Genomic DNA, 72,089 nt, shown 5'->3' with positions numbered 1-72,089 from the left:
GTTCAACCTGGATCAAATCGCCATAAAAAAGCACAATGAGACCTTTCTAAATTGATGAGAATGGCTTAAAATAAGAAGCACACAGAGATGTGAGCAAATATTAAATTGTACTGTATATTCACCCCTGCATTCCTGACCAGAACAAATACCCATACTTATTCCACCGTAGCCTTCTAAGTTGGCTTTACCCACTATGGTAGGTAAAATAATGTTCTCCCCAAAATGTCCTTAGGTGAATCCCCAGGACCCTTGAAATGTCATTTTACATGGCAAAAGTCACAGTTGCAGGTGGAATTAAGGATGCCAATGAGCTGAAATTACTACAAGGAAATTATTCTGGATTACTTAGGCCAGCTCAATGTAATCGTAAGGGTCAGCTGAACGTAGAAGAGGGAAACAACAACGTCAGAACCAGAAAGATGGCATTATGGGAAATATGGCTGGCCTTGAAGATTGAACGGGACCATGAGCCAAGGAGTCCAGAAAATTTCTAGAACCTGCAAAAAGCAAGAAAATGGATTCTCCTTGAAACCTCCAGAAAGCAAAGCAGCCTTGCTAACACCTTGATTTTAGCCCAGTGCACCCCATTTCAGACTTCTGACTCCAACTATAAAATGAGAAATTAGTGTTGTTTTTAGTTTGTGGTAATTTTTTTCAGCAGCAATAAGAAAACAATATATGCACAAAAAATTGTTCCAACCTTCCTCAGATGACCAGAAATGATTCCTTCCTAACCAAATATCTTTCCTATTTCTATCACCTGTCATTACTCCCAAACTGTCTTTATTTGTAAGATGATAATTATAACTTGATACAATAGTGATGTTTTCTATAAATTGCTTTGTCAAAACAATTACTAGGAAAGATATTACCAAAGACTAATAAATATTTAAGTCATCATTAGACAGCTATTTTAATTAATGTCACTCAGACACCAATTTAGAAGCAAAATACATTTTTAAATCCTCAAATAGCACATAATTATTTTTATAAGATTTTTTCAGAAGACAGACTTGTTTGTGTTCTGAGCTGATCTCTTCTTTAAGAACAGACTAAGAAAATTAGGCATCATTTGTTTGATCTTCCAATGATAAGTATGTTAAGTGAAACATAAAAGAATGTAAAGAGTAAAGGTGATACCTCACTTCTAACACAATTTCACTGAGATATTTAAAATGTGTTTAAATGCCTGCAAAGGTCAAATGCAAATGGGACTTTGAGAAATCAAATTAATGTTCACAGGTAGATAGTTTCTGTTTCAAAAATGGTTTCATTTCAGTACCTTGTGGAAAATGTGAGACTGTTTTTATCTAAACAACAAAAACAAACAAACAAACAAATCATCACCAGATAAGATCTCACAATGTGCTCTGAATCCTCAGAACTTTGGGGTTTTTTAGGGGGATTTTTTTATGATTTTACCAGCCTGCTCTCCACACGAGTTAGTTCTGAGGATATAATGAGATAAGCCATTTAAAGCAACTTGTAGCCAGTCAAACCACTTCTTTTTCTCAGTTCCTATAGGCCAAACAGCAAACTATACACACAAAAAAGAATTAGACAACAACTCACAACTAACATACAACATAAGACACAGAATGCTATGAGGATCCATGGCTGACACAAACTGGAAAATGGGTGGCCAGGTATGTCCGTCCCTAGGGAATCAGGATGCCTACTGTGTGCAGGCACAATGCATGTTGTTTTATGCACATTACGTCATTTAACCCTCACAATCAGCTGAAGAGAAAGCAAGACTCAGGTTAACTAACCGTTCTACAGCTTGAGAAAAATTAAGACATAAAGCCAAAATTTATTCATTTTGCATTCATTTAACAAATAATTATTCAGCACCAACTGTATATGAAGCATGGTTAGAGATGCTGGGGTTATAGTAGTGAAGACAACAGATAAAAATACCTACCTAAACACACACACACCCTGTCCAGAAACTATCCAGCCATGCCGTATGGGAAATAGAGACATTTACTGAAGAAGATACAAGATACAAGAAATATTTACGTAAAACGATGACACCTTTGTCTCTTTCAAAGTTAGCACCTTGGAACCTCACACATTTATTCCCAGCATTTCCTCTACTGTTCAAAACACCGCAAAATCTATTGTTGGAACTGCCCCATCATATTTTCCTGAATTTCATTGACGATCTGAAATCTCTTCCCTTTTGTGTTGTGACTGATCAGAGCTGGACAGGCTCATGGGATTCGTGCATATGGAAGAATATTCAAGGAGCCACTCGGACATCTGACGTGCCTTCATTCAAGGGTGGACAATCCACACATGCTGCAAGCCGCGTGTCACACTGCATGTCACCTGTCCCCTCTGCCTGGCTCCAAGTGTAGGCCCTTGCATTCCCCCTCCGTGTTTATGTCTGCACCCCCACTCTAAGAAGTCCCTACCTTCTTAAGAACTAGAAGGAACAAAGCCAGCCACAGGCCAAAAAGTTACGTAACATTGCTTGAGCTGCGCATGCAATCCAGCTTCATGTAATGGGGACCTTTTATTGGACCCAGACTCAAGGATGTGGGACCCAGTCTCAAGGCTGTGAGAACATTACTTTATCAGGCCCCTTCAAAGTTGTGAGAAATTGCTTCCTTTAGTTACCCAGACGCCTGGGTGAGGAAGCCAGACTGCCTCCATTTACCCTACACCTTTCAAAGGGGATTTTAGTTTTGGGAAAAGCCAGAAGTTACAGGGTGCCAAATCTGGTCTGTAAGAGGGTGGTGTCACCTGGGTGATTTGATGTTTCGACAGAAAACTCAGCATCCGTCATGATGCATGAGCATGTGTTGTATGATGAAGCTGCCAATCACCACTTGCCCATAGCTCTGGCCGTTTTCATTTTATTGTATCTCTCAACCAATGAAGAACATTGAGGTAGTACTTCTTACTAATTGTTTGGCCTGGAGGGGCTTACTCATGATGGACAACATCTTCCAAATCAAAAAACACAGTTAACATGGTCTTGATCTTGCTGTGACTTTCCCGCACCTTCTTTGGGCGTGGAACACCCAGTGACTTCCATTGGGATGACTGTGCCTTTGTTTCTGGATCATAGCTCTAGACACATGATTCATCTCCAGTTACGACCTTCTTGAGGAAATCTGATTCATTGGTAGAGGTTTGAATCAAATCATTAGCAACTGCAGCACCATGTTCCTTCTTCTCTGGTAGCAGAAGCCACAAAACGGATTTTGCCATGACATGTTTCGTGCCAAGATCCTACATCAAAATCTCAGGCACTGTAGTTTTTGGAATCTCCCAATCAGCTTCTAGTTCTTTCCCTGTCAGTCACCGATCTTTGTTGATTGCAGCCTGCACACGTTCAACTTTCTCGGTGTTCTGCTTATCGCAGGTCTTCTAGAACGTGGATCACTTTCAACAGTTTCTTGACCATCTTTGAAACATTTGTGCCCTGCTTTTAGTTGTATTGCACTCATTGCATCATCCCCAGAAGCCTTCCAAACCATCTGAATAGTTTCTGGGGAGGAATGTTCAAGCTTACCACAAAATTTGATGTAGATTCATTGCTCTACTTGCTCAGTCATTTTGAATGCAACAGCCACACAGTACACATGCTCACTCAATAGCATCTACAGCCCCACTGACTAGTACAGTGAAGTCAACACACAGGCACATTCCAGTCCACTCTCTTTGGCTGCCAGGTTACGTCAATGTCATGTAAACTGTTCTCGTTACATTAACAATGGCTGGACTTATTTGGACAGATCTCTATATATAATGGTAGATAGCGGTAAGTGCACACAAAACTAAATACATAAAACATGGAAGGCAGATAGAAAGAGGATAAGACTGGAATTTTAAATATGATGGTCATATGGAACATGTTAAGTTTGACATGCTTGTTAAACATCTAAGTATATTTGTCAAGAAAGCAATAAATATATGACAGAAGGTGACATTTGAGAAATTTCTTAAAGGTGAGGGAGTTGGATGTACAGACATTAATGGGGAAAGGATTTAAGGGAGAATAAATAGCAAGTACAAAGGTCCAGTAATGGGAGGGAGGTATGGCTGAAGTGAAGTGAAAGAAGGGAAGTGCAGCAGACGACGAAACCTGGATAGTAATGGTTAAGAGGAAAGTTCTTACAGTACCTTATCAATCACAATCAGGTCTGTGGCATTTGCTTCTAAAAAAGAAAAACGAGGTTCTTTCCTAGGAGGACATGTTTAAACAGGATTGCTTTGGCTGCTATGCTGAGAGCAATCTGAGAAGAGGAAGCTAGGAGAATGGTTAGAGCATGTCTCCAATAATGCAGACAGAAGGTAGCACATTGTACACGTGCGATAACAGCAGAGGAGAGGCAAGGTGCCAGAGTCTCAATGTACTTACAAGTTGAACCACAGGATTTGCAGCTGCAGTGAATGTGTGGCAGAAGAGAAAGAGAGTAATCAAAAATGGCAGCAAATTTTGAAACCTGAGCAACCAGAAAGGTAAATTACCATTAATCTTTGGGAAGAAGAGATTTAGACATGATAAATTTGATATTCTCATTAGACATTCAAGTGTATTTGTCATATAGAAAGGGGGATATATCAGACTGGAGTGTAGGGGAAAGTGACTGGACTAGAGAAATGTTAAATAGCATTAACATATAAATTTATTTCCAGATCAGTTTGATTCCCAAACTCAGCTCCTTGCTGTTAAGAGCAACTCTCTATTATATTTCTACATGTCTTATATTAACTTTTCAGATGTGCAAACATCCTTGGAAACCACAGAGAGTGTTTCCATCCAGGATGAAGGACATATTTGTTTCCTAATCAAGATAACAAAGGTAATGTCTCCCTTGCTTGCAGCTGGCAAGCCCCTCTTTATTAAGACTGGCTTCCTTAGTTCAGTGTTCCTCAGCTGTGACGCAGACTCTGGTGTGCACAGTGTTCGCCAGGACTCATTCTACACCCTCCTAGTGAGATGAGGGGAGAGCAATGGGAACCAATGCAATCAAGAAGCTTATGCTGCCAGATGTCCCTTGAGTAATAAACTATCTAAATTCATTTAAACTTATTGTTTCTTTACTGACCAAATTTATGGAAATGTGGGAAGTCCATCTAGCAGCTGAAGTAATAGTTGCAGTTTAGGGATTATTTAACTACTCAACAATAACTACAATTTAAGAGAAACCACTGAAAATTTTGTAACACTGGCAGATGCATGATGTAGCTTGAAGTTTGAAATTAAAACTCCTCTAATAGCAGAAGGAAAGTTAGACTGAAAAAGAAGTGGGCGTAGGAGCAGATAAACCAGTTAGGCTATTGTTGAAATAATCCATGCAAGAAATCAATAAAGGCCCAAAGGTATTAACAAAAGGAACGGCAAGGAGGAGGCGCATTCGAGAGATACTTAGGAGCAAAATCAATTGGCCTTCAAGTATCTTTACCAGTTTATATTAGAATAATTCCAACTGTAATTAAGATAATGGTTTGAGGTCATTTTCTTATATAAGAGGAACGGAGACAGGCACAGCTGCTACATGCCTGCCAGACTCTGTGTTGACCTTTCCATGCAGTTGTTCTCTTTTTCATTCACGGTCTCAAGCAGCAGCCCTCAGCATGATATCAGCAAACAGCAATGCCATACTGGAGGGAAAGGAAGTAGCACATTGCACAGGCATCTCTTTGTTTTTGATAAGGGAGGAAGATCTTTCCCAGAAGCCTGCAAGCAGGTTCCCCTCAGGTCCCATCAACCAGAATTGGGCCAATGCCCACGCCTCAAATGCAAGGAAGTCTGAGAAAATGAAATCTGGCCCCTAGGTCCTCTATAATGGGAGATAGGTTCCAAAAGTAGTGAAGAAAGGCTGGGATTGGCTGTCGGGGGAGACTACCACATGTTGATTAGATGTGGAGGCTAAAAAATAAGGGGAAGTCAAAATAACTGCTTAGACGCCTGGCTGGAACCCTTGTCCAGATAGCACTGCCATTCACTGAACTAAGCTAGAGTTTAGGGGTTAGGGTAGGGAAGGAACAACTCTTTTTAAACATATGTGATTTTGTAGCTGGAAAGCCCAGAGCTCAGTTTCATAAGACTGAAAGTTAAACTAGAGTGATAAGTTTAGGACGATATAGCTGAAGTCACACAGTAAAAGGGTTTGTCCAGACACAAAACTATTGGAGAAGAGCCAAAGAGGAAATCTAGGAAATAGAAGCCCATTCAGAAAATAAAAAGTCAAGTCCATGAAAGTCATAAAGAAAGCAGATGAGAGCAACATTTTAAGGTGGGAGGGAGGTCAATGCTACTAAGTGCTTCCCAAGTACAATTAATGAGAATAAGAAGAAGTGCCTATCAATTTTAGCAACAAATATGTCATGGTGACCATTGCTAAAGAAGAAACACACAGGGCAAGGCAAAAGAAGGTTCACAGTTAATATAATACAATGATTCAATAAATGATAATACAACAATAAACTCAGTGTTTCATGTACTCACAACTGTAAACCTACTTTTGCCCAACCCTGTATATATGAAGGTAGTCAAAGAGAATTTTGGGGGGTTATTTGTTATGCTATGTATCTTTTAATGAGCAATGTGATCCCGTGGGGAGAGAGTTGGAAGACAGCAGAATGAGAATGATCTGTAACAGCTACACAATTGTAACATACAATTGTCAGGAAACTTCTGTGCCTTATATCTTTGTAGAATCTGCACAGCCACCTACCAAGAGTCTAGGATGGTCAACAGAGCTCCCCCTCTCTGAAGTATAACATATGGGAGTCCACTTCTCCAATTCCATTCCTTCCTTTTTATTTCTATTTTATAGTCTGAAGAACACATTTTATCAAGGATACTTTTCTAACACTAAATTTTTTAAAAGATTTTGCTTATTTATTTTAGACAGAGGGGGAGGAAGAGACCAAAAGAAACAGCAATGTGTGGTTGCCTCTTGTGAGTCCCCTACTGGGGATCTGGCCTACAACCCAGGCATGTGCCCTCACTGGGAATCAAACCAGTGACCCTTGGGTTTGCAGGCCAGCACTCAGTCCACTGAGCCATACCAGCCAGATCTTCTCACACTAATTTTGCAACAAGTTCATTACTCACAAAAATGAAGGAAAATGAAACTTAAGGAATGTTATCTAAATAAAAGCACAATCCCAACAACAGTGACATGAGACAGAGTCCCACTTTCTATGGAATATTTTCTATTAAAGAATAAAATTCAAAAACTTTACATCACTCTATTTTGTGTTTTACTTTTTCAGTTCTCTGGTAAATCTTTTAAGCAGTATAACTGAAAGAGAATACTAAGTTTGATATAGTAGTATATTTCAGTTTAATATTTTTGTAGTCTTTACCTCTATTACTGCTATACTCCAGAAAGTCAGCCAGAGTAACCCGCTATCCAATAAAGAACGACTAGAAAAAAAAAAAAAAAAAATCCCACAGTTCATAAGAAAAAGACTCTCCTAAATCAGGTCCAACCCCGCCCCCTTGTGTATAGATGTAGTATAGCAGCTTCCATTTTTATATTGAAACAAACTGACCACTGAATGAATGCCCAGGATGTGCCAGGTTCTGAGGACGCAGCTGTAGGCAAGATATAAAAATTCCCCATATTCATGGATATTACTTAGAATTATTTTAATTATTATTTATAGAAGTTAAAAATCCATTTCAAAACCTCTCTATGAATCGAAGAATACATACATTTATGGAATGCAGCAAAAACTTCTTCTAAGAAGGAAGTTTATAGTGATAAATACCAACATTAGCAAAGAAAAATAGACTTCTAGTCAAAATGATAACATGTGTAAATGTTGTACTCAGAGACTCCGATGACCACATCAAAATTACGACTAAGCTACAGAACATCAACACTGGTGGGAGGGGCAGAGGGGCAGAGAGACAGAGTGAGCTGGCCTCACACCCATGTGTGGTGCTAAAAATCTGGAGGGATATCTTGGTTTTTGAGGTCCCCCCCTAAAGAGCCAGAAGTTTCAGCCCTGTCCCAGGCCTCCCCGCCCAGGGTTCCAGTGCCAGGAAGAGAAGTCCTCATAACTTCTGGCTGTAAAACCAGTGGTGACTGTGGCTGTGTAAGAGGAGGGCTCCTGGAGTCCCAGGCATTCCTTTAAAGGGTTTGCACATGAACTTACTCGGACTCACTTGCCTTGAGCTCCAGTGCTGGGCAGCAGCCCTGAAGGCACTGGGGACATAAGGGGAGGAAGTGAACTGCTTGAAGTCAAGCAAGAGCTTGAATGGCAGCTCTCTCCCACTCAAAATGCTGACGAGGCCATTGTTCCTTTTCAGAGCCGGCAGGCCACTGACATATCTGAGTCTCCAACAACATAGCTAACACTGTTAGCCCTGTCCTGGTGATTCCCAGAGAACTCTCCCCACCCAACTTTCCACCCCACTCAATCTCTTTCTGATGGCTTTTCCATACAAATGCCTGTCTGGGCTCATGCTGCCGACCCTCCTCAAATCTCTCAAAGAAGCAGCACCTGGTCTTGACATGCAACATACCTCTTGCTAAGTGGCCCCAGGCCTGGTCATGGTTTTCAGCTTAGCCTCTCCTGGGCACCTCCAAGTCCAGCACAACTAGCAACCATCTGCAGATCACTTTGTAGCTCATGCTGTCTGGCCCCAGACAGGACACAGATGGCGGTTGACCTTGGTGTGCACCTCCCAGGAGGCCACAGAACCAGCACTTCTAGTGGACAACTTCACACCACTCTGAAGCACCAACCAACCACCATCAAATCAACACCCTACCACCTCGGGGACAACAAACTTAAGGGATGGACTTGGCGAGTACCTGAGCCACACTGAAGTGAGTTCTGCTCCATGTATGGTGTCAGCTCCTGCACAGCAGATCCTCCATGAGATCCTCCATGGTGGTTTTGGCCAATCCTCACAGTGGATTATCCTGGGGGTAAAGTCCTACCATTGACATGCCAACAGCAATCAATTCTCAACTACAACAGGGCCCTAAGTATGCCTACTATATAAGGCCACTCTACAAGACCAGGAAACATAGCAGCTTTACTTAAAATACAGAAACATACACAGGAAGGCAGCCAAAATGAGGAGACAAAGAAACATGCCCCAAATGAAAGAGAAAAATAAAACTCTAGCAAAAGAACTGAACAAAATGGAGACAGGCAATCTACCATATGCAGAATTTAAAACACTGATTATAAGGGTGCTCAATGAATTTAGGGGAAGAGTAGAGGAACTTAGTGAGAACTTCAACAAAGAGATAAGAAACATAAAAATGGAGATAGAAAACATAAAAAAGAACCTGTCAGAAATAAAGAATACACAAAAATGAAGAATAATTTACAGGGAATCAACAACAGTTGAGTAGATGAAGCAGAGAATCAAGTCAGCAATTTGGAAGTTAAGGAAGCTAAACACACACAATCAGAACAGCAAAAAGAAAAAAGAGTCCAAAGATACGAGGATAGTGCAGGGAGCTTCTGGAACAATCTCAAGTGTACCAACATTCACATCATGGCGGTGCTGAAAGGAGAAGAGGGAGAGCAAGAAATTGAAAACCTATGTAAAAAAATAGTGGCAGAAAACATCACTAACCTGGTGAAGGAAATAGACATACAAGTCCAGGAAGTGCAGAGTCCCAAACAAGATGAACCCAACGAGCCCTACACCAAGACACATCATAATTAAAATGACAAAGGTTAAAGACAAAGAAAGAATTTTAAAAGCAGCAAGAGAAAAGCAGTTAATTACCTACAAGAGAGCTCCCATACACTGTCAGCTGATTTCTCAACAGAAATTTTGCAGGCCAGAAGAGACTGACATAAAATATTAATAGTAATGAAAGGCAAGGACCTATAACCAAGATTACTCCACCCAGCAAAGATGAATAATAAAATGGCAATAAATACAAATCTCTTAACAATTATTTTAAATGCAAATGGACTAAATGAGCCAATCAAAAGACATACAGTGGGTGAATGGATAATAAAACAAGACCCTTACATATGCTGTCTACAAGATACTTCAGATCCAAAGACACACAGGCTGAATGTGAACGGATGGAAAAAATACTTCATGAAAATAAAAACAAACAAACAAAAAATATGGCAGCAATATTTATACCAGACAAAATAGACTTTAAAACAAAGGCTATAAGAATGACCCAGAAAGTACACTTCTGGGTATTTATATGAACAATTCCAAAACATTAAATGAAAATTACACATGCATCCATATGTTCATTGAATCATTATTTACAATCACCAAGATCTGGAAACAACTTTATTGTCCATTAATAGATGAATGGATAAAAAAAGAAGTGGCTTATATATGTAATTGAATATGATTCAGCCATAAAAAAAAGAACAAAATTTTGCTGTCTGCAACAACATGGTTGGACCTAGAGGGTATTGTGTTGAGTGAAATAAATCAGACAAAGACAGACAAATGCCAGATGATTTCAGTTATATGTGGAATCTTAAAAAAATAAATAAATAAGCAAAACAGAAACAGACTCATAGTTGCAGAGAACATTTTGACAGTTACAGGTGGGAAGGAGTTAGGGGAATGGATAGAAAACATGAAGGGATTAAGAAGTACAAGTTGGTAGTTGCAGAATAATTCAGAAATGTAAAGTATAGCATGGGGAATGTGGTCAATAACATGGTAATAACTATATATGGTGTCAGATAGTTACAAATTTATTGAGGTGATCACTTCCTAAGTTATATAAATGTTTTATCATGGGCTTGTACACCTGAAACTAATATAATATTGAACAAAACTATAATTTAAAAATGTAAAACATTTTTAAAAAGAGAACAAATAAACAACTGAACTTTATGCTTCAACAAACTAGAAAAGAAGGCTAAACCAATCCCCAAGTTAGCACATGGAAGGAAATAATAAAGATTCGAGCATAAATAAAAAAATAGAAAATAGGGAACTACTCAAAAACCTTCAACAAAATACTAGAAACCAAATTCAACACCCTATTTAAAAAAATCGTACACCATGTCCAAGTGAGATTTATCCTTGAGATTCAAGTATAGTGCAACTTATGCCAATGAATTAATGTAATATACCACATTAATAGAACATAGGATAAAAGTCATATAATCAGCTCAATAGGTATAGAAATAGCATTTGACAAAATTCAAGAAACTTTCATGATAAAAACTCTCAATAAACTAGGTATAGTTTGAATTTACCTCAACATGATAAAGACAATAAATGATACACTCAGAGCTAACATCATATTCAGTGGTGAAAATCTGAAAGCTTCCAGGATCAAAAATAAGACAAGGATGCCTATTCTCACCACTTCTATTGACAACATAATATTGGAAGTCTTAGCAAGATCAATGAGGTAGAAAGAGAAATAAAAGACATCCAAATTGTAAAGAAAGAAGGAAATTATCTCTGTTTGCAGAAAACTTTAAAGACTCCACAGACTTTGAATAAATGAACTCAGTAAAGTTGTAGGATATACAATCAACTTTAAAAAATCAGTTTCACTTCTTAACACTAATAAAAAAATATACAAATAAGGAAATTAAGTTAACAATCTTATTCATAATGGTCTCAAAAAGAATTGCTTCAGAATAAATTTAACCAAGCAAGTAAAACACTTATACACTAAAAACTACAAAACATTGATGAAAGAAATTAAAGAAGACACAAATAAATAGAAACACATCCTATGTTAATGGACTGGAAGGCCTAGTATGGTTCAAAAGTCCATACTAACACACAAAAGTATTCTATAGATTCAGTGCTAACCCCATCAAAACCGCAATGGCAGTTTTTACAAAAATAGATCAAAACTATCCAAAAATTCACATAAAACCACCAAAGAACCTACAGAGCCAAAACGATCTTGAGAAAGTACACAAAACTGGAAGTATCACACTTCTCAGTTTCAAAATATAATACAAAACAACAGTAATTAAAAACAATATGTAACTGGCTTGAAGATAGACATAAAGGTTAATGGAATAGAAATGAGAGCCCAGAAATAAGTCCATGCATAGTGTCAACTGCTCTTTGACAAGGTAGCCAAGAGTGCACAATGGAAAAAGGCCAGTCTCTTCAAAAAACAGTGTTGGGAAAGTTGGATAGCCACATGCAAAATAATAAAATTGAACATACAAATCAACTCAAAGTATACTAAAGACTTAAATGTAAAACCTGAACTTATAAAACTCCTAGAAGGAAAACTTAAAAGAAAAAATTCCTTGACACTGGTTTGGCAGCGATTTCTTGGTATGACCCCAAAAGCACAGGCAGCAAAAGATAAATAAACAAGTAGGACTACATCAAACTAAAAATCTTCCACACACCAAAGGAAATAATCAACAGAATGAAAAAGGCAATGTACAGAATGGGGGAAAATATTTGCATACTATATATCTGAATAGTACTAATATCCAAAATACATAAGGAACTCCTACAACTCAATAGGAAAATAACAAATAACTCATTTAAGTAATAGTCAAATGACTTGGATAGACACTTCTCCACAGAAGATATTGAAATGGCCAACATGAGGAGGGACTTAATATCACTAGTCATGAGGGAAATGCAAATCAAAACCACAGTAAGGTAAACCCTTAAGCTAGTTAGGGTGACTATTATTTTTTTTAAAAAAAAGATAACAAATGTTAGTAAGGATGTGAAGAAATGGGGACCCTTGCACACTGTTGGTATGAATGTCAAATGATGTAACCAATATGGAAAACAGTATAAAGATTACTCCAAAAATTAAAACAGAATTAACATATGATCCAGCAACCTCACTTTTGGGTATCTATGCAAAAAAACTGAAATCAGGATCTTAGAGATATAAATGCACTCCCATATTCATAATATCTCAAGTAGGAAAACAGTCTAAATGTCCATCAGCAGATGAGTGGATAAAAAATATAATATATACATACAGTGGAATATCATTAAGCCATAAAATAAAGCAATTCTGCTCCATGTGATAAGATGGATGAACATGGAGCCATTATGCTAAGTGAGATAATCCAGGCACAGAAGGACAAACTACATGATTCCACTTATATGGGGCATCTAAAATCGCCAAATTCATAGAAGCAGAAGGTAGATTGCTGGTTGCCAGAGGCTGGGGGCAGGGGAGAAAAGGCATTGGCTCAATGTTTATAAAGTTTCAGTTATGCAAGGTGAATAGGATCTAGACATCTTCCGTATAACCTAGCACCTATTATGTCTACAGTACTGTACAACGCAGTTAAAAATTTTGTTAAGTGGGTAGTTCTGTTAACTGTTCTTATGACACACAAAAAGGGAGGGGAACATAAGGGAACCTCTGCAGGCAATGGGAGTGTTTATTTCAATGACTGTGATGAGGGTTTCATGGGTGTGTGCATTTGCCCAAACTCATCAAATTGTAAACATTAAATATATGCAGTTTTTATATATCAGTCATATCTCAATAAATGTGTTTTAAAAAATAACTTTAAACATAAATATATGAACAGGTTAAAAACAAAAGAACAAAAAATATATTCTATTTGAACACTAATAAAAATAAAGTTGGAGTGATACTAATATGCGATGAAAATTTCAGAGCAAAAAATATTACTGTGGATAAAGAAGAGCCCTTCATAATGATAAAGTGACTAATTCATCAAGAGCATATAACAGACCTAAATTTTTATGTACTTAATAACAGAGCATCAGAATACACAAAACACACACTGATAAAACGTAACAAAAAGTAGGTAAATTCACAATAATTGTAATTTCAACACTACTGTCTCATTAATTGGTAAACTAAGTACACATAAAATCAGTATGGATATAAGAGACTTGAACACTATCAACCATCTTTACTTAATTAATATGTATAAAACAATCTACCCCAGAACAGCAGAATTCACATTTGTTTTCAGGTGCACAGGAATATATACCATATTTGTGGCCACAAACAAGACCTAATTCATTTTGTAAGAATTAAGTTATACAAAAAATGTTATCTGACCATAAATTAAGTAAAATGAAATCAAAAACAGAAAGATAGCTGGAAAATACCCAAATATCTGGGAACTAAGAACACATATCTAAATAACCAATGGGTCAAGAAGAAATCAAAAAATAAAATAAAAAGAATTTTCTGCTAAATGAAGATGAGAAAACAAGATATCAAAATTTGTGAGGTGCCTTTAAAGCAATAGAAATCAATGAAATAGAAAACAAAAAGCAATGCAAAATTGAATTAATCCAAAATTTTGTTCTTTGAGAAGACTGATTAAATTAATAAACATCTGAACTCAGTGATTAGGAAGAAAAAAATTGAAGGCACAATTTATCAACATCAGAAATGAGAGACGGGAAATTCTCTATGGCTTGCACAAATAACAAAGGAATATGATAAACAATGTTATGCCAATAATTTTAACAAGAGAAATTTCAAAGTTCCTTGAAAAACACACTATCAAATCTCACTGAAAAAGAAATCAATTTAGGAGACCAACTTAAATGGCAGGATAAGGGTATACAAATATCTGCCCTTCCATAAAAGCAAAAAGAAAACTGGCAAACTATCAAAAAAAAAAAACATTTTGAGAATTCTAGAGATTGATTAAAGTCTTTCAGCAACCTGAGGGATGCGGGGGTGTTCGTGAAAGTTGACTGAATATCATTAAAAATAGTCAATTTTGTGTGTTTTGACTTGCTAGTCTATCATCTACCCCCAGATCACCAGTAGCCTAGTTGGGGGTGAGGGAGACAAAACCAGACTGAAGCACTTTCAAATCCTCCTTCCCAAATAATAGCTATTACTTAACTTCGCTATTTAAGGTAAAAGAAAGAACCTCAAGAAGCTGTTGAAAGGCTAGTCGTTCTTTTGTCCAACTCAGAACTCCTGTGTAGTGCGAAAGCCACACCCAGGGGAAAAGCAGCATTTGTCATAAACGTCCCAGGCAAAGGTTTAGTTGCTTCTGGCTGAACGACGATGACCGTGACCAAGAAAAACCATACCTAAATTAAGTTTATCTCACCAATGCAAGTGTCGATGGAAGGAACATCCAAACCTGTGAGAATTTTTATGAGTTTCTTTGAGCCAAACTGATGACAATGGCTAAAATGGGAAATGGTAAAAATCTCAAAGGATTGAGAAAATGCTCTAGAAAGTGGCAGTTATGTCACTTTTACATACATCAGACTCAAAGGAGAAGATTTAAGAGGGTTACATGAAATCCACTGGTGATAGATTACGGAGACAGTAGAAAGCAAAGAGAGGGAAATCTCTGGGATTGGATAAAAAGCAAAACAGACATTTCTTTTAGAGTGGTGGGTATAAGGTAGTTAACAGTTACCATTCACAGCAAGTAGCGCCGGTAGGCAGGCGGCACAACAGGGTAACAACGAGGGCTCTGTGGTCTGGCGCAGCGGACGGGCCCAGAGGGGTCTGGAAAGGACGCACCTCCGGCACTTCAAAGGAACGTTATCTTAGATGCAAAAACACAACAGAGAGTCTCAGTTAAGGTAAAAACTGACCTTTATCAAGGAAGATACTGACCTAAGACATAACTACTCACCACCACCTGCTTTTAGTTAGAGAGTTGTCATTTCAGACCATCCCATGCAGTTACTTCAGGTCTTTTGAGTTTGTAAGGCCGCCACACAGGCCTCCCCTGAGCTTGACAGGTTTAATATGTGGCCCCTTTTTCATCCACACAAGATGTTTCATATTCGAAAATCCGTCACTGTATTCACCAACAGACTGAAATGGAAAAACCATACCATCATTTCTATAGATGCAGAGAGTGTTTGATGAATAATATCCCTTTTTGATTTTAAAAATACCAAAACTATCAGCCACTAGTGAATACTAGTCTGCAGCAGGAAAGTGGTATTAGAGAAGGGCAGGGACTAGGGCTGATACTAGATTTCTGTCTTCTTTTCATCACGTTAAAATGCCATTCCAGCGCTGGGGCAGGAAAAACACACAGTGCGACCACCCGTACTACCTCCTACTCGCTAAAACACTATCCCCTAGTGTTTTGTAGCATTCATAAAACTTAAGTGGCTACCCATTGCCAACAATATAAAGTTTAACTTCTGCACATAGTTTACAAGGTACTTCATTTCATCTTGAGCTCTCCTTCCAGATTCAATTTCTCCTAGCTTTTAAAATATACCCCGCTCTTAGCTACACAAGAGCAATTCAAAATTCCGTATGTAAGTCTTTAATTTTCTTGCCTGCATACCTATGGCAAGCTATTTCCTAGACTTCAAGGGTTCCCCTCTGTATTTTCTTACTGGCAAAATCCAGTTTACCCTGACCTACTCTTGATCTAACTTCACTCTGTTCTTTGCAGGCATACAGGGTGATATTTGTTTTGCATGCAAATCTGGTCATGGTATATATATCCTGCTAAAATATTTTGTGGCATACAGAAATTTCATAGGCCATAAATTCCAGTATTCCATTTCTTGTTTTTTGTAATATATATACATACTATACATCTTTAACATAACTTTTATTTAAATGTTTTCCTCAAGACTCATGTTCATGTGAGCAGGAAACTTAAACCAGCTCTTTTCAGGTTCACTTAATTCTTTAATGTTTTCTTAGTCATTTAAGTATAAATTTTGTTATTTGCAGGTATCACTCTTTCCAACCTTCAACCTGGGATGGCATTTAAGGTGGGGAGGCTACTGATGTCTACATCAGCAAAGGCATTTGTCATGGAGTCATTTTCTCTTCTCTGACATCCACTGCAATGGATAAGTATCTCTCCCTGTGGTTTATGGTCTTAAGCATATGTCCCCATTGGTATCTGCTGAAACATCCTTAGTCCCTTGGCCTCCATTTGTATAATACATGTTGACAGAAACCCTATTTCAGGTCCTGTTTCAGTTACTGCAGCTCTATGTCAGCTACTCAGGAACACAGGATACGAGTGCTGTCTGATGCTTCTCTCTGTGACCTGTAGCAGACCATGGATTTTATCAGGCATATTATTTTTGTCACCCACATAGCCACCTCTACTCTACTGCTTCTATGCCACTCAAAGTCTGTCCTTGAGTGAAAGCTTGTTAAAACCCTTCATCTAAAACCCTTGTTAGGGACCTTTCTGTTAGTCTTGTCACTTCTTCGAGCTCTCTTTGGAGGACATGACACAGGTCCCTCCAATGATCAGGTAATCCCCAAACATAAAAGAATATCTCAATTAAAATCTCGTGATGGAGGCTACTTTGCCTTATTAGGATTTACTGGGTGATGCCTGTATCCCCACAGGCCTATTAGTTCGCTGAAAGCCAGGACTGTGTGCTTGTTTTGTTCATGTTAATGTCTGGTGCATAAAAGGATCTTGATAAATATTTATTGAATGGACAAATGAATGACCCTGCCCTTCTCTAACACAATTTTCCTATTTAGTATTAAGGATTTTGCTCTTGAGGGAAGTAACTACTTGCTTTAATCTTGGTACAAAGAGCATGACATTTAGCTTGCGAGAGGTGAGAAACCAACTTAAGAAAAGGCAGACAGAATGTGATATAGTGTAATTACCCCAGAATTAACAATAGTATTTATAGCAGGAAGGAGCAGAACTTACTTTTCTAGTGTCAGGAATTCATGAAGAAGAAGAAAATTCATTGAGAAAGAATACATTCTTAAATATCCCACTCTGCTCCAGTAATATTCCATGCAAAGCTCTTTTTTATTACTTGCAGGTCTTTTTGACCACAGCAAATGCACAATAAATTTTTGTTAAGTGGTATATTATAGGACTGGTAAAGTGTTTAAAACTGCTTTTGTAAGCTAATTAAATGCTATAGTGCTAAGAAACCTTGTTTTCTAACACCAGTTTATAAGAAACTTTGTTCTTTTTAGTCATATCATTGAGAATGGGGTATCCTACTCTTTGCTAAAGGATGCAAGCAAGAGGTATCATTTGACCCTGAGAAGCTGGATTTACAACCGAGGTGCAGAACTCTAAGTAAAGAGTTTGGAGACACTACAGTTCACATTTACCTTAACTTTCTAGTGTCCAAGGAAACAGAACTTTGAGTCTGTCTGTCATTCTATGAGGACGACAGACTGTATTCTTCCTAATAGGGCATACAGAGGCCACCCAACCCTCTGGAGTGATTGCAGCTTCCACTTCCCCACCCCTACTTCCTTCTTTTCCCCTCCTGAACAAAGATCTGATTCTGTTCCCTCTACCTCCTTTTCAGACTCATTCAGCACAACACCTTATCCCATTAAAATCCCCTTTTGGGTTTACTCTTACCGACCAAGGTTTCCCACTCTAAATATTTTGACTTTTGCAGAACTTAAACTGAGCTTTGATGAGTCTATTGATAAAAAGCTCCTGGCAGTCGTTTTGCTTGCAAAGTAGACCGCACCCACCTGCTTGGGGCAAAGAAAGATGAATTCCTATTGAGCAACAATCAAAATATGTTTTTGCAGGAGCATTGTAAGGCCTACGTGCTAAATTTTATAAACTCAAAGACTCTATCTCAAGTCAATCTCTGAGAGATTTTTTTTTTAAGGGGGTTGGCGGGTAACGGCAAGGGGACGGCCCAGGAGCTGGAGACTTTCACGCAACGAGAGGTTCCTGCCGCACGGAACTCGGACGGACTTCTACGCCGCGCATCGCAGCGAGCCCGAGGCACGCGCATGCGCACCAGCCGCAGGCCGCCTCGCCTTCCCATCGCCTCGTTTTGTATCCGGGTCTTTTGGGTTCGTGCTCCACCTGCCGTCCCGGGTCGTTCGTGGGGTGCTAGGTGTTGGCTGTTTCAGCGCTGGAAGAGCAGGTAGGAGGGCGGGTGAGTCCAGGGCTATGGACCAAGAAGAGGAGTCAGTCATTGCCCCTTTGGGTGGCTCTGTACCGAGACAGGGACGCGGACCCCAGGGCGGATTTGGGGTCTGAGGACCCTCGAGGCGCGGAGCGAAGAAGGAGGACGACCAGCATCAAACTTGGCTGGTCGTCCTGTTCAGAATTGGGGCTCATGGAGGGGGCTTCCCTGGCGCCTCCTCTCTGGCAGCTTTCTCCTGACACTTTTAAATATTCGTAAATCATCCTCACTTGCTTTTAGCTGTAGTTTCTAGAGTGAGTGACTGGGCCTGGCAGCCGCGCAGTGTAGGTGGGTCTGCAGCCCCAGCTTTTTTTTTTTTTTTTTTTTTTTTTGGAGAGGGGATCAGAGACCACACCCTTCTCTGCTGCCCGGGGCACCTCCTCGGGAGCCGGCACCCTGTCCCGCAAGTCCTCCACTGGGTCCGGGCTTCAGAGACCTTTTCGAGGTCAGATATAGTGTGGGGTAGGGGAAAAGCCCAGAGCAGCGATTCTGGAAGTCTAGATCCTAGCGTAGATACTAGACTATCTGTGAAACCCGTGTTATGGAGAAGTCCCCTACGAGCTCTAAAGTTCTGAGATTTGTGTTCAGCACCCCTTTCCCCAAAATGAATCAGCATCTGGGGAAGATGAAAGAAGGGGAGGTGCTGTGTTACTTTTTGAGAGCTCTCCCTTGATGCCAGAGAATTGCCCAGGGCCATTGAAGTTCGGATCTCTGCAGAAACACATTTCTTAATCTGCACAGCAGTGGCAAAACCTTTCCACATTACGCTGGGTGATTGTTTTGGGACTCCAAAGAGTTTAAAAAATAAACAGACAAAACTTGCCTGTACCTGATCCGACTTATTTGAACCTCCTTCCAATGCAGTCATCTACTAGGGGGTTCTTTTCCAAATTTAACCCTGTAGCAGGGTTATTTGTAGTGATATTTGTAGAAGTCGTGATTCCCTGGACCCCATTCCAGAAATATTATGTCCAGTGCAAGGGGCCTGGGATCTGTGTTTTCAATAAGCAAATGCTACTGATCTCTTGTTACTGTGCCAGAATTCTAGATGTTGGTCATCATAATTTTTGTTGTTATGCCAGAATTATAAATTGTTTTATTCCTAAAGACATTGTGTAGTTTCTGTATATTCATTGCAAAGTGACCTACCCCTGTTGATTTAAAGAACTTGACTTGTTACTCAATGTAAAGTGTGTGGGTATAGAATTCAGGACTGCTGCTGCTGAAGCAGTGTCTAAAAGTATTGGTTGGGTGACAAATCCATTTAAATATAAAACTAAATTAAATCTGGGATTGTGGAAATAGAAAACTAAGAATTAAAATGTGGAAACTGTAGTTATAGTGTAAATGCTATAAATCTTGAAAGTACAAAAATAATGCATCTTACAGAAATTAGGATATAGGAAAATATAAGAATGAAATTTTTTCTTTTGTGATAGTAGGTCAATCCACATTGCCTAAAATGGAAATACAGTTTTTAAATGACTCTGCTCTTTTAATATTTGTGTAAGAATTTCTGTTAACTTTAGAGTACTCTTTTAGGAACTGAAATTGCTTCTCGTGAAGAATTTATTTTCCCCCAAAGATCAGCAGTTTCTTTAATTCACTTTGGTTTTCTTTTGTTGAATGCAGGAAAAATTTAGTGTTATGCTTTCTCTTAAAAATAGTATGTCAAAATCAATATAATTGTGTTACACAATGTCCCAGTAAATCTAATTAAAAAATGAAAAAAATTATCTCAAATAAAAGTAACTTTAAACATTTAAAAATAACATGTCTAGTATAATCCTTTCATTAAAAATCATTAAATTATTTCTATACATTCTACTTATTTGTGTGCATTAGATATCTGGAATGATGTAAACCTAATATTGGAATTATTTATGAGTGGTAGGATTTGGATTGATTTTTTTTAACTTTTTACCTTTCTGTATTGATTGAAAATTTTTTAAAGTCCGGATGTCATTTTTATAAAAACAGTATGTATTAAAGTGAAGTCTGATTTTTATATTTCTAATGGGGAAAATTCTGGATTTTAGTAAATAACCAAAAAGTTGCTGGGTAATCATTACTACCATTAACTTGCAATCAGGAAATGAGTACTGTTTTGTTTGCCTTTAGGTTTGTTTTATGTTGATTTATACAGTATCCTTGTAGGGACAGTGCAGTGTCTTTATAGTAAATTTGCCTCGATATGAATTCTGGCTTCTTCACTTAGTAACTGTGTGTAAATTGTGTGAGTCTCTGTCCTCATCTAAAACTGGCATTGTATTTACTTCAGCAGATTGTTGTTAGGATTATTGTGTGTACTTAAATGACCTAGCCTACTTCCCAGAAACCAAGGTCTGTTCAAAAGAGAACAGATATTATTACTGTTTTCAAAGTGCGGATTGTATTCATATGCACGCATGTCTTTCTTAAGTAACGTCTGTTTTTAATTCATCAGTGTGTTGCACTTCTATTTAAGTGTCTGTAAATTACTATTAAGTGTTCTACAATGGAATTTTCTCAGGTTCGAACCTCTTGTCCTGGAAGCTGTGCATCACCGTAATGAGGCTTGTAATTCTTGATAACTATGACTTGGCTAGTGAGTGGGCAGCCAAATACATCTGTAATCGCATCATTCAGTTCAAACCTGGACAGGACAGATACTTTACACTGGGTTTACCAACAGGTAATACATTCCCCCCCTCTCCATTTTAGATATTTAAAGTTAGGGGATTGAAAACTTTCCTTTAGTAAAATATGTTTCTCATTTATTTCTTATTGCACCACTGATTGAATATATTAGCATATAAAGCCAGAAATAAATATTTATTTATTTTTCTTTTTTTTTTCTTTCTTTCTTTATGTCTATATTTTGTTACTGTTTTCTTTGGTTAAATTTTATTTTACCTACTACTCAAAAGTACAAAAGGAAATATCCTAACTTAAGTGATGGTCGAAGTATTTTTTGTATCTTTTCTTGTAGTATTGTATGTGTTTTTAGGGATGGTGCTTTCAACTATTTGTATAATTTCTTATTAGATTATCCTCCTCGTTAACCATTGAGAGGTACCTAGAGTATGTGCTGTTGCCTCTTAATTTCACCTTAGGTGCTTCATATTATCATATTAGCCCTTTGCTATTTCTGTTTATTTTCTTTATTTTATAGAAATACTATAAGTGAAAAATTGCAGCCTGGTATGTTTTAATGACAGAATAAACATAAGCATTCATTACATATTTTATTGGATTTAGTTCTCTGTTAAGTTTTGTTTTGTTTTGTTTTTTCTGTAGTAACCAAGTAGTGTCTTTGATATTGTGGCACTTTATTTGATACTGTAGACTTCCACAGGAAAGAGTATTGGACCTGGAATCAGAGCTGCTCTTTTCTTGCTTTTACTGCAAAAGCTTTTGTTCTATATTCCTCAGCCTCAGTTTCTGTACCTTTTAGAAAGATAAGGGTAATAACAACTTACAATCTGTTTTGAGCTCAAATAAGAGTGCTTGTACAAGTCCCTTATATACTACAAATATTATATAAATTTAAAGTTCCCATAAGTGTGTTTTATTTAAACAGTATTTTCTCCTCCTGTTCCTCCCCACCCCCTGACACGTGCCAACTACATAAAATGTACAGTCGTAACATTTTTTGCACTTGAATAAGTTTTATGAAAGTTAGTCTTTAGTTCACCAAGTTGACTTTTTTGTCTGTTTGTTGTTTTTGTTTTTGGTCCAGTGCAGTACACCTTGGTGAGAATGGCAGCTGGCAAAGAGGCACTTTATCAAATTGTACACACCGTTGCTCTGCCTTCTCAGCAACCGCAGTTCTGATACGTGAGCTCCAGCTGTTGAACCATGGCTTTCGTATCAGTTTGCATGCTGTAACCCTGGGCTACATTCAGGCCACCTAAGTTAATCACTCTGTCTTCATTATGATGTAGAAATTTGAATGTGAGGGCAGAAGGGCTTCAGAGTCATAAATACCAAGGGTGCTAAACTTTTTTGTGTGTATTTAGATACACAACTTTTGCTTTATTTTGGCTAGTGTACCTGCCTAGTAGCAGAGCTGCTAAGAGTGCGTCTCTGGAAAACCTTTTGCGGTGTTTCCTGCTTTTCTCCTTCATTGACCATTGACAGTGTTTATCATACCCGTGCCCTCTGTGCTTTTGAAATGTGAGAATACATTTCTGTAATTGCAAATAACATGTCGAGTTGTAATTATCCTCCAACCAAGCACAGTTTTTGAGATATATCTGCTTGGTACGTGTTTTTTGAAGTGATTTTAACAAGCGTGACATTTAGGAGGCTGAATGCCATGGGCCTGACCTACTTCCCTGACTTATTCCCACTGTTCCCCCTACACTGAACCATGGCAGGCAAATTAGCCTGCTCTCAGTTTAAAGAGTAGGCCTGAACTTGCTGGCTTCACTTTCACGCATGTTGCTAGTTTGTTATATAATGAAAACTATATGAGCTCTGGAACCAAACTATTGAATCTCTGGCTTCACTGCCATGTAATAGTTAGCAAATTCCTTTATCTTTTTGATCTAGTTCTTTTATCCTCAAAATGGGAAAGATAATGCCAACTTCCCAAGGTTGTGAGGTGTTCATGAGCTAATGTATGAAAACTTTAGCATTGTATCTAGCATATGTAAGGCGTACAAATGCCATCTCTGAACCTCCTTCCCCATTTTTTTTCTGTTCTCAACTACAACTCACCCCATCCTTGACAATTGAAATTTAACTCCTTCAAGACTTAGCTGAAATGTTATCTTCTCTGATCCTTCCTCCAAGAAACAAGACTATAGTTTTCTTAGATTCATTACAGTTCTCTGACTCCTTATAGGTTATTTATAATAGTTTTCCCTTGTGTTATAGTTACTTTGTACTTGCTACCCCATCTTTTGAGTTCTTCTAGGATAGAAACAGTCTTAATCTTTATTTTATCAGAATTATAGTAAGCAGTTGCTAAAATTATGTTAGTAACTGAGTATTGCAAATATTAAAATTAATTTTTTAAATCAATTCATACTGTACCACATCTTTTTTTCCTGTAGCTGATTTAATTAAAAAGTGGATAATGCATGTTTTTTGTTACCACCATTGTGGCAACTTCTCATTTTATTTATCTTTAAATTAAGGGGGCATTTCTATAACAATGTCTTTGACACTGAAAGATAGACCCAGAATACTTATGCTTTTAGAGGAAAGAAGGAAAAGCATATTTATCCATCTTCTAGGCATTTTTAATGTTAGTGGACTATAGTTCTTTGAGAAGGAATTGTAAAATTCAACAACATAAATTTTAAATTATTAATTGCATTTTAAAGCAATATATATGCTTAACTTTAAGAAAATCCATTAGCCTTTTGTTCTCTAAATCTGTCTGTATGATATTTATTATTTATAGCCACCTCTATTATTGTCTTCTCAAATGAAAGGCAGTCCTTTTACTACTCTAGAATTTGTCTCACGTGTATGTATATGTGCATATGTATATACACACTCATATATATGTTTATATACAGAAATATATACTTTTGTGTGTGTGTGTGTGCCAGAGACCGTTTCTTTCTATCGTACATCTGCCTGCCACGCCAGTAGAAATTCTGTGTGCGGGTGCTTTGCTCTGTGATGATGGGTGGGCGAGGAATGGGAGGACAAGGAGACTTGCCGTGGGAGTGCAGGCAATCACCTTCCAGTTTATAGCTAACGGAAGAAGTATAGTGTATTCAGAAAATAAAGGGAGGCCATTCATTCGCAAGTGGTTAAATTGATTTATTTTTATTTTACCATATCATGAAGGATTGTCAAACATCCTTTTAATTTTGTAAACCATCTACAGAATTACATTTATAAAACAATAAAATCAGGAACTCAGATGAAGTACCCAAAGTCAAGATCCCACTTCCTAGAAGTCGTTAATGCATTTTGCTAATACAAGGCTGAAGGTAATACATAACAAAGGAGGAACGGAGCTCTGGTTAAAAACTTAAAGGCTAAGTTTCCTTATCTAATCCTTGCCAGTTTCAGTCTATTTTGAAAGTAGGGACAATATTTAATTTAAGCTTTTTTTTTTTATTTCAATGCGTGGTCAACACTTGATCTATTTATGTATCCTCTAGGCTACAAATCCTCTAAATTTTTTTCTCAAGATTTTTTTTTTTTTTAAATTCAAATGTGCTCTCTAAAACTTTCTAATCTTGGAATATTCATATTCCCAATACCTAGCAACTCAAGAATAATTTTCTAAACTCTAATTTCAGTTGACAGAGTTCCAACTTTGTCAGCAAATTCTAGTTTAATAAAATGTCAATGTACCTTCAAAAGAGACTAATTCATATATGTGTCAATTGAATGCATACTTAAATATTAAAAATTGTTTGCCTAATATAATAGAGATATAGGATAAAGTTAATGTAAACTTTTACATTAGATTTTTAAGTTATGGTAGAAAGAGTAATTTTTATCTGTTTTAGGTAGTACACCATTAGGATGTTATAAAAAACTAATAGAATATCACAAGAATGGAGACCTGTCTTTTAAATATGTGAAGACCTTTAACATGGATGAATATGTAGGTAAGCTATATTATTTGAATATATTATTTGGATAGGTTATGCATATTATATTTTAAGTAATGTATCTTGAGAATATTTAATATAATTTGCGATTATGTTTTGAATATAGTATGAATATGTTTCTAGAGTATAATATGTAACCTGTGATGAGGTTGAGGACTTATTATAAAAAATCTATATTTTTGCAATAACAGCACAATATGGTAGAAGGAATATTGGACTAAAAATCAGAAGGTCTGTATTCGTCTTGGGCTCTGCAGTTTACCAGTCTTGCAGCTTTGACTTAATCTGTTCACATTTCTTATTGTCTTTTAAAATTTTTCCTGAAGGTGAAGTTAAAACCAGTCTTCTTATGGGTAATAAAATAATATACAAATATAAAAGTAATTAATAAAATAAAGATTTTGTAAGTTTAAGGCTATTATATTTGTAGCTTTAAAGCCTTTATAATTTATTGATTGTTAACTTACTTAACTAGAACGATCTGTGATGCATATAAACTGTGCTAGCATTGAAAAATAATGAAACATTTTTATTGGTCGCCTAAGTGGTAGTCCAAGTGATAGCCAAAGAACTCTTGTGATTGAGTACATTTTGTAGGCATATAGGAGGAATACAGGAGGAACAGGGACCAACATTAACAGGGACCATTAGTTGTATAGTTAATTAATTTATATCAATTTTAACACATAAATTGATTCCATTCTTTAAAATTTTGCGTGTTTGACAAATGGAGTAGAGTGACTAAACTCACATGACTTAGACTTCTCTGAATTCCAGCCCCTTTATGAGCTATGTAACTCTAAGAAAGTTATTTACTTTTTCTGTGCTTCTGTTGTTCACCTACAAAATGGGAATGATACTATTTTTATAGATGTACAATTTAATTGAGTTAGCATACATATATAGTGGTTAAAATAATGCCTGGCATATTTCCACATAAAAATGCTTTTACATTGAATCTGTTCTAGAAAGATGATGTATTTTACATAGCATTTAGAGCTTAATCAGAAAAATAAATTTTAAATTTATTTCTGAAAATAGTTACATTTATATTTATTAACTTTGTATTTAGGACTTCCCAGAAATCATCCGGAAAGCTACCATTCTTATATGTGGAATAATTTTTTTAAGCATGTTGATATAGATCCTAATAATGCTCATATTCTTGATGGGAATGCTGCAGATTTACAAGCAGAATGTGATGCATTTGAGAAGAAAATAAAAGAAGCTGGAGGAATTGATCTTTTTGTTGGAGGTATGTAAGACATTTTGTCATTAATCATTTATTAATGTTTGGTTTAGGTACCATGAATTAAAAAAAATCTTACCATTGTGTAGTGTGAAGAACACCTGTGACTGTCTATAACATATGTTTATGCAGCTACTAATTTCTTTTTTACCTTATTTTCATCAAAAAATAATCTTAAGTTTGCACGTTGGAATTGTTCAAATTACAACTTGAGAAATAGATCGCAATCCCTGCGAAATTCTAAATACCACTTTATAATTGACAGTGCAAAAGATGTGTTCTTTTCCTAAATGATATTCTTATCCTATTTTTTTTAATACCAACCCAGCTTTCTTGTCATGTTAGAAGGTTAAATTTCTAAAAGTTGCATGTAGAACTGGTAGATTTTAGCATTTCTCTGCTAGTCACTAAGAAATCAGTTAAGAATGATGTAAGATTTTATTTATTATTTTCTTTAAAGATTTAATTTATTATTTTTAGACAGATGGGAAGGGAGGGAGAAAGAGAGGAAGAGACACATCAATGTGTGGTTGCCTCTCTTGCGCCCTCTGCTGGGAAACTGGCCCGCAACCCTACCCAGGCACGTGCCCTGATTGGGATTTGATCTGGCGACCCTTTGGTTCACAGGCTGGCACTCAATCCACTAGCCACACCAGCTAGAGCTGATGTAATGTTTTATTTATTAGTAGCCTTTAGTTAATATGAATTAAGCAGTGTAATAATCTTAATAAACTCCAAAGTGATTAAATGCTGTATTGACTAAATTCCTCTAGAAATGTATGTGTGTATATGTTTGTGTATGCATAACTATCATTGAAAATAGGTAAAAGAGCTTCTTCCTTTGTAATAACAACATGGGTTTTCTGTCATCAATATGAAGCATTTGAAACAGCTAATTTGTTACCATTAAAATAGTATGGTAGCATCAGAATAACATTAACTACACTGAAACTAAAATAGTTTTTTGGCAGATTCTTTAGTATTCATCTAAATATACTAAAGCTCAAAATTAAGATTAAGTTCTTTGGATGTATCTTATAATTAATTTATTAGAAGACTGCTGAAAATTACATGAATCAGGCCTTCACTGGAGCTGTACGAGGTTAATTTATGGTTGAGGTGGCCAAATATGGTTGAGTTGGTTGGTTGCCCTTAAGGAAAATTGAGTTTTACAGTCAGAGGTAAATTTGTATCCTGTTTTGGCCACTTATTATCTGTATAACCTTGGGAAGTTAATTGACATTCAATATAATTAACTCATTTGTAAAACAGGATTGATGTTAACCTTTCCAAAATTTGTGAGAATTAACTATGTTAAAAGGTATAAAATACCTTGCACAGTGGTTGATACATAGTTGGTACTCGATTAAGTGTTATTTAGTTCAGTGTTTTCTCTCTGAACTGTAGGTGCTGAAATAATTGTTCCTTAGTTCTCTAAATTTCCTGCTTTTTAACTGAATTACTGACCTGCAAAGGTATCTGGCAAGATTGAAAAATCCCTCTTTAAGGAAATTTTTACCTCTGCCTAGCAGAACCAATACCAATTATTTTCTTGTGTAGATGGAATGGTTTTTATTTGAGCAAGAATCTAACTTAGACTATTTTGCTTTTCAAAATAGCAAACTTATCTGTGTTTTTAAATAAATTTTTCTAATATTACTTCAGTGTTCCTGGAAAACATTTGTACTTCACTTTTGTCCGTCTGGCTCAATTCTGAGATAATTACTATTTGCACTTGCAAATATCATGACTAGGGCAAGAGATACTTGAGAATGTTTAAGGAGTGCACTATTCCTGTGTTCTTCAGATTTTCTAAACTCTAGGCCAAAATCTTGTAGAATTACTGTTATATATTATATCTAAACTGTTTAGTTATATGATGAAATATTTTCACCCATTTACTGTTATACAGAAAGGATTATAGTTATTAGAGATTCATTATTAAAAATGGCTGAATGAACAAATTTTTTTTTTACTTCTTTGTTGAACACTTTTTTTTCCTATTTATTGACTTTACAGAAGGATGCGTGTGTCAATCTCTTAGGGACTCAGTGTCAGGAAATAGAACTTATTGGGAAAAAAACTGATACGGACTCTTTAACTCCAGTTTGTCTTTTTGCCTGCTTCCCAGAAAGCACTTAGAGCTTAACATAATATTTTAGGCTGAATCTAATCTCCCTTATCAAAGATTCCTAGTAGAGCTTTCTTCTCTCCTGATAATGTCAAGTCACTTCTCATTTCCTTTTAGCTCACATTTTTTAGTGCATTTTCTCAATATAAGTCTCCTTACTTTTCCCTTTGAATAAGTGGTGCATAAATTATAATTATTTATCACTCACTTCTACTACTAAAAATAACTTTACTTTGTTTTTTAACCAATTTTTGTCTTAAGCTTTCTGTAGTTTTTGTCCCCCAACAGAAAAACTTGAGAGGATTTCCTTGTCTCTGCATTAACATCTGCGCTGTAGTCATGTGATGGTCTAGGGTCTGACAGTTTATATTTACCATTCAAAGGATGTAATTACTGTGTTTAGGGAATGAATGGTTAGCTTATTTCCTTTTCTTTGAATTTTTTACCTCTTTGGTACCCTATTAGTGGATGTGTATTCATGAAAGAATCTCATTTGATTCTTTGCCTTTGTTGATCTAGGTTTCTCATCATTGGATTTTCAAGATGAGGCTTAGTATCTGGGTCTTACCACTTACCCTTATTTTGTTCCAGGGTTTGGTTAATAAAAACACTAAGAACTGAGCCAAATGGGATCAAAGTATCAGCTTCATTAAAGGTAAAGTTGGATTAGAGATTGTAGGTTGTACTTGAGAGGCCCAAATGGGAGTTGAAGAATTTTAAACCGTAGCGCTCACTCCCGGGGGATGCAACAGGAAGGAGGGCAATAGTGCCCTCCTTCAGAGGAAGAGGCAAAGCAGGACGCGCACCCTGCGAGGTTCTCATTCTTCCTCTGATGACAGAGGTGTTGAGATTGTGTATCATGCTCCCCCTGACCTGCTCCAGCATTAAAGTACACAAGCATGGGATTTTATAAGGAAAACTCTAAAGGCATTATAAACTTTAAGATTATCATAAGATGATTTATTTTTAAAAAGAGAAAATAAAAGAAGATAGTGGGGAAAACTTGAACACTTTCCTTTGGATACATGGTTAGATACTTCGGTTTGCAAGTAACAATAAACTACGAAAGGGACCAAAAGTGAATTAAATGGAATGATTGTAGGGTAGTTCACAGACTCAACAGAGGCGTAGAATTAAACCAAGTCTTTGGGAGAACAAGAACGGGGAGCCTCAGATCTCTGAAGCAGGAACCCATCGGCTCTTCCCCACATTGCTGGCATCAGATGCCTCCGCTCTAGATGCCTTTTTCTTTCTGTAACCCTAGTCGAGGCTCAGAATCTCCAGAAAGAAATTCTAATTATTTTAGGTTGGGACAACTACTTATCTTTAGACCATAATCATTCTGCCCAGGAGACATATGAGGGTTAGAACTGTTCTAGCCCCTGTTTGAGGGGATCCGAGAAAGGCAGAAGCAGCAGGGAGAAATTATGAGCATATTCAAGAATAGCAGCCATAATCATCCATTCATTTATTCAGCCATTATTTAGCAAACCCTTGTGTGTTGTGTGTTAATCTAAATGGTAAGGATACAGTGATGAAGAAGATAAAGTATTTACTCATAAAGTTCACAGTCTGCCTCACAAAACTGTAGGGACACACAAGAAAGACATACAGAGCAGGGCAAAACTAGGTTTACTGTTATGAGAACGTGAAACAGATTACTCTTGTATTATTTATTATTGTATTATTTTCCATATGAACAACTGTGAGTCTACATTTGTCCCACCCTCTGTAACCCAGACTCAGCTTTTAGAGTTGTTTTGCAAAGGTTCTGATGTGTTAGTTTTGACTTAAAGATTGAGTAAGAATTAGCTGTGATTTTTAGATTTCATGATTATTTTAAAGAAAGTTTTATAAAGCTTTGTAAAACACTGAACATTTTAAAAATATAATTTTATATCAGGAAGCTCAACTTCCGATAGTTACTCATGGTCAGTAAAGGGATGTATGGAACCTTCTCCATTATGAACTGTTGCTGATAATTTCAGTTTTGCTGTACACTTTTCCTATGACCCAAATCACCGGTGAGACCACCAGTGTTGATCTTGGAAGACTTCCTGTTTTTCCCAAAACTTTCTTCCTGGTTTCATCCTTTCTCTTTATGCATACATAGAGAAATATAAATATTTGGGCAGAAGTATATTTAGGAGGTGAAACAAAACATTTTTACAAATCTAGAAAGACACATATCTATAATTTAAAACTTACATTTACAGGCAGATACATATTTAATAGTGGAAACAATTCATATGTATTAACCACTGTAGGTCTGGCTTTATATCTTCACATTAAAAATGTCTAGGTTTTTGTGCTTTGGTAGTAGTATATCTGCTTCCTAAGGTTTTCATTTCTTTTTTTTTCCTTCAGAACTAGGTTACTCTTTGTCATGTCTTAATTGGTTGTGGGAATAATTTGTCAGAATCATGTGTTAAGAGTCAGTAAAATACAGTATCATTAAAGTAAATATGCAGATTTTATATATATTTATTTATATTTATATATATATTTTTATATATATATGAAATTTTGATTCAGAGGTCTGGTGGGTGTATTTTTTATTGAGGTTGCCAGAAATCCGAATAGCCACTAGTGTACATGTAAATGAAACTTGATTTACTATGCTGTAGAAAGAGTCTTGATTTTATAAAAAGGTATACCTGCAATTTCCTTCAAATAAGGAATGTCACATTTTTACCTAAATTTTAGAGGCAATGCTAGAATATTAGAGCTGACAGTAGATCTCCTTGAAGCAGTATTTTCAAATTGTGGTTGCCACCCACTATTAAGTCATGAAATCAATATAGTCAGTTACATCCAATATTTCCCTTTTGTATGTTTTGACTGTAATACAGAGTACATTGAAATGAATGTAATGCAAAGTGGCTTGTATGGCTCCTAGCAAGGATCATGTTTCCTGCAATTCTTGTTTTAATGATATTTTTATGTGTGTATGTGTGTGTACACGTACTAGATGGCAGCCTCAGATGTATTTTTTAGAAGAGGTTACTGTAACAAAAAGTTTGAAGAAAACTACTGCCCTAGGAAATGTCCAGTCTAAACATTTTTGTAAGTGAGGAAACTATCCTATGGGGAGGAGGAGGAGGAATTTACTGCCCCATCCAGACTAGAACGAAGCAAGTTAAAGTGTGACTATAAAAGAGACCACTGAGTAGGAATCAGAAAATTTAGATTTCAGCTCTTTCAGGAGTTACTAAATTGTTATCTTGAACAAGTCCTATATTATCCTTGAGCAGCAGTGTTTCCTTTTGGGTTTAAAAAAAGTTGGGGGAGATGAGAGAAATAGATGAGCCTAATCTATCTCACAAGATTGTTAAATATATCTGTTGCTGAGATGATACATGTAAAAATACTTTATAAATGTAAAGTGTTTCTCTAACACAAGGACATACTTATTTTACTGCTAATGGAATCATGCTAGCTCAATGCTAAACATATAAAAAACGTTGAAGTTCTTGTTGAATCAGATACATACAGGAACAGATATTTTAATGCAGCATTGGAAATTCAGCTATCAAATAAGCAAGGTAAGCATGGTTGTAACTGTTTGTTTGCTCTTAAAGACATATTGAACTTTGAAAGCTGTACTTATCTGTAGTTGTGTGTATTTCTTTTGAAAGGAATTGGTCCAGATGGTCATATTGCTTTCAATGAACCAGGATCCAGTTTAGTATCAAGAACAAGATTAAAGACACTAGCGATGGACACCATTTTGGCAAATGCTAAATATTTTGATGGAGATTTATCGAAGGTGCCAACTATGGCTCTAACAGTCGGTGTGGGGACAGTGATGGATGCTAGAGAAGTAAGAATTGACATTTTTTTATATTAATTGATATTGGAGGGATTATGGTGCCTAATAAGTGATATTTTGGTTACATACTATTCACATTTTAAATTGTCTAGCTTTCAGTAACTTCTTTGTCTCATGTCCATGTTTATAATTCAACTGAATTAAGCCCTTTGAGCTATAAACTACGAATTAGGTACTGCCTCTCTTGCAGTACTCCTTCACTTGCCTACTCCTGCTTTACAGTTTGAGGTCCTAAAATCACCCCGATTATATATGGCCTGCTTTTAAGTGTAATATTCTTGTAAAGAACTATTGGGACAAAGATACAATGCTAGTTAATACTAAACTACTTTTGGCGGCTCAGGATAAGGTAGTGTAATGTGCTTCTCGACTGTGTGGGGATGTTGGTTTCCAGCGGAAAAGAACTCATCTAGGACTGGATCTGTTCTAATTTGGTATATTTTAAAAAGGCAAGAGCTCTGAACAGTAGACTCTGTCTAATTTTTCAATTTTTAATTGGACTATCATTTCCTTCCCTGAAAATAGCAAGATAGTCAGCTCATGAGTATAAGTGGTTAAATTATAGGGAAACCCTAAACTCCATTCCTTTCTGGCAGCCAGATGGGCAGTTTCAGAGGAAAGAGTACACACAAAGGAATGATTGATATGTAACTGATCTTGACATATATCTAGATTTGACCTTACAAATAGAATTGCCATTCACAATGCAGGAGTTTTTCATCTAAAAGTCATCAATATATGAAAAACCTTTCAAAGGCTGACATTTAGTTTGTAAATAAGTTGGAAAACAGATTTAGAACAATATCATTTCTCAGATATGAAGCAAAGTTATGCAGATATTCCTTTAAATTTAACAAGATTTAAATTATAATGTAGTTCTTGTGCTGATTATTAACATGAACAGAGTATTATTCAAATACTGACTTTTTTCTTTTGGTTAATTGTTTCCAACAAAATTATATGAGGCCATTTATGTCACAGTATTCATTCCCAGCATGATTATAAAGAAAAGCATTTTGGTAGAACTATTCAAGGGCTTTAATCATTTTCCCAAGGGCTTAGAGCATTGATTTTTTTTATAGCATTCTTTTGAAACAAGTTATGTCATCATACTTAATGATTTCTTATCTTCAGTAGTAGGGCTTAACATGCACAGGTTTTTATTTGCCTATTACCTTAAAGAATAGAAATAAATACCTTGCACTTTGAAGAAATATGGTGCTATTTATTTTTATTTTACCCTTAGAAGAATATTGGTGCTGAAGTCATTTTAAAACAAATAGAGCTTCTCCGTCATTTAGAATAAGTTAAGAATTAACAAGTAATGTTTATGACTTTTCAGGTGATGATCCTCATAACAGGTGCGCACAAGGCCTTTGCTCTTTACAAAGCAATAGAAGAAGGAGTCAACCACATGTGGACTGTTTCAGCTTTCCAGCAGCATCCCCGAACTATTTTTGTGTGTGATGAGGATGCTACCTTAGAATTAAGAGTTAAAACTGTGAAATACTTTAAAGGTGAGCATTGAAATTTCACAAGCAGAATGTGAGAATGTTCTCTTATAGGTGACAGTTAAAACTGAATATGATTGTAGAGTTACATCTTGCACTGTGGCCTATTAAAAACTGGCGATGTGCTAACATATTAGCCAGTTCTTTCAAGGAGAGAAATGATATTCAAGGAATATCTCACCTCATATGATAGCTTTCAGATAATTTCCTACTTATTTTCTTGAAGATAATCTATTCAATCTATATTTTCAGTAAATAAGATTTTTCTTGAAATTCAAAATTTAATAAGGTTTTTAATTTCCTATCAAATATACAAGATTAAATCACTCAAAGGAAATGTATATGTATGTCCTTTCTGATTTTTTATCTGACCTACCTCTCTCCCCAAGAATCTGATCAGCAGATAAGATGGCTTGCCCACTATCTCATTTAATCTTCACAGTCTCAAACAAATTATTCCCACATATTAAAGTAATAATGGTTAAGTGTCAAACAGTATGGCATAAACTCTGTAAGTAAGCAGGAGTTTGACCATCTAGACTTCTGCATGTGTATTTACCTCTTGCTTCTTCCTGCAGTCTCTCAGTATATTTTTGTAATTCTTGAACCTCACAGTTCATATATCTAAAACCACCTGTGCTTAATGTAATGGGTAATTTAAGAGATTTTCAAGAAAAATTTTGAGTGCACTCAGTTTAGAAGCCATTCATTTCCTCCTTAAGAGTCAACTCCATATATAAATACAAACACCTAAACAAGCTGTATAAATAGGTAGTCTTTATAAAGCACCTGTATTTATATAGCTAATATAAAAATATTATGTAATTGACCATAAATGTAGGTAAGTAATCCATAAAGTATGTAGTATGTGAATATAAATTTTTAATTTTTACTCCAGTAACTTAGGTACTTCCTTAACATGTATTAGTAAAATTATTCTGAACCAATCATACCTGTATTTTATGGATGTAAAGGTTAAAGAAGTTACATATTTTATTGCCTCTTAGACACGTTTTTCTTTCACTTTTATCTTGTTTAAAATTGGGATGTGTTTAAAATTGGTGGCCTACCATTGTTTATCTGGTAGCATTTTTTTCTTAATGGTACATAAAATAATGGTGCATCTAAAAGTCTTCTGTCCTTCATATTCATGAAATATAGTATATAACCTTAAAATTATAAGTCACCTTAAAGGATACGAGTAACTCGTAGTTCATGTAAATGTGTGAATATGGCAAAAATATGAAAGGTGGCTCACAAATGGAAGTTTGGCAAACAGTTAAAATAGTCTAATTTGTAAAACAAAATTTTTATCATGTGTATATCGTTTTGTATTTACACTTACCTGTTGCGGGAGTTTTCCTGTGTTACTAAACATTCTTCAAAAGTGTTTCTCTGAAATGGGTACTGATTAAATCATACATCCAAAGTCACACATCTTATGTGTGGGTGAGCCGGGTCAGTGAGTTCAGTTTTATCTCAAATCTGGGCTTTTGTCCACTGTTATAATATGTTATGGAAGAATGAACTCAGATAGGATATAATCTAGGTTATATTGTTTTCAAAAAGGTATAGACGTATGTTAAAGAAAATGTAAAACTGAAGAGAAGTAGAACTATGTCTTTAGTTCTTTCAGTTTGCCTAGCTAGATTCTAAGATTTTCTGAAGCATTTTGAAGTGTACTGCTAGCTATTTGTGAGAGAACTGCTGCATTGCCTTTTTTGAGGACACCGTGTTTTTCCCTTGGAGCTCTATGTATTTCTGAAGAGGTTCAGGATATTAGCTTCTGTCAGGTGCCCCTTTTAGTATGGAGAAAAATGGAATAGAGATACTGTTCTGGGCTATATATAGACCTCGTCTTACAATAAAGTGTTATGTCACAGGGTAGAATGATTGATATAAAAAGTACATTTATAGTATTATAAATAAATACAAAAACTGTATTTTTAACAGTTTTTATATTTGGCTTACCTTCATTGAGTTATTTTATCACTTCGCTGTGTACTGGATATGAAGCCTATAATTATCATCTGTAATTCAAATTCCATTCCTATCACTACCCTTTTTTGCCATCACTAAGAAGTACAGCAGGGATTTTAAAGAGTTTTCACTCATTTAGCTCCTGAAGATCTGTAGGTTAACTACATTTAAAGCAGTAAGAATCATCAGTAAATTGAAGTTTATTTTAACATGTATCTTTTGAAAGATAAAAGTATATCACAGGAAAACAGTTTAATACTTGTTTTTGCTTTTTAAAATAAAACTTATGTTTTATGTGCTAGAGATAATATATTTTTAAGGTGAACTTTTTTTTTTTCTGCTTCATCCTTTTTAGGCCCTACTCCAATATCTTGACACTAGTTAAATGAGTTAACATTGAGCCCAAACCATAAAATTGACATTTAAAGTCTATGATATTTAACCTTCCTTCTTCTGGCAACATTTGAGGAAGTCTATATGTTTTCAGGACTCATTAGAAGAATTTACTTATTTGTTTACTATTTAAGTAGCAGTTATTTTTATCAAATTCTTCTGTAGAAAGTTACCAATTTTTATCTTAAGTCATAGTAAATTCTTGACTTATTATCCTAATATCAAGTAAAAAAATTTTCAAAATTTCTCATTGGGAAGTGGCCTATGTATAAAAGATATAGCCAATGCATAGTTTAAAAAAGAAATCCTTATAAAGGAGTTGAATTTTTAATGTTTATCTTGATGTTTTAAGTTGTATTTTAAAGCTCTAATGTATTATTTTCCATGATCAAACTTGTAAGAAATGAAAGATGAATTGTATTAGGAATGATCCTTAAAAGCTGGTCCTCTAGAAAACAAAAAAACATCTTCTGAACCACATAGTTGAAACTACCACTGTCTTTGTTGTACCCTTTCTTCTTGGTTCTCCCCAGTCTCCATTTTACTGCCCTTTATATGCTGGTTGTGAAAATGGATTAAAGATTACTGGTTTTAAGTAAGCTTGCTTCTGTCTGGAGATATCATCTGGAAAATCTTTTTCATTAGCAGATATTTCCTTTGCACTGTGAAACATTACCCTTTGATAGATATTTTTGGCAAACATAAATTATATTTTCCAGTTAGTGTCATCAACCAAGAAACATGGGTTAAAGTGTTTTCAAGTACATTGTCCAACACAGGGTTAATCAAAAATATAAGAAGTATCCCTACCTGAAAGTAGTTGACAGTCTTCATAAAAAATTGACTCATGAAGTGATTTGAGAAAATAAAATGTAATATATTGCATTAAAATGAAAGCTTCACAAAGGTAGGAACTTTAGTTTACGACATCACGTCAGCACCTAGAAGTGTGCCTGGTACACTGGAGGCGCTTGGTCAGTGTGTGGGTGGTTGGATAGGTAGATGGGTAGAGGACCACAGGACTGTGGAACCCTATCAGTTTGAGTGCTTTATTATGTGAATCATACAGTGAAGTCCAAAGGATATTGAATGAGGGAGAGAGAGTTATAGTTAAGTAGTCATTGAAGGAAACTAATTGGTCTGCTGGTATCGAGAGCCCTGGAAGAAGGGTAGCACAGATGTGAGGATGAGCTTAATATAGTAACAGAAAAAGGTACTGTTAATAGAACAGAGAACACTTCATGTGTGTTGATAAAAGGGGCCAGATTAACGTATAGATTAAGAGGAAAAAGGCAAACCAGGGTTGACTTGTTAGTGGCTCTTCACCTTTTTAGGGGGACATGGGGCACTTTGAAAATCTGGTGAAAAAAGAAAAAGAAAAATGGTCCACAGAAAAATGCACGTACATGTGTGTTTATGCATACATGCACGTTTATAGATTAATGCGGGAGAACTGAGGACCCCTTGAGCCTTGTCTAGCTCTGTTCCAGCCCGGAACTCCAGGTCGGTCGATGCCGCACTTGTCCATCGGGTGGGCGGCTTCTGGCAGTCCGGGAGTCAGAGGCAGTGCAGCGCTGGCTACTTTTTCCTGCATTCTAACTTTAACTTGTTATTTTTAAATATGGAGTATTTAACTTTTTTTTTTTTAACAATGATGGTTCCTTAGTTCTTCTTTTAACCTTGAAAATCCCAATATTAGGATACAGGCTATGGGCAGAATGGCTAGTTTAGTTTAAAACTAGCCTCCATGAAGAACACAAAGAATGTTCACTGAGAGAATGCTTGTGGATTCATTCTGTTCTGGCTTCCCTCAGAACTCATACATTTCAACATCCAAGAGCAAATTTCTTCCCAATAAAGGTATCAAATTAACTGTAGCAGCCTTTATAACACCAAAAGGATATGGGAAGGGAGTTTGATTAACCCTGAGAAAAAGTTTTACATACTGAGAAGTCAGTGATTTTAAATCCATCATCAGGGATAGCTATGCATGAAATAGTCTAACGAATGAAATAGTCATTGGTTTGTCCACATACTTATGTATCTTTATCACGGCTTTTTGTCTTCAAAGCACTTGTAAGCATTTGGGGACAGAGGTGTATAACTTTATAGGAACTATCACTATGGAAACATTCAAGTATTAGATATTATACTATTGAAGACATAGATAAATCAAACATGTTTTGGATCTTTGAGCTGAGATTGTTCATTTTATAAATAAGGCCAGCTAGCTAAATGGCTGCCATATATCTGAGGCAGAGGCTGAGCCAATGAAATGCCTTTATGCTTAGTTCTGTGTCAGTTGTTGCTCCAAGTTTTGCAGGTTTTAAACTTTTCCCATTACACATTTTAACCTTTTGACCCTTCTTGCCTTCCAGCTGCATGGAAGGTTTAACATGCGTCTCTCCATGGTCCTCCTTACGAGACTGTACATTGACCCAGATGCTCAGCCATCCTTCCTTTAAAGTCTAGCCACTCTGTCAGTGCCCTTGAACCTTTCCTGTCCTAACTTAAGGACCATGAACTACAGAATCTCTGTCTCCTCTCCATGTTTCTACCACCTTCTTTTTATCATTATATATTCTAGACTGGTTTTTAAATTTAAAAAGCTAGTAGATATCACCATCTCACTAAACCCTCACAGGCTCTTTAAAATAAATGTTTATTGGGCTTCCACTATGTGCAGTGATCTTTATAGACCCTGGACTTAAGCGGTGAATATAGTTCTGGATCTTAGTTTCTAGTTGGAAACATGGTAGAAAATCGTATTTTCTAAGGATGAAAATTGCTTTTAAGAATGTAAAGTGGCATGAATATTTTAAGGTGATATGTGAGCTGAGACCTAATAAATAAAAAGGAGAAAATCATGCTTTGCTCAGGGGGAAGAGCATTCCATGCTGAATTAAACAGCAACTAGAAAGATCCTGCACTGGAACTTAGCTTAGCTTTTCTAGGGCACCAGCAGCAAACCCAGGATTGAGTTCAGCATAAAGGTGGGAACGTGAGGACATGAAATCAGAAGGATAAACAGAGGCAACATAATAAAACCTAGATTATTTTCTAAGTGACCAGAACAATTGGAGAATTTTAATCAGGGAAATGGTACAATCCAGTTTCTGTTTTAAAAAGATGAGGTTGCTTGCTGTGCAGAAAATTTATTATGGGATAGAGGAAATAAATGAAAGGAGGGGATTGGAAGTAATTGGATTCGAAGAGTGGCTTCAACAAGAGTGGCAGTGGGGAGATGAAGGACTGTGGCTAATTGGGGATACGTTTTGAAAGTACAGACAGTCCCTCACGTCAGCTTTACAAGGGTGCAAGAGTGATACATTCAGTAGAAACTACATTGAAGTTTGATCTTGCCACAGGCTACCGATACACAGTAAAAGACTTTTGTGGTGCAGGGCAGCCCAGTCAGCCACGTGGCCATGAGGGTGTACGTCCCGGACTCTACAGTGTAACTGTAAGCACGTTTTCAACGTACAGATTCAACTTGTGAGTTTGTGGAGAGAGAACTCCATTGTTAAGTCAAGGAACGTGTGTAGTGTCAAGTGGCCTTGCTGCTGAATTATAAAAGAGAAGAGTAAACAAAACACCACTGTCCTGTGGTGGTCTGACTTGAGCAGCTCATTGAAGTATAGCACCATACTTCAAAGATTTTCAGAGAAATGGTTTGGAAGGAAACAAATGGGTCCGGACCTTGTTGAATTTGAGGTGCTGGTTAATGAGTTGAAGTAGGCTGTTGAGCAGTTAGCATTCTCTCACTTTCAGATGCACTAATGAATTTTCTTTTCTCTCCTTTTAAGATTCTTTGCTTCTGTTTTTTTTCCTACTACATGAAGATTTCAGTGCTCTTTGCGTGTTCCTGTCTTTGCATATTTCTTACAGGTTCTCCTCACAGTTTAGATTTTAGAGTACTTTTACAGCTTTCCTGACAAGGACTATCTATAATACAATACTTATTAACTAAGTATGCTGTCTCCTCAATCCGATAATCCCGTTTCCTGAGAAAATTACATTATGAGTCTGTTTCCCCAGCTTCTTTGTTCTTAACAATCTGAAAAATTTAACTCATTTCTTTAACCCTCAAAATATAAAATCTTCCGTTCATTAGTTGGGACAATCTTTTTGCCTCCCTCAAAGAAATAGAGTATGTATGTATTAAGACATTAGTAACTGGGGGATATTTTCCAAGAAACTTTAATAAGTACGAATAATTAACAAGTGTACCAATTATGAGAAGAAATTTAAATCTACTTGGAAATCAGTAGTTGATATAGGTTATCTTCGGCATTGTTTTAGTAAACCTCCCCCTCCATGTGGCTTGTAATCTACCTCTATTGTATATACATGGCAAAGCAGTGGAAAATCATTTGCCAAATGGATGGATGCAGTGGTTATTGGAGAACTTAAACTATCCCAGTATTAGTGGGCATTTGATCCCATCCAGGGAGTCCATGGAGACATTTGGACCATGCCAGAAGGTCCTTGAGAGTATTTTTTATGTGTTCTGTAAAACAAAAGTATAAACATTATGGGCTATTTAAACCCAGGGATGTTTTCTAAACATGGACATTTTTGCTAGGACCAAATTTCAAGGACCATTTTTGATAGGACCAAATATCTCCATGGATGTTTTGGATGAGACTAAATGTCCTGCAAGGCTATCCTCATGTAACGAGAGTTCTGAGTCTTTCATTGGAGTCTGGTAGAAGACATGGCTGAGGATCAAATGCAACACTTACATATGTAATTAAAATGTATTATCCAAGTCAGTATTAAAATGTTATTTTCTCCTACCATAGCTCTGAAGACAGGAACTGTTCCTACTTCTGGTTACTCCCAAAAAACCTGTATACATTCCAGAACTACAGATTCATAACTGAAAACTGGTATTTACGAGATATTTCAAACTAAACATTCTATTTCTATTTGCATTTTTAAAATAAACAATTTTATATCATATGGGAACTTGCATACTTACACATCTTTTGTTGTCTAAAGTATGTGAGATAGAGTTCAAAATTTAAAATACAACTAGAACTGTGCTTTTTTTCTTCAAGGTTTAATGCATGTGCACAATAAACTTGTGGATCCACTATACAGTATGAAAGGAGGAGATTGAAGGAAATTGGAGCAAAATTCTGCTTGTGAATGAACAGAACACTTTTATACTAGATGAATTTGCAGCTATGCAATATGATAAAACATGGAGAATTTTTGAAGACTGTCATTTTTGAAGTCCAATATCTATATACTAAACATTCCATATTTAGAATGTATCCATTTTATACTAGGGTTTAGGAGTAGTTGGCTCTCAAAATTAATCAGCTGTTTATTTTAAAGTACAGGAACCACATATCCACTCTGTAAAACAGCATAGAAATGAAATGTCTGCCTATTTAAAATTTTAAAAAGTCATTTTAAAGGTAAAGAGTCTGTTACATCAAGTACATTCATATGACTCCAGTGGCATTGTTAGATTATTATTTTTAATCACATGAAGACACACTCATCACAGACTTTTACTGGTACTTTTGAAATGTTATCTTTGTATTTTTCTGTGCATTACACAAGCTTTCTGCACGTGGTTGCCTTAAGTCATTTTCCTGCAGTAGCATCTGGACGTCAAAAGTCCTGTTATATATTGTAGGTACAGAAAATTTGGAGAGATGATGGTGCCTAAAAATACATATACATCCTTCTTAAAGGTATGAATAAGGGCATGATTTTTGTGCACCTTTTTTTATTACAATTGTGCTCTTGTTTTTATTTAATGACTTGGGTTCATGCTTTTAATATAAGTACTTTGGCACTATGAGCTTTATACCTAGTTACACACTTAAGGAAATTCTTTTAAAGGAAATTTTCTGATTATTGTTAAACTTCATAAATGATTAGCTTTATTCCTTACATAGTCTAAAAGGATAATATAATGAAGTATATATAAAAGTAATTATTGTAAAATATTTTACATTGCCATAAGAACTTGCATCATTAAATTGCAAATAAAAGTATATTGTTTTCTATCTTTAACTCCAATAAAGCTTATAATAAACAAATATGTTATCTAAATTTTATTTCCAGGTGTGAAACTGAACATATGCATCTGAGATATTCCAACAATTAATAGTGGCTCTTGAGCCTCCATTTAATAACTGTCTGTTGCCATCATGCAAATAGGAGATTTAAGTCGAGACAATGACTCTGCCTATAATTTTAGTCTTGCTCCTTGGAGAGTGAAAAAAAACCACTCCCTTTTCCTCTGAATATTTTGCATGTTATAAGTCCACCTAGTAGATTAAGAACTACTTATGTACTTACTTAATTGCCTTTGTGAATAAACGTATTTACTGTTAAGTTCCTTAAAATACTTAAATAGCAAATGAATTAAATAAATGGTAAAAAAAAAATGTATACAGCTTTAATTCCAGATGATGGAGCTGTAATAGCCTCAAGTGTTGTAAATGGTTTTTAAATGACTAGTCAGTCAATATCATCTTCGAAGCACACCTGATAATTAAGTAGTGGTTACTGCAAATTACCCTAACTACCTTAAGAAGGTTAAGTAAAAACAGTGAACAAGCTGAAGATACTGGTTTTGGTGCACGGTTCACCAGCTTTACTGTGCTTTAAATGTGTTTGCTGAAACACAGCCTTCGTCACTGCCCTTGATGTTAGGAGGGTAGTTTAGGTCTGTGTCTACTCCAGCTCCTCCTCCCCAAAAGCTTTCTGGCCACTCTCACTCCCTAAGTGAGGAGCTAAGCTGCTGTGAAGGAAAGAGCTAAGAAACCTATGGAAGATATTTTTACAAGAGGCAATAAAGCAAGGTAGCTAAGAATTGGGGTTTGGAGAAAACCCCATTTGAACCGCAGCTCTGCCGTTAACTGTGATGTTGGACAAAGCCAGCCCGAGTTTCTTGCCCGTGAAATGGGATGGCGACAGTGCCTGCGCCTTGGTTGTTGCGTGGATTGAATATGGGGGATGCACGTAGAGCTCAGCACAGTAGCTGTCACAACAAACGGTGGCCATTCTGATATTCATGTCCTAGTTTATCATTTTAATGCTTGTGAATTTCTTGGAAATGTAAGGTCCTTTGGGGGGTATACTTAGAAGACATACACCTTTAAATCATGAAACTCATCTGTTTGGGAGCATGGCCAAGGAAGAGAACTTAAGCTTACGCTAAAAATGTGAAAACCAGGTTTTTGTACCATTATTAAAGGAAGAGAATGTATCCAAATTGAAAGTATTGCCATTAAGCATAAATATGTAGTAGTAGATACATCGTGCCCAGTACAGATGTGTAACTTTTCCCTAACAATAATAGTAGAACACTTTGTTTTAGAAATTGTATTTAAATGCTCTTCTAGTTTCATTTACAGTGCCATTTTCCAAGACATGGGAGTTTCATCTTTTTATTAGAGCTAGAAGGGATAGTGGAGGTATCAGAGCTAATTCAACTAGGACTAAATCACTAGTTAACACCTTAATACAATTTTAAGTAAATCCCCACTATTTTAATTTTTAATTAAAATTATCATGTAATAACCATGGTATACCATTCATTGATAGTCATCCCTAAAAGACGTACTTACCTCATCCAATTCAGTCAAGATAGAGGACAAAAATCAATGGCTAACTTAGAGTTCACACTTGAGCAATGTGGGTTTCAAGTGGTGGGTCCACTTGTAAGTGGACTTTATTTAGCCTGTGCAGTCCAATTCACCCTGTCAGTCAAACTGGCACCGTCCGAGGGTCAGCTGGCCGTGGAATCCGCGTACACCGAGGGCCGGCGTAAGTTAAGCATGGGTTTTTGACACAGGTGGTCAGTGCCCCAACCCGAGCTGTTCAAGGGTCCGTTTTATTATTTACAGTAATACAATCTGCCCTCTGGTTTGTCCATCAGCTGAGTAAACATGGGAGTTAAGAGCACATGCTCTGCAGAAATCCACTTACTGTCTGTGTGGCTTCCAGTGACTGACTATAAAGCTAGTTCTCAGTTAAGAAATCTGATGATTAAACTGTGAGAAATAACAGCTGCTGCTAATACCAAACACCTACAACTTTGCACAAATGCATTTCAATTATCATAAATAAGACAGCCCCTACCCTTATTTTAACTTAGATGTATGTAGGGTAGGGAAAAAGTAGTTTTACAATTTCAGCACCTGAAACAGTTTATCCTTGTATTTTTATTATTGTATTATTTTACATACAACTGTAAACCTACTTTTGCCCCCTGTATATAAACCATCTAGTATCAAAATAACATTTATAAAAATTGTATCAAAAACTAAAGCACACCTAGGTAGTATGTTACTTGACCTAATAACTTACATGTCATATAAATTTATCCAGCTAACAACAAATTGATAGCCATGGTGATTTTCAAAATACTTTCTATCATGAACTAGAAGATTCTTAAATTTGGGGCCTTTTTAATGTCAGAAAAAATATGCATGAAAACAAAATAGTTAAGGTTCATTGAGCACTTACTGTGTGTCATGCATTCTTCTGAGTTCTTTAACCATTTTATCTCATTCAACAACTTACGGAGGTAAGCAATAGTAAAATCTGATTTTACTAAAGAGTGAACACACTCAGGTAATTTACCTTGCTAGTAAATGGCGGAACAGAAATTTGAAACCAGGCAGTATGGCTTCAGTGTACAAGCTCTTATCTACCCACTACTGCCTTTCAAAGAAAAGCCAATACGTTATTTGTATCTGAAAACCCTGAAAGTAACAAGCAAATTTTATAATGTTCATTCTGTGTCAACATATTACAGATTTGTAAGGAAAACTAAAAGAGACACAATTTTTAATTTATTAAAAGTCCCTTTATTTTCACACAATTATTTATCAGATTGTGCCTTTAGAACTTTTATAAAAGCATCTTTTGGAACTTCAACATTGCCAACTTTCCTCAGTTTTTTCTTTCCTTCTGCTTGTCTCTTCAAAAGCTTCATTTTTCGGGTAATATCACCACCATACTGAAAAATATTTTAAAAATTGGAAATGCAAATCACTCCATAGGAAAAAAATACAATTATATCGTGACATCAATACAACAACCTTACAATTATTACCCATGAATCATGAGGAAGTCATCTGCAAATATACCTCTCTACTCCTCTTCCTGGCAGATCCTATTTTTACTGTCAAGAATGATAAAGGCTTGCTTTATTTTTGGATGGGATAAAGATCCACAGGGAAACCCAGTACTACATTATGTATGTCAAGGAAGAATTATCAATCTCCTTAACTGCTTTAAAAACTTGAAATTCTGGATTATGTAACTAGCCTCATGTAGAAACTTGCATAGGCATAAATGTGCCAGTCCACAAAAGATTTAGCTAAACAGCATTTATCATTTGATTCTCATAAAAACTGAGCTAGGAATATTTTTTTAATAGACGAGTTAGCAAGCTTGGCAAACCAATGCAGGAGAGGTGGATTTCAATCCCATATTTTTTCCACTGTTTAGCCATTGTCTTCAAAATCTTCCCTTATAAAGTAGATCAACGAAATGTGTGAAATATTCATAACTGTTATAAAATACCAGCTCTGGCACAAATAAGGCCCCTTTTTTATTAAAATATTTTATTACAAAATCATAGGCATGTTAATTCTCACACTCAATGTCACACTCAAGCACACCATATGATGACATTTTAGGTGGAATTTTCACCTAAATTATAAATGATTACACCTTTAGTATTACCCTACCAACCACACTCAGCAGGCCTTACTTCTGCCAGACTCTGTGCCTTCTTCATATTCCACATAAGGAAATTTTTATTAAGATGAAAAATATTTAAGAACACTATCAAAATGCAAATGCTATCATAGTCAAGCTGAAGTTTACTGATTTAAAAAGAGAACTTGGAGATGAAATAAAGGGAACTGTAAAAACCAACAACGGAGACCAATATATTCATACTCCTTTCATTTTAAATTCATAAATAGATTTATTATTTATCAGGTAAATACGTACACATTTTGCCAAAACATTTTTCCTATAGGCTTTCACACTGTAAAAGAGAAAAATTTGTGTAAGTACATAACCTCATTCTATTTAAAAGTACTTTATTTTCAAAGTCTCACCTTTTTTAAAGATTTCAGTGATAGTGTCAGACCTATAAAAAACTACCATAAGCAAGTAATTAGGTAGTTCAAATACTCTTGTATTTTATATATTTGGGATAAAATAGAAAAAAATTCCACATGAGTACCAACATTTATTAAGGATAAAAAAGGTTAAGTCTTGTGGGTAGCATTGATGAGGCCAAATTCAAGCAGGGTATGACCCTGATTATAAGAATTATATAAGGTCAGTTCAGGTTCAACTTAAAAATAAAACCTCTTCTATTTCCAAAAATATTAAGTAAAAATGGTTATTATTTCATTACTAAACTCCACTGAATGTGGGGCAACAGTGACTAGGAATATAAAATAGTTTTATAAACTCCCTTTAGGGTAAACTAAATTTTAATATATACATTCAAGCACTTATAAACTAATCTAGTTTTCTATAATGCTGAGAATTTTGGAAGAGTGAGAAATTTGAAAATAGCTCCATTTTTATGTATTCCATAAAATATAAAAATCAATTTTCTTTATTGTCTACCCCAACACACTTACGTTCGCTAACTATTCTAAACTGTACTTTCCAGGATGCTCCCAGTTTATCAGCTCCCTTCTGCCTAATGCCTGGGAGCTGATGAGCTTAAAATAATTAACTCTAAAGCAAAATGGTATTAAAAAATTAAGTTCACTGCAAATATTGGCATAAAGTTTATTCCAAGATTACATAAAAATGACAGACCATCAAGGGAACAAAAGGAATTGCTCCTAAATATTTCCTGTACCTTCCTTTACTAGCAGAGCAGCTTACTCAATGCCCTGATTCATACATCACATATATCATAATGATGAAAAAGACCAGTTTCTTACATAAATTAGCCTATCTTCCATGTCTCCTGTATCACATGTGAAGTCTGTATTCTGGAATGCAGAATCGTAACACGAGATTACATTCCTGGCTCACCTTTCTGATCTACAACCTGACTAGCTCTGAAGAATGTTTCAAGTAAAAATTGTTTCTTAGTTTTGTCTTTTGGAAGAGTATATCCAAAACCTTTTTAGTTTCAGTTCCTATTAGTTCATAATCTACTTGAAGGGATAAAACCATAAAAACTTTACAGAAATTTCTTACCCAGGAAATTCAAGTCATTTGATAAGTAGAAATAAAGCAATTTCTCAAACTTAATACATTCTGTTAATAAATGTAAGTAGTGTTACCCAAAAGTGTTATATAAATAATTAAAAGTAATACTCGTCACTTAAATTAGTGTAATTAAGACAGATTAATTTTTTTCTACAAGTAGTAATGAAGCTTAGACTTGCAATTTTCAACCTTTTTCATCTCACGGCACACATACACTAATTACTAAAATTCTGCAGCACACCAGAAAATACATTTTTTTTTGCTGATCTGACTAAAAAAAGGTATAATTTGGATTCATTCAAACTGGATGGCACACTGACTGAAAATCACTGGCTTTGGACAATGTTAAGTTAATCTTTTCAATATTTCATTCTCTAGGTATATCATTTCCAAAACCAACTAGGAAAAAAAAAAAGAAATTTCAACTCACGTTTCTCTTGCAATGATTTTACTTCCAATAGCAGCTTGAATTGCTATCTCAAACAGCTGCCTGGGAAGAGAATCCTTCAGACGTTCACATATGGCTTTGCCCACAGTATGTGCTTTGTCTCTGAATCAGAAAATTCAAGTATTCACTGATACTAAATAAGTTTAAGTTAACTTTCTTAAGATCCTTTCAAGTCTGTATGTATAATCAATGAAAAGGTGATTCCTTAAGGATGTTCAAATTGACCTCATTCATCATAAACATCATTCTGAATCAACAACTTTTCTGACTGCAAAAGTAACATGATATACAGAAAACATAGAAAAACATGCCAGAGAATAAAAACTATTCTTGATGCCTCTTTCCCTCACCCATATAAAACCACTGTTAAACATTATAAATGGTTATGTTAAACATATCTGTCTAGTTATTTTTCTATATAGATATATTGGTTTTATTTTACAGTGTGGATTACAGTTTATTGCATCATTTTATTTAATAAGCACATTTATGTCACTAAATAATAATCCACAATATAGTCTTAATGGCTTAAAACAAATAATACAAATGCTCCATAATTTACTTTTAATTAAAGTACAATTTGCTATCTGCTATTTCTTGAACATCTAGGGTATTTCACTTTTCAGTATTATAAATTTTTATGAAGATAAAAAACTTTATTCTCAATTCTAAACTGATCATAAAGTTTAAAAAACATTTATCTTATCTCAAACAAGAAACGTTTCTTCCTATGACACTATTCTTTTTGACTATCATAACTCTCTTCTCCTTTTATGTTTTACTTTTGAAAAAGCATGGAAAAAGAATGGAAGAAAAAACTAGTACTTAGGGAAATTTAATTATTTACCTTTAAGTTTTCAAAATGGAGCTGTCAAATAAAATAGAGCAACCAGTAACTAAATAAAAATATGTCAACAGGGGTTACTTTCACATTCCATGATTAGTTTCTATTCAACTTACTTGTGTACAATAGTTATTAGCTCCTCTACAGGATTTCCATTCAGTAGAATATCCATTTTCACAAGTTCTGTAGTTTGGTAGCCTGCATCTTCGTAATCAAAACTGACAAGGAAAAATGTGCAACTAATAGATAAAGATTATACTTCCCAAAACATTACATTTTTTTCTTTTCAAATCATCTTTTTTTCCATACACCACTATACCTCCCCCAAAAGATTTAACTTTCCATCAAAATGTTACATATACATTTCAGATGAATAGATCTAAATGATCACAGAACAGGATAAACCTCACCATCTTTACTTTTATGAGATGAGGAGCAAAGTCAGGGGAACTGCTCTAAAGGGGAAGGAAATGAGATGGGTAAGCTAGACTCGGAAAACAGGTAATTGAAGGCAAATGTCACTTTCTTCCCAATGTTCCCTCCCCATGGCTGGCCGGCTGTAAATATTATCGCATACAAATGGGCCGTTCTCAAATTCCTAGGTTGGGTTTCTGTTTAGTTTTCTATTTCCAGTTAAATAAATTCTGTGGCATTGACAAACAGCCATTAATGAATGAGACTTAGGGATTTCAGATACAGTTCTTCAGTCTGAACTTTTACAGGGTTTTTTTGAGGATGAAATAGGTTAATGCATGTAACGCACTTCAACAGGACCTAGTGCATACAAATGTTTAGAACACAGCCTAATCCAGCAAATATAAGCATTTAGGGCCACCTATTTATGGTAAGATACAACCATAATCTGGTTAAAGCTTACAATGCTAATCAAAACAGATCTAACTTAGAAAACAGTCTAATAAAATTTCAATTATGCTTACATGTCTTTTCAATTAGGAACAAGAACATGGAACATATGTATTCCTACTATCATAATTTTAAAGGAAGCCAGTACCTAGAGCTACAAGTATCTTTCATTTCTAAACCACAAAGGTTGCAAGGCGATAGTAATACTCTCTAAAGCCAGATTACTGTCTAAAGTGCTGCTAAAAATTCTCTCTTCAACAAATGTCATTAAGCATAATATATTAAGTACTATGCAAAATACAAAGAAGAGATTAAATACTCTTGCTGGTCTGCATTTCAAAAAAAATTGTTCAGGTTATCTGAATGGCCCATTAAATATTTACCTAGCATATCCAGAAGACAAAGATTTCAAAGAATCATAAAAATCCACCACAATTTCATTCAAAGGTAAGAGATATTTAAGCATAACTCTATTTTGATCAATAAACATCATATTCTTCTGAACTGCTCTTCGAGCCTAAAAAGGGCAGAATAAAATGTGCTTAATGATCGTCTATTCAAATAATGATTTGAAATGAATATAGTCAGATGTCAATTACCAACTTAAATATTTCCTTACAAATGTTAATAGAGTGGACAAAATGAAGGAATATTTCCTTAATGGTCTAGTAAAAACTTGCAAGCAATATTTATAATATAGGGAGAACCATTCTGTATTTCAGTGACAGTATACACCAAAGGTTTTAATCCTTTGTATTTAACAATTTTATCTTTTTAAATATTAAGTATTTCATTTAACAATGAGTCAAATGTAGCTACAGATAAAGTCAAAATTCTAATTACTTATTTTACAAATAAACAAACATAGGTCCAGTGAAACTGACTGACCAGAGTTATAATCTAGTATGTGATAAAAGAATTAAAATTCAAGTCCATTAGTCATCATTTAAGAATCCTTTCCAATATATGTCAGAGTATTTCAAATAGGTATTTTTGAGGACTATGATTATATTGAGTACTTGAAATAAATCATTTATTACAATATGGTGAGAACTAAAGCAAAATGGAAAACACATTGCAATTAAAGGTCTGTCAAGTATTACTATTGCATTTCAAACTATATTCAATATCAAATACTCAAAATCTAAAAGAAATTACACTTTTATCTACTCATGATAAGCCTAAAATTTCCTTTGGGCTAAAATAGTAAATTAACAAAGTTGGTCAAAACTCTGGCTCTGTTTTTATTTGAAATCAAATTTTTAAAGTGTATTTACCTATATCCACATACAGATAGGTATCTCTTATTTGTATATGTGTATGTAGATACAGATCTTTATGAAAATTTGTTAAAATTCAAGGGAATCTTTCAAAACTGCTTGAGAGGACAAAATTTTACTTTTATATTAAATTGTATTACATTTACCTGGCAAAGCATCATTATTTTTCCAGTATATTCATCTGGTGTTATAATGGTGCCCAAAACAACTGGCTCCAAGTATTCTGTCACACTTGATTTATCAGGGAACTGTGCAGGATTGATGATTGTAATTTCCTTTTCTCTGTATTCCTAAAATAAGAAATATCACCAACAGTTAACAAGGAATCTTAATAAATTACCATGTTTTAAAGTGTATGTTAAAATTTATTTTATTATTGAAGTTGTTGGAATTAATAAAAACAACAGAATCCCTAAAAGTTAGATTATCTTAATATGCTTTAGTTTTAAAAACCCTCCAACTGTATCATTTAACAAGCAATATATTTTGGTAATACACATTTACTAAATATATTTCATGTACTATTTAGAAAAATATGACATTAATAATACATTTTAATCTATTAATAAGTCAATATATAAGTCAATATAATCAGTTTCCTAAGTTAATTTTGTTGGAAAATACAGATGCCAAAGTTATTATTTCTTTAGACATATTACCACTTAGTTGGAATACAGTATTGTCTCTATCATTAACTTAAAATCTAAAATTTCCTAGTCAAATAGGAATGAATGCTTCATTTTTCAGTAAGATAAATTACTTACACCCAAAAATACATTCATTATCTTTGCTCTGGATTTAGAACAGTATTTTCATTACTAATTCAGTAACACACTAGTATTGACAACATGGATATTTTATCAAGTAAAATGCTGCATAAATTATTTCTTTCACAGTTTCTCCATAAGGTAATTCAATTTTATTGCTATTAAGCAAGAAATACTTAGTTTTAATAGGTAGTGAGCTAATGAGGTACCAAGTTTCTCTAGCATTCTGCATATACATGCACACATTTAGTTTTCTTTTGCATCCTGATTCACAACAGTACCTTTATCAGTTTTGCCGATGAAAGAACAGCTTTGTATGGAACAGTAGGTGTTGTCAAAATAACTGAAGCATTATATTCTTGCTCTAGTCGCTGGTTGAAAACTTCCATATGCAAAAGTCCAAGAAAGCCCAATCTGGGGAGAAAAAGCCAAACTCCAAAATGTTTACTTCCAAGGGCTCTATATTGTTACTTTGTGGGGAAGGGGTGGAATCAAGTCATTCAAGCACTTCACATCGTAATTAAATGCTAGCATAATTTCACTAAGTAAGATTCCAATGTTGCATTGGTAATCTACTTAAAATTGCTATAAAACTTGCCTACAGAATATGAATCCACATTGTGAAATAGGGAAGATATTATTTTATTTCACTTTACACTAACACAAAACTTATCTTCAGAAATGTTCAAGAGTAATAAACCATTTAAACTTTACTTTTCAATAAACATGGAACCCTACAATGTAATTGAATCTTACCTCCAACCAGCGCCTAGAGCAAGGCTGCTATCCCGATGAACTGTCACACTGGAATCATTTAAAGTCAGTTTTTCTATAGCACTCTTCAGGTTATTATATTCAGATTGATCTACTGGGTACATTCCTAAGGATATAATAATTTCTAATTATCACATGTGAAAAGTTTTCTTATGTTTCATTCACTAAAATATTAGTTTGCTAAAAACTATGACTGTTCAGTTACACTGACTTTAAAGTATCTTGCAAGTCTCATAGCCTTAATGAATTTTCAACTGGATTCATACCACTAGTGATCTTTTTATGATTTTACAAAAATTTAAGGAAAATGGAACAGTGGGAATTGGGCCTAGGAAAATACATTGTGTTTATTTCAAGAAAAAAAAAATTGAAACATTCCACAACCACAAATGAGCAGAAATGGAAACTATACTGAATTCTTAGTTCTCTACAACATTATCCGTTAAAACAAAAGATACATTTTGCAGTTTTCAATTCACTGACAAAATTTATGAAGTTACTGATTCATCAGATTCTCTTTCATCTGACACCTCAGAGCCTTACCTCCCAAGTCCTCCAAAATCCAAATGACCGACTTTGCCTAACTATGGGTATAAACAAAGTTCACAATTCCCAATGAGAGATACTTAAGGGAGAAAAACAAGGTCTGAATGGACACCCAGCACGGAGTAACTTGATGACTTTCAATCGGGTCTTCCTTTTCCAAATGTCTGTAATTCCACACAGCAGTAAAAGTTTGTGAAGTTATACATACATGATGAGGCGCCACTCTTCTCGCCATGTCTACCCTAGTACAATATTAAAGAAAGCCCAGCTAAGGGGAAGGTACACAGTAATAAATTAGAAAATATTTCAGATATAACGACCTACTCTCTAAGGAAGTAAGTAGAAAATCCATAGTACGATGCTCTCCCATGTATCAGAGAGCTTATTTGTTAAGAAGTCCTAAAAGAAATTAGGAAATTATTTCCCACATTAAGTTTTACTATACATATGAAAGTACTAATATGTAAATAGTATACACACATAAAAACAGAGTATCCTGGAATTAGTTATTTAAAGTGAGTATTTCCAGTAACTTTTATTTCAATTGACAGAAAAAATTGACCCTCATCCTTTGAATATGCGAGGCTCCTCACCTGCAAATACCATTGGTTTCGCTGATTTAAACCCAGGCAAGGGCTCCACTGGTTGTTTATGTAAATATAATGTATCTCCTATTTGTGCTTCAGTGACATCTTTCATCCCAGCAATCAGATAGCCCACCTGTCCTGCATATCTAAATAAAATTATTATATGGAAATATTTACCACTTTAATGTTTCAAGTGCATACTCATAATAAGCTCTACCTTTCCTGGAAATGATCACTTTCCAAACAAAACTGAAGCTAAGTACTGCATATCAGTTCTCAACTCCAAGGATAATCAGCAAAAGCACCTACCATGCCTGAAAATCCACTACCAACAATGAGGCTAAGTAAGGCCTTTTCATCGGCTCTGCCCACCTTTACATATTAAAATCCAACTAAATGTAATGTAAACACAGTGCAAGCAGTGAGTACAGAAACATAAAACACTTCTTGGAGTCTAAAATGCTGTTTATGAATTGTGTTATAAATGTGCTTTAAAAGAAACAAGCAGGAATAAACTAATTCTCAACAAACCTGGCATCTATTTGATGTTCCTTTTGTAGGAAAAGAGCAAATCACAAGATTTCAGAGTTTTAGCTTAGTTTTGTTGTTTTTTTTAAAAGCCCATTTCCTACATAACAACACAGTAAAGTAACGGTCAGTATGTTATATATGGCAGAATATAGACAGACTTTAGAAATGTTTGAGTAAAATTAAGGTAAACTACTTTATGACTCTAAAAAAATGAAATGGGAAAAATGTGCTAGTTTTAGACATACAATATTAAACTATCAAGTGTGACCCATATAGTCACCTTTTTCAGTATCTTAATTTTTATAGATTAAAAAAAACAAAAGACCATAGAAAGCTCCAACTATGTGTCCAAGGTAATCTATCTCATCAGTATCTGGGCTACTGATCGTGTAGGCATTCAAATATTTACCAGTGAGCTCAGAACTCAGTTTTTCCAATGCACATTACCTTGCTAACCCCACATGAAAGAAGTCTAGTCAATCAAAGTTCTGCCATGAATTCTACACTAAAGGAAAGAATTTGACATTTTCTTCACTACTTTTATAATGAAAATCTAATGATAAAAAATTAAATGTCAAAATGACACTCTATGAACATGGATACGGATGAGGAAACTTGTTGTCTCCTCAAAGACATCAATATAGAATCCTACCTAACCTGGATCACAAAATTAGTTATGACTAGATAAAAGGCATAAAAATATATCAAATTTCTACTATCCTTCACACATTACATTCCTCTCAAAAATTTATTCATTAGGTAGTTGCATTAAAAAATCAAGTTTTGTTTTGTTTTTCCCTGAGTCTCCATATTAGGATTATTCTAAGTATACCAAGCTAAGACAGGATGAGACAAAAACATACAAGTATATTCTCATTACTACTGTAGAATACTTACAGTGTATGAGCTGGCTGCTCATTAGGATTCAGAACTCCTACTTCATTAACTTCATATGTCTTTTGAGTATGTGCAGATACAATTTTATCTCCTTTTGAGACCACTCCATCAAATAATGCTACACTGGCTATCACACCCCTATACTGGTCAAAGGTGGAGTCAAATACCAGAGCTCTCAGGGGATTTTTGCGATGCACTTTAGGACTATTAAAAAATAAGTAAAAAGTAAATACACACATAGTAAATTAAAACTGTAATAATAAAATGTCTATTTTAACTCAAATACTATGCTTAATTTATTCTAGTCCTTGAGAAAGACTGAAAACTGACAGCCAAAATAAAAAGATCTTTCTATAAAATAAGGTATAATGTCTATTTTCATATGTTTTAATTCAACCTCAAGTTTTAAATAACTGTTTTAAAATCACTTGTAAAATTAATGAAATATATTTGTTCAGTATAAAGCAAGGAACAGGAATTGTCAATGCATTCAAGTCTCCTTATTACACTGTTAAAAGATCCCTGTCATTTTTTCTCTTATTTTTCTGTACTCTATTTGCTTTCTATATTACCAAATATAAATTAAAAAATTTTCTTTACCACAAGAGTATATTTTCTATATCTACTAAACTAAACTAAAACAATAGATCATATTGATGGTCTTTGTACTATTAAAGATAAACAGTATAAAAATAGCAAAGAACTTACGGGGGTATTCTTTCAATGACTGCCTGAAGAACACTTTCAACATTTGTCCCAAGTTTAGCGGAAATCTAGAAATATATATGTAAAAAGACAAACATTTAAATTAAAAATTCTGCCTTTCTTGTATCCTGGTGACAGAGCTTTATGAGCAGAATAAATAAAGAATCCAAACAGTTAGCAATTTGTTTAAAGAACATCGTAAAGGCTAAGCACAAAGCATATAGTATATTGACAGATGTTCCTGCAGCACCGTTAGGTGATTCCATGGTTCTTGGATTACATTCCAAGAGGATTCTGATTATGGTGTTGTAAGAGTAGTGGACTAAGAGTTCAAAAATTCTAGGTAACAGTCATGACTGCATGGAATGTATGACTTTGACCCACACATATTTCTTTGAGCTTCAAGGTTTTCATCTAATGAATAAAGCAATTATTCAAATTTTGCCTAAATCGGTTGTCATGTGGACAAAATAAACTATATGTGTGGATAGCACACAGGTAATATAAGGCATATTATTACTATTGTTCTTACACTGAAAAAAGCCAAGACTCAAAATGCATGTGCATAACTGGCCTTTGCCATCACCAGTAATTGTTCTGTCTCTGAAATTTTGATTTCGAAATCAGTCCCTGAATACCACCTCTTACTCTCCCAATTCAGTCTAGATCAGCTTTCCAACTCAGAAACAAAGACATTTGGGGCTGAATAACTCTGTTTTGGGGCATAATCTGTGTAGGGTATTTAACAGCATCCATGGAATCCCACCTATACACAAGACACCAGTAGCACCTACCCCTCACTGTGACAACAAAAGAATGCTTCAGAACATTGCCAAATGTTTCCTGGGGTGCAAAACTCATCCCTAAGGAGAACCACTCACTGTTTTAGACTCTAGTACTTTGTCTGAACAATCCTTTAAGATTACAACCTCTAATCCACTGAATGGGTGACTTTTTAAACCTATCCATTAGTCCTCCACTCCCTCTTTTCCAGCTGAGACTCCAAGGTCCGCTATTTACAATCATTGTTCAGCCACTTTCTATTCTCTCTGATAAGCAAATGGTAAAACCTCAACCATGACTGTGTCTAACTATATGCCTTTTCTATGCTTATAACCAGAGCAGCTTCACATAACGGGAGAAAAATCAAGTAATTGGTCTGGCTAGTTTCTTGTGAATTCACGACCACAGATCTCACTATGTAAACACTTCTTGGCAATTCCAGGATGAATCCCCTAGTAAATTCACATCACCACAGCCAGTAAGGTAATGCACCCCATCTTCCTTCAATCTACACATTGTTCCCTCTCTCTGCTAACAACTTTGTGTCCCATTTAAGGAAACAGAAAACATCAAAAACCTCCTTATCCATATATACAAAGCCAACTGCATCCTCTCTGCCTCCTCTCTTGTTACAACCTGAGAATCATTCCCACTTTCCTGAAAACTCAATCCTCCCACACGTCTATTCTGAATCACACTTTCTCTAACCCTTCTAAGGTGCTTACTCAATAATGTGGTCTGGCTCCCAGGACTACTTCTCTATCTGCACTTCCCCGCGGGGAAACTGCATCCATTTCCATGACGTCACTAGCATATACATGCTAATAACTCCTATACATCCGTCTCTGACCCAGCCCTCTCTATGAATGCCTGAACTATAGATTTATGCAATTACCTCTACTTGGATGTGTAACAGGCGTTTCAAACCTATGTCCGATACAGAGCTTTTTACTTTCCCCTATAGCTATTTCTCCACAGGCCGTCTCCATTTTAATATGAATATTGGATTAGATGCTCACACCCAGAGCTCCCTGATTCTTCCTTTTATTTCACTTCCTGACATGGAACACACAAGCAACTGTATTATATTGCAAAACATCCATCAAATTCGCCCACTTCTCCAACATCACCATCACATACCCAGCCACCGCCATTTTGTACCTGAGCTATTAACTGCAAGCTGATTGCCTTCATCTCTTCATACTCTTTTCCAATCCATTCTCTGTAAGGCAGCCTGAATAACCAGTTTACTTCCTCTCTTGCTCTAAAATCCTTTCACTGTCTTACAATGATTTTATAACTCTGTTGTACAGCAAGAGTCCTGGCATAACTTAATTCCCACCTACTGTTACAAAGCCATCTCATCTAAATTGCCTCCCTTTTGTTCCTTAAATATGTCAACCCTTGCCAAACATGTCAAGCCTTTCCATATACTCTTTCCTCTTCCTAGAAGGCAATTGTCACAAGTCTTAATTTCTTCAGGGCTTAGTCCATCAGAGAGGACTTCCCTAAGTTACTCTGCGTAACTATTTTTTTCCATTGTTAACTATGGTATTCCACCTGAAACAATACAAGCTGCTGAATGAATTTCCTTGACAACATCTGTCTCATTCAATAATTAATATACTTACTTCTTTACTTTTTTAATGACTGCCCCCCAAGTAGAAAGAAAACACAATAGATGGGATCTTGTCTGTTCACTCTTGTGCCCCTAGTGCTAGCTAGCACATACCAAGTATCTGAATGAATTTTGTAAAGATGTATTAAAATTAGAATAGTTCATTAAACTTTAATATATGAATCCAAGTTACGAAACCAAAATTTCAGGACTGCCTTATAATAGGTCCTCTTCATATTAGAAAACCATTGAGTTCTCTGTGTGTGTGGGTGTATGTATGATCAAGAAAAAAAATGATTGCTTTTTCAGTCATTACCAACTTAAATGTAATCATCCACTGTGTTAGATTAAACAAACAAAAAACTCATCACTTGAAATTTGCTTTTGCAAAAATTAAACAAGATTGAAAGTGAAAGCTAAACATTATAATGTTGCACTGAGCACTGACATACTCACTACACAAGCATGTAGTTTAGTACAGTTTGGCTGTGGCTATTTAACAGCCAAACCAGCATTAGAAAGATTAAATTTAAAAATTCAAATTTAAAATAGTATCAACTTTGACATAAAATCTATTATGTTCTAAAATTATTACTCTAGCTAGCTCTTTATTTAAAAAAAAGTTATTTGTCAATTCTAAGAATACAAATGCCTTGAAATTAGTTTGAACCTGCTCTTCAAAGAAATTATTTCCACAGAGGCAAAAGGGCATACAAAAACTAATATTGCAATGCCTTGTTAGAAGACCTACATTTTAGTCCTTGCACACTGGCTAACCAGATCTGTAATCTTAAAAAGTGATAAAATCTTTGAGTTCATTCTTTCAACTGTATCACAAGAATAATTTCTATCTGTCATAACCATGTAATAAGAATTTTTGGTGAGGATCAAATGAAATATTAATAAAAAGAACTTTCTAAAACTATAAAAACACTATATAATGATGGGTTATCAAATAGGCTACTCTGAAATTTCACTTAGGCCAATTATCTGAGATTTTCAAAAAGTCTTGGGGGTAAAAAAGTATTTTACCTTAATACATTCATCACTTGGAATATCAAACACCTTTTCAATTTGTTTTTCAACCCTTTCAGGATCAGCATTCTTCAGATCTATCTTAAAAAAAAAAAGAGGGAATTCATTGTCTTAGTTTAATAAAAATAGAGTGTATTACAAATTAAAGTATTTGGAGGTAGTTAAAAGCGTAACTGGCCCCTCAATAATTTTTCTTTCAAAAGTATTAAAATAATCTAGGGATACGAAATACAATTTTAATAAACATGGCCACTGAAAAACAGAGGGCACACTGCAGAGTATGCAAAAAAATTCAGGCAATTATATACTTATTGAGATCAGAAGAGCTCAATAACAACTTAACAGTTAACACCATGTAAACAAATTTAGTAAGTTATATGTAATTTACAACAACAAACTGTCTTACCTATGGGTCAGCAGTGGTTCTTTTAAACTTAACTCCAATATCAAAAAATATACTAAATGCAGTACAGATTTTTAAATTACGTTTCTTAATTTATTATTTGAAAAAATAACAGACTTTTTCACAGTGCTTAGTTTCGTACTTAACCGTTATATGAGGTCTGTCCAGAATAGGTCGATCCATTGTTAATATAATGAAAATGGTTTGTGCAACATTGATGTAACTTAACAGCCAAGGAGAGTGGAATGGAATGCACGTGAATGAACAATGATGAACTAGGCAGTGGGGGTGGTAGACACCATTAAGAGCATGTGTACTGTATGGCCATTGCATTCAAAATGATAGAGCGGAGCAACAAATCGCATCAAATTTTGCATTAAGCTTGAACATTCCTCTACGGAAACTATTCGGATGATTGTGAAGGACACGGCTATGGACAACTGGTGACTGGCAGCTTCATCACAACAACATGCCTGCTCATGCATCACGTGTTGTGCCTAGTTTTCTGGTGAAACATCAAATCACTCAGGTGACTCAGTCTCCCTACAGCCCAGGTTTGGCACCCTGCGACTTCTGGCTTTTCCCAAAACTAAAATCACCTTTGAAAAAGAAGAGATTTCAGCATGTCAATGAGATTCAGGAAAATATAACAGGGCAGCTGAGGGCAATTGGGAGAACTGTGTGAGGTCCCAAGGTGCCTACTTTGAAGGGGACCGAAACATCACTGTGCAATGTACAATGTTTCCTGTATCTTCTTCAATAAATGTCTCTATTTTTCATATGATATGACTGGATACCTTCTGTAGGGACTTTGTATTTCATGTATAACATGTAGATCACAAGCTCCTTTTTTCTACACATACACAGTTTAGTGTAACGGATATATTTTAGCTGTCCCACATGCATCCTTTCCTACAGAAATAGCCCTCCATTACTCCATGTAATTTAGGGTAACTATTTTCTCAACTGCATGCAAGATTACAGGAATATGAGTTACAATCCTTTCACATGCAATTCAAAGAAATTCCATGATATATTTAATAAATAGTGAGGTCCCTCATATAAAAAAAAATAGTACACTTGATATTCAAACACTAAATTTGCTTTTAGAAAGTAAAGTAATAAATACCATAGTCTCATTGTAATTACCTTGTTTATAACCGGAATTACCGAGAGCTGCGCTTCAAAGGCAAGAAAGAAGTTTGCTACAGTTTGCGCTTGAATACCCTGGAAAATCAAGACATGGGATACTGAGATGCTGATTCTACCATCTTGCACAAAACTTATAATTCAAGACTATTCCACACATCCGCAAAAGCAGAAGTGCAAGGCAAACTATGGTATCTATACTTCCATCAATAGATTATTCTTTGTGAAATTCCTTCACTTCAGGGAGCATTTATTGGAGGAAATTGTGTTGGGCATTAGACACACAAAGGTGACACAGACCCTCAAGGTCATGAAAACCTACTACAGGGAACAGTCAAGTGATATAGTTTATAAAGCCCAGTAGTATGTATATAAGAATAAGGTAGAGGTTGGCTTTCCCTGACAGAATCAAGGAATGTTTAACACAACAACAACAAAAAAAATCTCTGGATTTTGAATGAATAATTTGTGAGAAAATGAATATATCAAAAGCTTATTTTAAATAGCATATCATAGCTCTTATATGGTTATCTCTTGAATAGGTGTCCAAGGACTGTTTATAACACAAAACAAGATGGTAATGTCATTGGCATATTTCTTTATACCTAATACTGCCCATGTTTATTACCTTAAAATTACCCAAAACGGCCTCCAAAATAAATATTTTCCAGTTTTGCTAAAAATTGATATGGAAAACTCAGATTAAAAACTGTTAAAAATTGAGGTTTTTGGTAAGATATATGTATGACATACTTCAACAAAAAATACAATTGAACAGCCCTGGCCGGGTGGCTCAGTTGGTTAGAGCTTCGTCCCATACACCAAAAGGCTGAGGGCCCAATTCCCGGTGGGGGCACATACCTAGGTTGTGGACTGGATCCCCAGTCAGGGCACATATGGGAGGTAACCAATCTATGTTTCTCTTCTCTCACACTGATGTTTCTTTCTCTCTCCCCATTCCTCTCTCTCTAAAATCAATAAGCATATCCCCAGGTGAGGATTAAAAAAATATGTAATTGAATAATTCCTCTGATCAGCTTAAAAATTTTAAAATATGAAGCAGTCTACTTCACAAAAATTATTTAGTGTAATAAAACTTTATATTTACAGGACCCAAACATATGACTTTGGTTAAGTGATACAATAAACCTTACTTTTTAAACATAAAAATTCTATTTCCAAAACACAGTTTAAGGAAAACATCTTGAAATAACCAAACAGTATGTCACATGATAGAAAATTAAAAGTACCTACCTCATTTGCATCAACCACAAGTAAAACACCCTGGCAAGCAGAGAGGGATCTGGATACTTCATAACTAAAATCAACATGGCCCTAAGAAACAAAAAATATTGATACCTCTAAATGTTAGCTACAATTTTTTTAGGAAGGAGTTATAGCAAATCTATTGGTTCCACCTGATAAAAAAGTAAGTTTCTTCTGTTTAGTTCACACTTGTGAAACAATTTACCCTAACCAAAGAACAATGCGAAAACAAAAAGCAAGTTAGGTGTTTTAACGGCTCAGTTCAAAAACTAAACAAGGATCTGTTTACATTATTAAGGCTGTCTTTTAACAATGGAGACAAAATTAATATTAAACTTACTGGTGTATCAATGAGATTTAAAAGGTACTGCTTTCCTTCATGATTATAAAAAAGAGATGCTGTCTGTGCTTTAACAGTGATTCCTCTTTCTCGTTCCACTTGTAATTTATCAAGAACTTGCTTATTATTCTTTGTTTTATCAATTGTCCCTATAAGTAGAAACACATATTTATTTATTCGGGTTTTTAAAAAGAAACAATACTGCACACAAAATTAAAATCAAATTTTAAAAGTATGGTAAAAGTAATTATCAATTATTCATTACCATCAATCAAGTATATAATATAAAATGAAAATACCTGTTAATTCCAGGAGTCTGTCAGCTAAAGTACTTTTTCCATGATCCACATGAGCAATGATACTGAAATTTCTAATATTTTCAACAGGGAATCTAGACATGTCAATTCTTTCCTAGAGAGGAGAAATATTATGATTATAAATTTCACAAAATATGAAATAAGTATATTAATTCAAAGACTGTTATTTTAGTCTTCTTTGAAAAACTTCATTTATAGCATCTATATTGTTTATATTACTCTAACAATAAAATCACATATGGCTACATTCATAAGCAATAAATTATAATATGACTCACTGAATATGTTAGTTTCATTTTAAAAAGGTCACTACACAGTTAAATAAAAGTCCTTTATATTTCTATCAATAAGAGGGTCAATGAAGAACTGAATTTTCATGAAAGGAGAACATAAGATACCTAGAATTCATGAACTGCCTTTGAGCACATAGTCTAACAAAACCCCTAGAGGCCAAAAAAGCTACAGAAAAGCTGAAAAAGAAAGGAAATCCTCTGCAGGCACCACATATTTAATCACCAGTTAGGTCTATTTAAAAATCTGTGTTCCTAGTTGAGTCTTAAGAGTTTTAATTTAGGTACTATTTTGTCACTCAGCGACTTCTCTGAACAGGGAAAAAGATCACATCTGCAAGAAAAAAAGCTCTTATTTAATAACGAAATTCAAAAAATATTTTAAAACTTAACTCCTGATTTTTAGTTACACTCATCTTCCTTAATTTTTACAGTCATTATAAACTGCTAAAAAATTGGTATTCAAGTAAAATGTCAGGTTTTTTTGTACTCAACATTTTTCTAATGAAATCATTATCTTACAATAAGCAAAAAACAAAAAAATCTCATGAAATTACAATGACAAACGTTTTCGTAAGCTTTACGTTTCCTTTTTTATAAATGATCCTGTACAAGGCAGACAATAACGGTGCAAAAATATGACACTAATTCTTCAGAACTAACCTGATTTGTTTGCCCTGTTAGTTCCCCTCCCATCCTCACCCTCAAGAGCCACACAGGACTGCATCATATTTAAGAGTTTTTAATTGCAATATAAATTCATCTTAAATTCCACATTTTAGAAATGGGCAAAAGGAATTAATTTTATGTAAAGTCTTATTTTTTCAAGTTACTCAGAACTTGCAATCAATTACTGCACTTTTCTTCTAAATTATATCTCTTCATAGTTATCAGATAGTGTAGTTTTTAGAATTGCTCAAACCCCACCTTCTCCAACCACAAGAACAGAGTCAGAATTACACGAGTTTGCTTTGGCTGACGTAAAATACAACAGAAGCTAAGGCATACCCATCACTTCTTATACTCTAGGTATTGGAGGAAAAAGTTTATGCCTTCCACTGTGCAATCCTCACAAAAAAGCTGTCGATGTGTTATTAGGGTATCATCTAACAAATATAGAAACATTTACAGAAAGGTCAAGTAGCTTGCCCAGGTCACATGGCTAATAAATTTCAAGAAAACGAAGGTTATACTATCAGCTTCCTCAGTAGGATTTGGAGGGTATTAAAGTAATACATGCCAACCGATCAATCCAGTGCCTCGCATAAACAACGAATTAGTTACTGACATCACACGGGAGACCACAGAGAAAGTGACTTGTCCAAGGTCACACCGGTGAGCGGTGGCGAATCCAGAAACTCCAGGGGCGCGTGTGCTCCCAGCTCCGCCTCCTATACAGAATCGCAACCTGCGTTCACAGATCGTCTTAGGAAGCCCTTCAAATCTCCAAATTCGTAAGAAGCACCCTTCCAATTTTTAATACATGGCACATGAGAAATCAAGGGGCGATCACCTTTCGCTCTGCAGAACTGTAGAGCCTGCCCAGACTCCAGGACTCGCCAGCAGCCCCGCGAGTCCGCGCGCAGGGAGGCCAGGGCAGCCCCCGAGAGGCATCCCGCGTAACCTGTGCCGCGAGCCCGAGTCCGCGCCACCAGCCCTGCCCTGCAAGAGTCCACATTCCCCCGCGCGACAAAAGCATCAGGAGAAGGTCTCGAGATGCGAACGCGCCATCGCCCGGGTGACTCGATTTTCTTCAAGATGCCGCGACTAGGGTCGGGCGAACAGATTCCAACCAGACTTTTGGAAACAGAGAGAACACAGAAGACGAGCCGCTGCCCGCCGACGTCCGCACGTCCAATGACGTCACGACGCTAGCGTGCCTACGCGCAAGGGTTTAAGGAAGTCACGTGACGGGAGGCTCTCCGTAGTGGTTTTCATTATGCTCTAAGCTTAACGTTGGAATTTAGCTTCTTACCATCTGGCAGAGTAATATACAATTATTTTAAAATATGGAAGTCTAATTGTATTCCTCGTGTTGTCAGTAGTTATAACTAATCTTTTAGAGCATCTGAAAGGCAACAAAGGAAACTGGTGGTAAAACGATTGCAATGTATCCTAGAAAAGTTTTGGTCAAAAGTGGAGGTGGGAAAAAATTACTCTGAATGCCCCAATGTCTCCATTATCAAGTTTCGACCAAATATTTAGCTTGCAGAGGGCAGAAGCCTGGCTAAAGCGGAAGATAACGATAGGAGTAAATGAGATCCGTGCACCAATTCCAGTGTCTGACTCCTACTAACTCCCTTGGGATTTTCTGGAATCTCTAGTGTTTGGTGTAGAGAATGGAGACAGCAGTTGTGTCCAGATCACCACGATATTGTTTCTAGTTCATTCTTGGAACTGCTATATATTATAACAGGGTGGTACTTGAAACACCAGAAATTGCTTTTGTCACCTTTGTTAGAGAAATAGCTTAAAAACTGTCTTAAAATGCAATGAACGCAATAATTCATAATAATTTATATAAATCAGTGTTGCCCAAACCTGCATATTATCTTCACTGGTTTTCACCATAGCCTCAGATTGTTATTATGTACTGAATTTTTTCTTTAAGTCAACTACTTTTTTTATTTACTTAATGTATTTTAAAAGAAACATTTTCTTATTACCATTAATGGGAAAAGCACTAGGACCTGTTATAATTTTTTAAAAAATAACTAAAAATAAATGTAATGTGATTATATTCTAGCTATGATATTACCTGCTAAAGACACTTGAATCTCTTGATTAAAAGCAGATATCAGCAAGCATTAGAGAAGAATTGAAAAATAGTGCTACTTTTCTCCCTGATTAATCAGCAGTATGTAAATAAAATTGAAAGAATTTCTCTATATGATTGTGTCCTTAAGGGCATCTCAATGACTCACCCCAAATCATCTTGGAACCTCCAAATTGTGAGACTTCACACTTTGGAAGCAGTACAACATCTTATGTGGTTGACGTATTTGCATACCCACAGATTAAGAGTGTATTCATTAGAAAAAAGAGTCACTGAGCAGCCCTGTGTCAGGTAATGTATTAGATGTGGAAACTGAGAAAAATGTGGTCCACAGTCACACAGTTGGTGATGAAGCACACTGAGAGCCCAGGAAACCTGGCTCCAGAGTCTGCACCTTTAACCACTCCATTATACCCTTCCAAGCAAGGGTAAGTAAGAATATATCACCCTGAATTAATGGTCAGTAGAGAAAAGTGGCCAGGTTTTAGGACAGTGGCATTTTACTTAAGGCAAAGATTTGTGAAGAGCTAAGTTAATTAAAAACGTAAATCAAGACTTATTTCCCTATAGGAATAGATGTATAAGAGAGAGATTATATTCTTAAATACGACGTTAATCCACAACTATTGTATTTGTGTTTTTAAACATATTTGAAAGGTATGTTAGTTTGCTTAGGCTACCGTAACTGGATGGCTTAAACAACAGGAATTTATTTTCTTACAGTTATAGAGCCTATGTGTCTGAGTTCAAGGTGTTGGCAGGGTTGGTTTCCTTTGAGGCCTCTCTCTTTGGCTTGTAGATGGCTGCCTTCTCCTTGTGTCTTCACATGGTCTCCCTTCTGTACCTGTCTGTGTCCTTATCTCCTTTTCTTATAAAGTCATCAGGCATACTGAATTTTGGCAGACCCTAATGACCTCATTCTAACCTAATTACCTTTTTAAGGGCCTTATCTTCAAATACAGCCACACTTTGAAGTGAATTGGGGGCTAAGAATACAACATAGGAATTTGGAAGGAGACACAGTACAGCTCATAACAAAGGGAATAATAAATAAAAATAAACACAGAAAGTTTATTTTAAACTTTAAGTAGTATGCTGATAATAAAATTTGAAGGCCTCAAATATATCTGGGACCCTGATGCTTTTCAATTGTATTTCTTAATGTAAAGTATAAGTGTAATTTTATATGTATACACACAACACACACAGAATACTGTAGCTGGGAGGCAAACTGTTCATAGTTCACTGTAGTTCTGCAGAGACATCATCATGGGTAGGATTCGTGAGTTATAAATCTCAGACAGATCAGAGATCAAGGGAAAATGCTACTTTGAACATCCACTTGTTCCCCCACCATCAAATGCAAGTTGACCTTAGATCCAATAAAGGGTTTAAATACAAATCTAGTTAATTCATATCTCTGAAACAATAGTATGTAATGCCTTCTCTTTTTCTACATGATCCAAAAAACCTTGCTAAAGGAGCTGATCTTTAATTTTGAAGCCCAAGTATATATAAGTATACAAGAACCTTAAGGGTAATTCCATATACTTCAACTGTCAGTATTATCTTCCATAAACCTAGATTCCAAACTGGGGATATAAATCACAATCGAGATATTAGATATGGCATCAGATATCTTTGGCCTAGTCTTCCAGGTGTGGAATCATTCTTCACGGTACCACTGCTTGGGTATTTATAATGCTTTCTGTCAAAAGTTTAGCTGTCCCACCTCATTGTTTTGTTATTTTATAAAAGTCTTATTTATTGCTCTCAAAGCTTATTCACCAATTTTCATATTCACAGTAATTCATTTAGATATTTTTAAAGGGATGGAGGACACGAAGGGTAAACAGAGGAAAAGACATCACTATTTGACATTATGTATTTTATAATAAATTTAAATAATGTTTTACCTCTTAGTTCTCCATTTTCATATTCTGGGATTACTTCATGTATTCTATCTTATACATGGTCACTAGGTTAGTACATAACAACAAGAAATCTAATGTTCTTGGTGTGGTTATTGTCTTCAGTCATTCCATAATTGTCTATAAGCAATTAAAAAATATAACAACCTATAATAAGAAATAAATTGGCCTTAATGGGAAATGCATTATACAGTGTGAAAGACTTTAAGTTTAAATATATATTGAAGTATCTCATTTTATCTGGAAATGTCACCAAAAAGTAAATAATATTTTAAAAGATGTTAAATATACTGTACTTTGATGGCTGAAAAAATTCTTTTTACACTGACAAATATGTATTGACAACTTAAAAACAAACTTAAAAATACAATTCAATCATTTTGGCCTGTGGAGGTTATTTTCAAATGCATATTAAAGCAACTTACAGAAAGAAAAATAAATAAACAGAAAACATAGGAAAGGATGAAGACAAATGAGATTGAAAGGATAATTTAAGGTAGATTTATTTTATGAAATTATACATGATGCTTGTGTAAAAGGGCTTTTCATACATACAGTTTTGGGATGAAGCCTCCAGACTAATAATTTTACTATTCTAAAACTCTCTCATGCCCACTCTTTAAGCCATTAGGTGAGTAAAAAGAAAGAGTGCACATTTTGGACTCATGATATATTTGAACACTTTTAAATTTACCTGAATAATAATAATGGATTTAGACTGAACACATGGCATAAAAGGCATGACAGTCATTTAAATCTTGCAATCCTGTTGTCACTCTGCCAGCCACTCTGCTAAAAAGGACAGGAATTTTTTAAAATCTCAATGAAGTGTCAAATTTTGGGAGAAAACTGACTTTTATGATTTTCAAATTATACAGACAACTTTTATCAAGAGAATATCTTTTTTAAAAATACTACATTGGTTTTATTGCTGGCAGAAGATAAAATTCTTTCACTTGGGAAAGATATTTGCTTATTTAACTCAGCATTTTTCCTATTCTTTGTGTAAACTGATCTCCCCTCCCCCTACCTGCAATCTGCTTTTTTGGCCCCATCTGGGTAGATCAGTTGGTTAGAGCATTGTTCCAATATGCCAAGATGGTAGGTTTGATCCCTGGTCAGGGAACATACAAAAAATCAACCAATGAATGCATTAGTTGTAACAACAAATTGATTTTTCTCTCTCTCTCTCTCTCTCTCTCTTTCAAAATTAATTTCAAAAATCTTTTTTTTTTGTTTCCAAATAATAATATCCACCATGGCTGCATCTTATTCTGAAGGAATAACAGAAGGTCTGTCAACAGGTTTTGACCCAAATGTTTCAGTGAATGGCTCCTTTCTTCACACACACACACACACACACACACACCCCTTTTCTCATATTAGTTCCATGCCTGAGGATGTTCGTAAGACTGCTGGATTGGCTAAGTGGATTGCCATGGCTGGCCATCACCTTCTCTATGGAACTCAAGAGTTTGGTCATAGGTCCCTTCTTCCTCCCATTCCTCTGTTTGAATGGGCCTTATTGTACATCTCCATAGTATCTTCAAATATAGCTCAGTTGTACATCTTCGTAGTTTCCATAATCAATGAATTTAACAACTGATGTCATATCTCTCAATGAGGAGCTTCAATTTCTGCTCAGTAAAACTTAGTATCTTCCCAATAAAGTGCAAAACATTCATCTCCAGGTTTAGATGACTCGAGGATGTTCTCTGGTCTAATTAGCCCTTATCTTTTTGGGGCCCATTATTATAAAATATTTTATCACCATAAGGTGTAAAATTTTCCTATTTCAGGTACCATCAACTCTCATGTTGAGATTATTCCAGCACCACCAACATCTCCTTCAACTGTCTACGTTTCTTTGCTCTTTGCACCTTCTGCAATAGCAGCAGTCCTTTACTTTTCAAATTCATCATCATTTACAGGTTTGACAGGCATTGTAACTTGAAATGTCTCTCTTCTATCAAGTTCTCTGCTATCCACTTGGACATAAGATACACACTTTTGTCCAAAATACACAAAAGGAGGGGGTCCATCTTCTGGTTCAGTATTGCTTCTATTGCCTTTTGGCACGCTTCCTTGTAACTCCTATTTCTCGATAAGATGTACCACTTCACCACCAAGAACAGTGGTGTTAGAGTCATTCAAGAGCAGAAATTCATTTTTTTAAAGATTTTAAAATTTATTTTTATTTTTAGGGGAAGAGAGGGAGATAAACATCAATGTGTGGTTACACCTTGCATACCCTCTGCTGGGAACCTGGCCTGTAACCCAGGCATATGCCCTACACTGGGAATCGAACCAGCGACCCTTTGGTTCACAGGCCAGTGCTCAATCCACTGTGCCACACCAGCAGGAAATCCATTTTTTATGACTGCAACCCCTAGGAGCTTAACTTTAGTTCCAGTTGGTGTGTTCAGGCTTATTTTTGACACATAACTATATTCTACTGCTGTGCAATTTATAGGACCACCAGTCATTTGCAAACACAGCATTCTTGGAGCACCCTGAGATTCTCTGTTATCCTTTGACACAGCAACATGGTGAATTTTGTTGAATTTGCAAAATACGTGGACCCTCAAAATTTTCTACCTTTCTTGGCCCTGCCTCTCTCTGGAGAGGAATTTCTTGCTAATTGTTCTCAAGCCTGTATTGAGAGCAATCAGGATGATGCCGCTTATATTGACTTTGTCAGGAGAACTTGTGCAAGCTTCAGGGACTTCATCTGAAAGATACCAACCCACCTAGGACAATGCCATGCCAGAAATCTTGGCCAATCTTTCCACATTAATATCTTTCAATTTTTAATGACTTATTTTATGCATTTTAGACTTTAATACTGACTACATAAAGACTATTTATGCATTTGTAAGCTATAAAAATATAATAACAGATCAAAAAAGCTAAGAACTCCAAGTTATCTTAGGAAATAAAATAGTATTTCTAGTACTTCTGATACCCAAAACTGACCCTCCCTCCTCAATCCCATTTTCCCCCTCTCCTTTACAGGAAAAATCTTATAGTATTTAGTGTTCCATTTCTTCTATTTAATTCTACCACATTGACAAATATATCAGGAAACAATATACTGGTTTTTTGTATGCTTTTCAGCTTTATGTAAATGAAATAATACTGTATGTATGTCTCTGACTTACTTTTCCTGCCTCCAAGATATTTTAGATTGATTTATGTTGACACATAGCCATAATTCATTTATTTTTATTGTTGAATACTGTATAGTATTTCTCTGTATCAACCGACATATATAAATCTATATTTCTTCTCCTGTGATGTTCTTCTTTAGTTTAAATTATTGCCATCCATTTTATTTTCCCAGAGGGAGACAAGACTTCTGAAATATCTCATATGTTTTAAAATATATATAAATCATTAGTGTTTTATTCATCCTACAGCTAATTTAAGAGTACCTACAGGAAATTTGTATATGTAATTATTAGTTTATTAAATAGAGCAAACTACAAAAAAATGTAAAATGTTCAGAATCAACAAATCAGAAGAGTTCTTGGGTACATGGTTGGTGCTCAATAAATATTTCCTAGATGAATGAACTTACAGGATACAATATGCATATTGCAGAAACTGTGAAAAAGTTGTTGGACTTAGAAGAAGTAAAGTAAAGGATTCAAGAAAGAGTCATCATGTATCAAATTACAAATACTCTATGTATGATATATGTATGCGTAAAAATATTTTAAGAAGTTTCTCAAGATAAATTTTTATTCATATCTGAGAGATGTTTATAACAGTGCTCTGTGAACTACAAATACATATTATTCACCTCAATATTGTTTTTACTAAAGTATCCAATGCCAGCTAAGTACAGGGGCAGAAATGGTACATTCAAGCTAAGAGGTAACATGGTCTCCGGTAGTTGCTTTTCCACCAGATTCCATATGCCAGGGAATGCTTGTAGAGGCTACAGGAGATGGTGAGGAAAAAGGAGAGCACCTGAAACCTCACCCTCGCTTCAGTTAGATTAACTGATCTCTGATCTGTTTTAACTACTGGGCTTTTGCAGAAAATGCCCTTCACTTTCATTTAGGGTATATATACACCATGTACCATTTTCAAAAACTCAGAATTAAAAGATGGGCCTTAGAAATCCCCCATTTCAACCCATTTATTTTATAAAGATCCTGCTCCACCCTAGCAGAAACAGGAACCAAAGCCCTCTGAGCAATAAACTAAATATAAAATATT

General features: G+C 35.4%; 2 protein-coding genes across 2 annotated transcripts; one reads left to right on the top strand and one right to left on the bottom strand.

Moving 5' to 3' along the window:
* Window positions 1-18,651: 18,651 nt before the first annotated feature.
* GNPDA2 (glucosamine-6-phosphate deaminase 2) lies at window positions 18,652-42,371 on the top strand. Its single transcript, XM_054582130.1, has 7 exons — window positions 18,652-18,772; window positions 21,327-21,488; window positions 25,279-25,380; window positions 26,456-26,638; window positions 32,402-32,586; window positions 33,938-34,112; window positions 41,543-42,371. Exons 2-7 carry the CDS (start codon window positions 21,365-21,367, stop codon window positions 41,602-41,604), a joined length of 831 nt encoding a protein of 276 aa, XP_054438105.1. The 5' UTR covers window positions 18,652-18,772; window positions 21,327-21,364; the 3' UTR covers window positions 41,605-42,371.
* A 2,928-nt stretch (window positions 42,372-45,299) lies between these two features.
* GUF1 (GTP binding elongation factor GUF1) lies at window positions 45,300-65,001 on the bottom strand. The gene is made up of 17 exons (XM_054582129.1): window positions 64,669-65,001; window positions 62,848-62,959; window positions 62,549-62,697; window positions 62,197-62,277; window positions 60,943-61,020; window positions 59,388-59,471; window positions 55,958-56,022; window positions 55,250-55,453; window positions 53,828-53,967; window positions 52,671-52,794; window positions 52,196-52,328; window positions 51,294-51,437; window positions 50,251-50,384; window positions 49,120-49,221; window positions 48,142-48,261; window positions 46,479-46,515; window positions 45,300-45,474 (listed from the first exon to the last, which is right to left on the bottom strand). Exons 1-17 carry the CDS (start codon window positions 64,852-64,854, stop codon window positions 45,337-45,339), a joined length of 2,031 nt encoding a protein of 676 aa, XP_054438104.1. The 5' UTR covers window positions 64,855-65,001; the 3' UTR covers window positions 45,300-45,336.
* Window positions 65,002-72,089: the final 7,088 nt, after the last annotated feature.

The sequence above is a fragment of the Pteronotus mesoamericanus genome, unplaced genomic scaffold (genome assembly GCF_021234165.1).
Source record: "Pteronotus mesoamericanus isolate MK-2021 breed Mesoamerican mustached bat unplaced genomic scaffold, CSHL_Meso_final contig_68, whole genome shotgun sequence".
Taxonomy (NCBI): Eukaryota; Metazoa; Chordata; class Mammalia; order Chiroptera; family Mormoopidae; genus Pteronotus; species Pteronotus mesoamericanus.
This window is presented reverse-complemented; position numbering and strand designations above follow the sequence as displayed.

Bases quoted from the DNA above. Each gene is read 5' to 3' on its own strand.
- GNPDA2 (XM_054582130.1), top strand. From the start codon at position 21,365: ATGAGGCTTGTAATTCTTGATAACTATGACTTGGCTAGTGAGTGGGCA. The intron at 25,381-26,455 runs GTAAGCTATATT...CTTTGTATTTAG, and splicing joins TAACATGGATGAATATGTAG to GACTTCCCAGAAATCATCCG. The intron at 32,587-33,937 runs GTAAGAATTGAC...ATGACTTTTCAG, and splicing joins CAGTGATGGATGCTAGAGAA to GTGATGATCCTCATAACAGG.
- GUF1 (XM_054582129.1), bottom strand. From the start codon at position 64,854: ATGCTTTTGTCGCGCGGGGGAATGTGGACTCTTGCAGGGCAGGGCTGG. The intron at 52,795-53,827 runs GTGAGGAGCCTC...TTATATCCTTAG, and splicing joins GAAACCAATGGTATTTGCAG to GAATGTACCCAGTAGATCAA. The intron at 48,262-49,119 runs GTAAGTTGAATA...TTTCTGATTCAG, and splicing joins CTAATAACTATTGTACACAA to AGACAAAGCACATACTGTGG.